This window comes from Gopherus flavomarginatus, chromosome 24 (genome assembly GCF_025201925.1).
Source record: "Gopherus flavomarginatus isolate rGopFla2 chromosome 24, rGopFla2.mat.asm, whole genome shotgun sequence".
Classification (NCBI taxonomy): Eukaryota; Metazoa; Chordata; order Testudines; family Testudinidae; genus Gopherus; species Gopherus flavomarginatus.
In genome coordinates, this window is record NC_066640.1 from 8,038,462 (window position 1) to 8,108,956 (window position 70,495).

The 70,495-nt window shown below is 49.4% G+C and overlaps 3 protein-coding genes across 5 annotated transcripts in view; all 3 read right to left on the bottom strand.

Moving 5' to 3' along the window:
* Positions 1-6,239: 6,239 nt before the first annotated feature.
* On the bottom strand, positions 6,240-39,577 carry ZBTB7A (zinc finger and BTB domain containing 7A). Of its 3 annotated transcripts, XM_050934262.1 has the most exons (4): positions 37,471-37,765; positions 16,081-16,266; positions 14,465-15,669; positions 6,240-9,915 (listed from the first exon to the last, which is right to left on the bottom strand). In XM_050934262.1, exons 3-4 carry the CDS (start codon positions 15,652-15,654, stop codon positions 9,462-9,464), a joined length of 1,644 nt encoding a protein of 547 aa, XP_050790219.1. In that variant the 5' UTR covers positions 15,655-15,669; positions 16,081-16,266; positions 37,471-37,765; the 3' UTR covers positions 6,240-9,461. The 3 variants fall into 3 exon arrangements, with proteins under 3 accessions (XP_050790219.1, XP_050790217.1, XP_050790218.1); XM_050934260.1 differs by lacking the exons at positions 16,081-16,266; positions 37,471-37,765 and adding an exon at positions 39,148-39,577; XM_050934261.1 differs by lacking the exon at positions 16,081-16,266.
* Positions 20,938-24,245, bottom strand: LOC127040291 (uncharacterized). The gene is made up of 2 exons (XM_050934269.1): positions 22,582-24,245; positions 20,938-21,361 (listed from the first exon to the last, which is right to left on the bottom strand). Exon 1 carries the CDS (start codon positions 24,052-24,054, stop codon positions 22,861-22,863), a length of 1,194 nt encoding a protein of 397 aa, XP_050790226.1. The 5' UTR covers positions 24,055-24,245; the 3' UTR covers positions 20,938-21,361; positions 22,582-22,860.
* A 17,109-nt stretch (positions 39,578-56,686) lies between the features above and the next one.
* MAP2K2 (mitogen-activated protein kinase kinase 2) overlaps positions 56,687-70,495 on the bottom strand; it is a 15,017-nt gene continuing 1,208 nt past the window's right edge. The window contains exons 2-11 of the mRNA XM_050934268.1: positions 68,969-69,179; positions 66,903-67,049; positions 66,095-66,172; positions 65,235-65,286; positions 65,003-65,127; positions 62,965-63,178; positions 61,822-61,886; positions 60,759-60,820; positions 59,073-59,118; positions 56,687-56,964 (exon numbers count right to left, since the gene is read on the bottom strand). Of these exons, the coding sequence (XP_050790225.1) occupies positions 56,854-56,964; positions 59,073-59,118; positions 60,759-60,820; positions 61,822-61,886; positions 62,965-63,178; positions 65,003-65,127; positions 65,235-65,286; positions 66,095-66,172; positions 66,903-67,049; positions 68,969-69,179 (1,111 nt within the window). The 3' untranslated portion in view covers positions 56,687-56,853. The remainder of the gene's footprint in view (positions 56,965-59,072; positions 59,119-60,758; positions 60,821-61,821; positions 61,887-62,964; positions 63,179-65,002; positions 65,128-65,234; positions 65,287-66,094; positions 66,173-66,902; positions 67,050-68,968; positions 69,180-70,495) is intronic.

The window sequence follows — 70,495 nt, forward strand, 5'->3', positions numbered from 1 at the left end:
ATTCACCCTGGTGCAAAGGAGTCCGTCCCAGGCCTCCGGGCCATTAGAGGCACCAGCCTCCCTGCTCTGGAGTGAACATCAGCTGCAATGGGGCCTAAACTCCCACCCCTGAGAAAAGCAGGGGGAAATATTGGGCATAGTAATGGGATTGAGAGCACCACAGGATTGGAATCACCATGAATCTGGTGACATGCCAGGCGTGCACGTGTTAGCCGCTGCCTCTCGTCCCACCAGGACCCTAGCTCGCCTCACGTTTTAGCCTATAGCTGGATTTTTCCTTTTCTTTCTCTTCTGATTTTAAACAAGTTTTAAAAAAAACAAAAACTCCCCCCAGGTATGTAACGGGCAGATTGTTACTTTCCTGGTGGTTGAGTTTTAGTGGTTCTGATATACAAGAAGAAAAAACTGTTGCATTTTTATATTTTTAATATATATCTTTTATTTTTTTTAACGCCCCCAAAAAAGTGCATTTTTTTATTATTTTTTTTTCTCGTCTCCCACACTTTATAAAGAACTACCAAAGTTACAATCTATGGAATGTCTTTTCTGTGCTTTTCTGTGCCTCGCTCATTACCCAGATACCACACAAAGTAGTTTACACATAAAACTGATGAAACTTGCGAGTGCTTTATATATAGAAATCTTTTCTGTTTGTTTATATATAAAGACGCAGGAAATGGGGCCCTATCCTTAATATTCTCTTTCTCCCTCCTGATATCAAATCAGTTGATTTCTGGGGAGGTGATGGGAGAGTTTAAAATCTACCCACCTCAGATTAAAGATTAATCTCTGTGTGTGTGTGTATACACATATATATATATATTTTTTTTTTTTTAGAAAACATAACTTCAATACAGCATCTCATCACTTGTCCCAGGCAGTACAAATGCTAGCCACACAGGTTCCCAACTAGGAAGCTAAATCTGCTACCTGCTCTTTAAAAAGTGTTCCTCTTTATTTAAATAAAACTTTCATAATAAATCAAAAATATAAATATAGATTTTTTTAAATAGTCGAATCAGGCCTCCTGAACACTCCTCCCACTGGCATTTTGAGGATACAGGCAGAGCTTTTGGTTTGCTAACTTGACAGATGGGCTCAAGATGGGGTTATTTCGAGCATCCCAAATGTTCTGGGATGATCTAGGGACTTACGTGGGTTTGTTGATTTCAAGGGACTGTTATGATCACCCAGGCTGACCATTCCCGCTTCCAGCCGGCACCTTGGGGCTGCACAAGGGTGTAATCTGACTGGAAACAGACAGCCAAGCTCAATTTAAAGAGACCACGTGACAGAATCCACCCATCCCTTGAGGAGCTGTCTCAATGGCTTAATACCTGCACTGCTCAGAAACCTCCATGCACCCCCGCCGCACCCCACAGCTGAACTCTCCCTCCGGGTTTTCAACCTACTCCCCTCTTCCTTGGAGCTGGGCTCCCCAGGCTCCAAGTAGCTGTGGCTGGTGAGCTTTGGAGGGCAGGGGGTAGAAGGGAGAAAATTCCCTCACAGCATTAACCAGCAGATGCTAAAGGAAAAGGAGCCCTGTGCGTGCAGAGATCCGCCCCCACAAAACGAGGGAAATCGCCAGGAACGCGGCTTCCCCAGCCCAACAGCCTGTTCTCACCTTGGAATAGCCACGGTCACACGTGCAACAGAACAACTTCCCACTGAGTTGACTGTGTCCCGTTAGTGCAAAGAAACCTCCTGCCCTTCAAGATGCTGCATCCCTCTTTCTGGTTTCAGAATTGGGAGAAAGAAGAGTCTGGGCCCCTTACTCAGCCCCCTGCTCGGGGGCAGGAGGCGACTCAAGGGCTGGGTTGGAAGAATGGGCAGCGGCCTCGGCTGCAACCACGCCAGGGCAGAGGGGACGTGTGATGCTCCCCCATGACAGCGATGGGTGGGGGCAGCACATGGTTTAGCTGCGGCTCCTTCCTCTCCCCTCCTCCCTGCAAAAATTCAGAACTGGGGGCCTCCCCCGCCCAGCCAAAGCTCTACCTGGGCGTGGCTGGTTTTCCGCCTCCGCAGGCAAAGCCTTCGACTGACCCGTGGGTCCAACAGAGACCTGGGGAAGGCTTAAGCAAGAAGATGCAGCATCTTTAAAAGGAGCTCAGAGAAGGAGGGGGAGCACAAAAAGGAAACTGACACATGCTGCACAACAAACGGAGAGGAAAATACACCCCACGCTCACGTCAGACGGCGACCGCAGCACTAGCAGCTGGGCCCACCTGACATCTGCCGGTTCGTCACCCCCAGGAAGTTCCCCAGGAGGGCTGGGTCAGTGGCCAGTTGAAGATGGGAAGGGATCAAAGGGGTCCCGTCAGAAATCCCCCTCCCGCCCCCCCAGAGAGCTCTGCAGTGAGGGTGGAGTATACTTTGGTATTGACTGAAGAAGTTGCTGGAACTCACGGTTCTGATCTTGCCACCATTAGGCCCGGACGCAAACAGGATCTTTTACAACCACAGCTGGGCAGCTCTGCCCGCGCCTCTCCCACGGTCACGGTTTTACATTCACTGGTTTCATATGGGGCGGAGGGAGGGACGAGAAGGGAAAGGAGGGAGGAGATAACGTCAAACAGTGACAACAGCATTCCCTCCGTGAGCCTGACAGCCTTGGGCGCAGCCCAAATCCATGGTTTCCTAGAGTGAAGGTGGCTTCTCTGTATCCCACCACGGCTGGGCGACATGGGACAGTATGAGGGAAACATGGGACAGTATGCGTGTCTCTGCAGGTTTCCTTCTAGACGGAGGGGGGGGGGGCAGGTAGCGGGACAGATGCATTGGACAATCTGTGCTTTCCTCTCACAATGCTAGAGGGTGACGGGACCACACAGATGTCTTTAGTGTCAAAAACCCCAGGCCTGTTTCGGAGCCCACATCCATGGCTGACTTCGAAGGGCGTTCGTCCTGCCTGGAGCCCAGTCCAACCCATGTCTGTGCAATTAGGATCCTCAACTAGCCCAAAAAAGCAGTGGAGCTCTCAAACGGCTCCCGTGAAACCCCTAGTCCTGATCAGCAGGGGGATAAAGCCCCATCTCGGGTGGCTGGACAACCCAGGAGCCCCCTCAGCCTAGGGGAAACCACTGTCTGAGACACGCATACCCACACACAGAGTTATACCACTCCTGAAATTACATAGTTTGTTTTGTACCAAGAAAACAACGAGGCAGTACTAAAAAGTCCGCTGTGTCGTCTGTTTGTTTCGTAGGAGTTACGGGTTTGGGGTTGGTTTTTTTTTCCTGAAACGTCATAATTCAGCAGTATCTTTGGCAACACTTTATCACAACCTGAATTTCAAAAGAAGAGGAATCATCTTAACAACAAGAAGAATCAATGCTTATATACAGTATATGATTGGGGAGGTTTTGCATGCACTAGTCTGTCCACCGTCGGTTGGTACATAGCGTAAGACAGGTGAGGAAGTTAAGGCAGAATGTACTTGGAGGCCACGCCTCCCTACACGGAGAAGGGAGAAGATCGGTTGGTTGGTTTTTAGTGCAAACTTATCAAGGCTTGTGCTAAAGTGTTGCCGGCACTCTTGTATCAATCAAAGCTCACGCGGCAGCTCCCCGGCTCTCTAATAAAGGTAAAAGCATCTCATATCACAAATAAGGTGCGGTATCTCTGTTCAGAAGCCATCGCTGACTTGCCTCCAAACCCACCTCTGCCAAGGGGCCCCAAGGGGACAGAGAGGAGGTTTACTCTGGAGAGAGGACAGTGGCAGGGTGTGGGTCAGGGGGCGTGGAGGGCAGTTGTAGTGCCATCCTACATCGGGTGGAAGCTGCCCTCTGTTCCTCCAGGGATGGAAGGATACCCCCGTCTTGTAGCAGAGATGGATCCCAACCCAAACCACAGACCAGAACACCAGATCCCCATGGTTAACCGACTGACCAGGGAGTTTTCTGCTCCAGCCCCCCAGGGGATCTTTCCCAAAGTGTGGGATTGTTCTGGTTTGGGTGGGGGCCCTGCGGTTGGAACCAAGATCTCGGCGTTTAATTCAGGCTCCAGCTCTGCTGTTCAGATTTCACAGAGGAGGGGACGCGACTTGCCCTTAAGAACAGCCCCGCCCGTTTGCTCATTCTCAGAGGCAGAGAGCACCTCCTAAGCAGCTTGGGATCTCCAAGATATGCGGGGGGGGGGGGGGGGGGGGAACAGGGCAGGCTGGGATTGTCAAACCCCCGGGGCTGCTCTCATTTCTTACAAGGAATCTAGGTGTCTGACTCACTCTCTCCAACAAGAATCCTGAGTTTTTTTTGTTTTTTTTTTGCTGTCCATTTTGGAAGGGGGGGAGATTTCCCCCCACCCCCCGAAATGGCAGGAGGAGGTTTGGAGAGAAACCCAAGCTTTAAATGGTGGTGAGGGCAGAGAAGGGGTAACACAAACGAGAAAAGAGATACCACAACTTTTGATTACAATAAAGAACCTCAAGTAACTGTCTATTTACAAGTCCACACTAGTTTTTGCATATGCAATAGGTAGCCAGTGCTAAGCAGAGGTTCATCCCTGGAAGAGGTGGCTTGCCACATTCAGCTAGTGCCCGGGTCACGGGACACTCCACTCCGCTCTCTTTTGGATGGGAAGGCAGGGGCCAGGATTAAGGTGTTTTACAGCACGGAGGAAACACCCAGCATCTGCACTGTTGCCAACACTACGGAGAAACTGGGATTGGATTTGGGGCAGCAGGATATTTTCAGACTCCCCCATTAGTTGGCTGCTGCGTGAGGACTGATATGGTCCCTTGCTTGGATGTACATTTCAGCTGACTGACACCCTCCAACCCCTGCGGTCTAACAGATGGGAGACCTGCTTCCAGCACTAAATGAAGCTGATGACTGAGCCATCTTAGTAAAATGGATCTCAACTGTCATGGCATCAGGAGTCAAAGGTGAAGAGACCTCCTAGGTCATCAATTCCACCCCCTTGACAGCAGGGCACATTCTCCCCAGTTTATCTCCTCGGCACTGATCTTACAGCTCATCCGAGCCCAGCTTCGCGCTCTGCAACTGGGAACAGCCTGAAAGCAAAGGCACCAGCACAGGGTTTTCTGCGTCTCCTGGAGCGAGCCCGCGTTCAGACAGTAAGGTTGCGCTTAAACCCCGGGGGAAACGCTGATTCAGGAGTGCCCGGTTCTGTCCTCTTTTTATTCTTGGAAAAAAAACACAAAATTCCTTGCTGTGAAATTTTTTTTGGTTTTTACATTACACCAGAAGGAGGGCGCTCCTGTGGGGCAAAGATCGGGCTACCAGCCGAGCGGTTGGCAAAGAAAAGCAATGGGGGATATTATTTTTGATACTTTATTTTCTCTGTATTTAATTTGTAAGGTGGGTTTCCCCGCCCCCCTCCACTCCAAGCATCTGATTCTGGAATAGTCACAGGGCTCACTGCGAGTGGGGAGGACGACAGTTTACATACACCATCAAGCCACAGAAGCCTCTATCCCGAATTAGACCTCAACCAATTGACTTCAAACCTGAATCCCTGCTTCATGCTAGAAGCACGTCTAGTGCTGTGGTAGGAGGCAGAGCTGGGAAATGCTAGATTAACTTCGAAGATGGAGTATGCTTTTGGCTTGGAGTGCTCTACCCAGGAGACGTATCTCATCATCTACCCAAGTCTGGCTGAGTGACCCTCGGAGAAGAAATGAAACAAGGAAGATCACAGGGGCTGCCTCCATCCCACGATCCTTTCCCCCCCGATCAATTACATAACCCAGCAGTTCAGATGCTTTCTTTCCTCCTTGCTACACAAGCTAAGATGCTCCTGGGGGCGGGAGGGGCATGAGGGGAGGTGGGAGAGACATCTGGGCTAGCACTGGCTATAAGACATTTAAGAAACAAACAGACAAATTAAAAAAAAAAGAAAATAGAAGGAAAAAAAATACAAAAACAAAAACACCCATGATTCCTGTCTAATATTCAAGCTTCCGTTTTGTGAAGTGCAATCACTTCTGAGGGGTTTGTTTTCAGGTCATGTCACAGAACCTAATTAGCATCCTTCCTCTCATTGGATATCTTTTTGTTTTGTTATTCCATGAAATAGACGTGGGATCCTGCCTAGGTTTGGGTTTTGTGGGGTTTTTTTTTTTTTTTAATATATATATACACACACATTTTTTTTCTTACAAAAATAAATTTAGGAATTTTTTTTTAATAATAATTTTTTTCCATAGAAGTTGGTTTCAACTTGTAAACATGTTTCGCTTTTGCTTTTTAAATTAAGATAAAGTGATTTCAAAGTACCCGTTCCATCGCAAAGTGCTAAGACTTCGTGGTTGTTTTTTTTTATGGTTTTTTTTTAATAATGGTTTTTTAAATTTTTATTGCTTTTTCTGCATTAAATAAACATCCATCTTTCTCTCCCGACACCCACCCCCCCACCCCCCAGTTCACACACTCCCCTCTCACTCCCTCTCCAGTTTACATTCGGCCAAACCTGCTCTCACTTTAAAATTAAAATAAAATCTAAAAAGTGCTTTCAAAATAAAAGGACTAGAATCTCTTTTCATTTTGAACTGTGCATTTAAAAAACAGGAGAATGGCTGAAAGATGCCCTTTCTAGACTCTGCTAAGCTGGAGGAGCTGGGTAATACACACCAATATATACTTTATATCTGCATACTTGACTCTCTATCCAGCTAGGGAATAGGGATTGATTGAGACTGACCCGTGTAAGATGTTTCAGATCATAGGGCTGGGACTGGTTACCAACCACCACCAACATTCAGTGTCCACATGAGGGCACGGGACCCCTTTACCTGTCCCGGAGTAGTTAAAGGGGCACAAACCCTCTCATGTGGATGCAGTTTACTGGTAGAAAGATGCTTATACCAGTATTGCTTATTTCCCTTCTCAAATCTTTGTACTGTTACCAATGTATCCACAGTAGGCATTGTACTGGTATAACTACTTCAGTGAAAAGTCACACCCCTGCCTGACACAGTTATACTGGTACAAAACCTTGTGTGTGGACCAGACCGAAGACCCAGGCCACCTGGGCCCCAGGACAGTGGGAGTAATTTACAAGCCACTTTCAAGGTCCTGTGCTAGCAGAGGGTTGTAAAGACTTTGGTGTAACCATTAGGCCCTGAACCCCTTCGTGTCAAGGAGTCAGTGGCCTGTTTTGGACCAGCTTAGCCTGTGATTCTGATCATCTCACACACAGGTCACGCCCGCATCTTTTGGGGACTGAAACCAGGGACCGGGTGAAGCTTTGGGCGCTCTCCTAGCAACCGCAGCAAGGAGAGGACGCCGGGGCTTGAGGTGCAGTCAGCCCCAGTGCCCATCTCCTCCACCCCACCACATTAGCTCTGTGCACATCCCCCGGGCCAGTCTATCAGTGCCCGCTACTCAAATAAATAAATTCAGCTTTGCTTCTGCAGAACAGTAAATACATTGGTGCCAGTCTGATGGAGAACTACCCATCCCAGAAGCCTGTGCATTTAAATGGCCCAGCCTGAGATCCCCAGAGGAGATAAATTCCAAACCCCAACTCCAAAGCCTTAAAGGAGTAGCAGCCCCAGAGTGCTTTTTTCCCCCCATCCCAACAGCTTCCATCTCCAGAAGGACTCAGCACACCTTTCAGGGAGACTTTAAATAACCCTTTAAAAAAACAAAAACAAAGCAACCCCAAAAACTCAGTTTTAACTGCTTTTAGGGTGCTATCATTTGATTCTTAAAATCTTGGGGGTTACCCTGCTCCAAGAGATTCTTTTACTTAATAGAACTATCTAATGAAGTGCTTTGAGATCCTGGAATGAAAGCTTCTATTAACAAGTGGTAAAAGCACGATCACACGGGCGCTGTCCATTCCATGTCAGCGTGGCAAAAGACTGAACACCGCATCTTGTCAGTTACTGATCTTTAACTCCCGGCAGGCCCAAAGATACAGAAGAATCCTGTTACATCCCAGAGGGGGCTCGAGCTTCAGCTCTGGGGGAGGGGAGTATCAGGGAATCTGAATCAGTGAGGATTGACTAATTGCTGCGTCTTGAAAGGCAAGGTTCAGATTCAGGAGGCAACAATCTGATCTAGCAAAAATCTACCCTCTGCTCCTCTCCTATTGGGGCACAATTTGCCAAGCACAGGACCAGGCAATAAGTCATCAAAGTAGAGAACTAGCCCATTCCATCAGAGGTTGCCTGGAATTGGATTAGATTGCTCAGGTTCCTGCCCGATTCAGGGTTTTCAGTGGGCTAGGGAGAAAGAGGTTTGGTAGCCACACGGCTACCTTACTAAAACAGGGCCTTCAATGCTACAACACATTACAGACTATATACATGCAGCACTCATGGAAATGCAGCCACCTCTGGGGTGGAGGACAAGAGTGAGGCATAAACATGTGCTGCCCAATGGGTGGGTGAGGGGGAATGTTGGCCAACGGCTCTGCAAACATCCTCAGGAAAAGTGCCCCAAAGATCTTTACACAGAGCAGAGAGTGGCTGCCATTTTTGTCCAAGAGACCCTCACGTAGTAACCCCTGAACAGAGCAGTTTTTCTGCCAAGGAAGGAGTTCACACCTTTATCGCAACACGCACGCCCTGGACCTCAAAGCACTTCCCAAATCTCACACAAAACAGCATTTGTCTCATTTTACAGCTGAGGAAGCTGCACCCCAGAGAGGGAAAACGACTTGCCAAAGTCACCCAGCAATTCTGTGGCAGAGCCAGGAATGAACGCAGGAGTCCTGCCTCCCAATCGGGAAAGAAGCGCCAATCTAAACCTCCTGGGGAGAGTCGCAGTTTCACCTGGCATCTAGGCATTTCAAACCTGAGGCTTGGAGCAGCCTTGCAAAATTCTGTTTGCCCACCCATGTGGCAGGAGCAATCACTCTTAAAAAATTGAATATGTAAAATATCATCCATTCCCCCCCTCCCCCCCCCAATTATCATTATAAAAATAGTGCACCAGGTGATTTCAGCCAGCTTCGCTCGGCATCAGGCCAGAAAGGATCTGAACTCCCTACGGCAGAATCAAATCCCCGATCAACACAAGACCATCTCAGGCATCAGGAGCTTTCACTTTCCAGTGGAGAGAAAGCTGCACTCAATTCTTTCCCATCCAGTCAGACGGAGGCACAAAATGTAGTGACTGTCCAGGAAGAACCTATTCACCTCTTGGAATTTTTCTGGGTTTTTTTTTAAATAGATGCATCTCTGCCATTTTTTAAAGTGTGTCTGGACACAAAATAAAAGCTTTGGATTTGCATGGAAGCTTCTTTCCATGTTATAGATCAACCTTTCAACCCTCCCAATCTCACACTTCCTAAGCATCTGCCTTCCAACGAAAGGTCCTTAGCTATTAGAGGTGTCCCCACGGGACTGGTTATGGTGGGAAGATTGGAAACATATATATATATATATATATATATATATATATATAATCTTTTTAAAAGGGAGAGAAATATTTTAAAGAGAAATTGGAGGAAAGTACTAACTAGATTTTGTGACACTTTTTTTTTTTTTTGGTTTAGGAGAGTCCTTGTGTGTTACCCTCTGACGACCCCTCCGCTACATTCAATCCTCCTGATGCCTCATTGTTAGAACTATCTTCAAAGTGCTCCTCCTGGCCATTTTTCTGCACGGTGTCCTCCTGTGATTCTTGTCTCTCGCCACCAGCTTCAAAGCTTCCATCTTCGGGGTTCCCTGCGGGGGCGGGCAGGCCGCTCACATCTCTGACCCGGGGCTTGCGCCCCCTTCTGGATGGGATGCCGTTGCACCCATCTTTTTTAAGGTGCCTGTGCAAGTGGTCGGATCGGACGAAAGTCTTGAAGCAGCTGTCGCACTGGTAAGGCCGCAAGCCAGTGTGCACACGCATGTGGTTCTTCAAGTCGTAGTTGTGAGCAAAAGCAGCCCCGCATTGCTGGCACAGGTAAGGCTTTTCACCTGTGTGCTTCCTCATGTGAACTTTCAGCTTGTCCTGCCTGCACGGGAAAGAGAGATGGAATCAGGGAGGGGGCGGGGATTCTGCGCCTGAATGCAGGGTTGCCACACGGTGGGCTGGGTGGGGTGAGTGGAGCCTTCACCTTTATGCCACCATCTGGTGACCAGGGGAGGAGCCTTCACCTCCACCACCCAGCAACCCTCCCACACCCAGAGGGGGTGGCTCAGGGGAGCCTTCACTCCCACGCCACCACCTGGCATCTCTCCCTCACCCAGACATGTGGCGACCAGAGGGGGACCTCCCCCCCCACCCCCTGACCCGTGGCGACTTGGGAAGCCCTGTACATTCAGCACCATGATCCCTCGGGGCTGGCTGTGCTAAGGACTGAGAGATTTCCTACAGGGAACAAGCTGACTCAGTTCCGCGAGAACGGGCTATGGAGCCTTCCCCTAGCCGAGAGGGCCACCGCCTGGTAGCCTGCGTGATGCAAGCTGGTGGCCTAGCATCCACGTCCCCAAACTCCCCACTAGAGTTAGCCGCATGTGAACCATGTGTCGACAGTTTCTGCTGTGGAGACTGAGTGGAGACGGTCCTGCGACTGGGGCCGGGTGTGCAGGAATCCGGAGTTACGTATCCCTGTTTGGGACACCGGAGCAGAGCGCGGGTCCATCCAGCTGATAGCCTGTCACCTACTACGGTCAACATCAGCTGTTTTCGAGAATGGTTCCACAACTCCCCTTCCCCACTCAACAGCTATGGGATATCCTGCCCCTGGGAAATTTTCTCCCAACCCCATTAGTTAGGGTCTGGTTCATGCTCTGACACAGGAGGATTTAGATCCCTTCCAAAATGTTTCATAGGTCCCTGTCACTCTGGCTATCCTCATTTCCCTGGTAAGCGTGAGAGTGTCTGTATGTGACGGAGACCACTGCCCACCAGTGCTCATCTTCACACACAAACCACACACACAACTTCCTGGAGCGGCCTGCTTATCCTGGTGGGGCTTCGGGGCACGCACAGGCTTTTCGTGCGGGGTTGTACACAGGATCAGCTCTAGCCATTTCGCTGCCCCAAACAAGGCAGCACACCGCGAGGGGCGCTCTGCCAGTCACCGGTCCTGCGGCTCCGGTGGACCTCCCACAGGTGTGCCTGCAGATGCTCCACTGAAGCCGCAGGACCAGCGGAACCTCCGCAGGCACGCCTGCGGGAGGTCCATCAGAGCCGCCTGCTGCCCTCCCGGCGACCGGCAGAGCGCCCCCCGCGGCATGCCGTCCCAAGCACGTGCTTGGCGTGCTGGGGCCTGGAGCCGCCCCTGGTCGCACAGCAACCTAGCACAACAGGGCCCTATCCCATGCCGATAATAAATAAGGAGAATATGTACTGGTGAAAATTCTGCTGCGGACTGTAACAAGCCAGCGCAACCGCAGAGCTTTGCCGAAAGTTTTTTGGAAGAACTGAGGTGCTCGGGATGAGTCAATAGCTGGGCTCTGAACGGGTCCCAAAAGGGGAAGAAATCGGCACAGGTTTCGAAAAGGCCGCCCTGTAGGTTTGCAATGGGTTAAGTGGTTCTTGCATTGGCTCCAGTTAAAGGAACATTGTTTAAGCCAAAATGTTTTCTTAAAAACCAAATAGTAATCAAATTTTTTTTTAAATGATTTTCTGTTCTGTTATGATTCCCCCCAACATTCCTCACTGGGCTAGTACAGGAAACCCCAAAAGTGAAATTGACTAGAAAAGAACATCAGATTGACTGGCCCTGTGCAATTCTCCAAGCTGAGCGAAAAGGTAATGAATGGTGATGAGCAAATGAGATTATTTCCAAGTGCCCGTTTTATTAATCTAGGGTGTTCTCAGAGAGGCGGGCGTAGGGCACTGCACTGGCATTCGGTGGATTATGGTTGTATCCACAGTTCTGCTGCTGACCCCTGTTCTGTCCGCCCTGCCTGTTTAAACTGTAAGCTCTTTAAGGACTGTCTCTCACCCTGTGTATATAGAGGGCCCAGCATAACCGGATCCCTGATCTGTTAGCAGCTGTCACAGTACGGCCAATTTGTTATCATTAATTATTACTGTTAGCACAGATAAGGACCTTTATTTTTAACAGATGAGCTTTAGCTTGCCCCAGTCTCTTTAACGAAAGGAGTGGCGGGGCGGAGCGCGCGGGAAGCTGTAGAAGGCAGGCCGAGGAAAGCACACGGTGACTCAGCACCCAGAGGGGTTCATGGGAAATCCAGGCTGCAGCCCTGGAGGTGGCATCACTGAGGAGGTCAAAGGGAAGGCAGCAGAACCCAGCTGCTCTCCTCACCTTCGTTTGAAAGGATCAGAACTACAGTAAAAAGCAAGAGACACAAATGTTCCTGGGCTGGCTGGACCAACCCCCAGCCTTCAGAACCTCACACTGAGCAATGAAACATCTGACAAAGACCGACAGGCACAAGTCAGATGAGCAGAGCAGAAGGGGAGCAGGACACCAGTCAGGATTTCTTAGCATTTCTGAGGTCAACAAACTGAAGTCGTAAACAGGGAGTGGAACAGCAGGTCTTCCTGGGACAGCTGTGACATTGGGTCTGCAATTAAAGGGCATCTTTGCTAATGAAGGGGCAGAGAGGACACGGTGGGAGACAGCCCAGGCTACAGATGTCCTGTTTTCTGGGGTTTCTGTGGCCACATACAGGCTTCCTGGATTTCAGTCTGGAAACTCGGCCGCAGCATATTATGCACCAGCCTTGTTTATAATGCAGACTGGGCTCAGGGCACAGAGAGAGAGAGAGAGAGTGATACAGCCATATGGGCATACGGCAGGACAGAGAGATCAAAAAGCGATGAGGCTGCACTGCCTCATCATCAAATCTTTCTCCAAACTCGCCACAGCAAGGTAGGCACTGGGTTCCCACCCATCTCAACCCCCGCCCCTGCACACTCTGTAGCTAGCAGGCAGGCAGGATCTAGTAACAGGACAGTGGCCGTCTGCATTTCAACCTGGACATGCTCAGGAGACAGACACGTCCTCCGGCTTCTCAACAGCACCTCTGAGAAGAAGGTGGGTTGGCTCACGGGTGTGTGAGCGCACACTCGCGTGTACATGTACTGCATACACACACACACACCCCTATGCGTACCACAGACGCATTGCTTTCCATGACTCTGCGCTCTCCCTGCTGGCAGATTCACCGGCAGGGGGCCGGAGGTGTCTCTCGCCCGCCGGTCAGGGCCAATGCCTGGCCACTCCAAGCTAGAGCTGGCCCAGCAGGTTACAGGAGTGGCACAGCTGGCCCCCACGCTGCATGCCACAGCTAACAAATGCAGGGCCCTCTCCCCGCTGCATGGCCGGGCGGGTCGCTGCACCACATCTGCTCATACTTCAGCAGGTGCAGTTCCCTTCGTTTTAAGAGGGACTGAGGCCCGATCCTGCCAGGGGTTCAGCAGCTACCCCTCAGGCTCCCGCTCAGTGGAAATCAAGGACAGCTGGGTGTGATGCGTCCTCTCCCCTCGCCCGCCTACCGCTCTCACCCATGAGGCTGCTGCTCCACCCTACCCAGTCACTTCTGATTTACAGCAGCAGGGGGCAGATCAGAATCAGGCCCATGAGCTCAGCGTTTTCTTGGCTCGATCCTCCTCCTCCACCCCAAGGCTCCACACGGGACTCAAACCCCGTTGGTGCTCCTGAATCCGGGACTATTTGCGTAAGCAGAAAGCAAGCTGAGCGGGCGAGGCTGTTTGGCTTCTTTGTCAGCCAGCCCACACAGTCGCTTGGCACAGCGCGGAAAGATCTGGGCGGAACCCCGGCCTCACGCCGCAATCAGACGTGAAGACTGCAAAGAGGAGGCCTCTTTGTAACATGTGGACTGAAGCGAACCAGAAGAACTCGAACAATATCCTCTTTCTTCGGCACACCCGTGGCAGAGGGAAGCCCAGGCAGACCCGGATTAGGAATGGGGCTGAAACGACCCATACCCCTAGGAGGCCACAAAAAGTTGATTTTTTTTTTAAATGGGGGGAGGGAAGGAGGGAGAGAGACAGTCCCGCCGATCCCTTCCTCAGATCCAGCATCACCAGGTGGCTGCAGTGGCAGCTCTGCTCAGGGCACTTTGCAGTTACCAGGCTCTGGCTGTTTCAGTCTTTAGAAGGGGCCATTTCTCAAGCGTCATCTACATTAAACAGCCCCCGCTGGCCAAAGAAATCTACTCCCCCAAGGACAGAGATGATATGGGGTGGGAAACTGCTAGGGAATCCAAGCTCCCCCAGATGCCCAGCCCCCACTAGCCCCCTTTGCAAATCCCAGGCATGGCCAAGATTGATCAGGGACTATAGAGATTCGGGGCATTTGACACCGTGGAAGGGCCCCCAATTTCCAGAAGGGTAGCTAACTCGATGGCTAGCTCAGTACTTTCTAAGTCAGGGTTTCTCAAACCGGGCACTCAAAATTAAAAAATCACTCGTCACTTGCCCATCAAAAAGGAAATGAATCACTGCAGGCAGCAGGGGATTGTGCAAGGCTGAGCCGTCCCACGCCCACCCGTGCCCGTAAGCAGCGGGCCGGCTTGTGCAATACCCCTCCGCCGCCCTCGCCACCCCCCTCTGCCCCTCACCTGGTGAATCGGACTTTGCAGATGTTGCATTCGTAGGGTTTCTCGCCCGTGTGGGTGCGGATGTGGCGGGGCAGCTTGCCAGCCCCTTGGATCACCTTGTCACAGATGGGGCACTTCTGGAATGCTTTCGCCCTGATCTTCTTCTCCACCTTCTGGGACCAGGACGGATACACGTCGCTCTCGTGAGAGCTGCTGAAGTATTTCAAGTAATAATCCATCACCCCGTCGTCGTCCTTCTGGTCGTCCTCACCCAGCTGTTGCCTTCCCACGGAACTGATCATCTGCTGCAGTAGGGCACTGGCGGCCAGACCGTCCACCTCTCTAGCCTCAGCCTCCTCAGCCTCCGCTCCCCCAGGAACGAAACTGGGAGAGTTGCTGGCTTCCTGCTGGTCCAGGTGACCTCCCGGAGCTGCCTCCTCTTCTCCTTGTGCCGTCAGGCTGTGTCCACTGTAATGTCCATTCTGGGAAGGTGGGAATAAGGCTCCCGGGGCCTCCTCTTCCTCTCTTTCCAGCCACATGGCATGGTTGCTGTCAGGGTCACCATCGTTCACCTTTGGTCTTTCGTTTGGGGGGGCTTGTGAGTAGAAGTCCATGCCGTTGCAATCCGGCTCCTCCTCGTCCTCTTGCCCTTGGAAGTTCAGTCTCTGAAGGTCTCTCAAGTCTTGGTTGGTCCATGGAAAGTTGCCTTGGTGGCCGTTGATGGGGTTGCTCTGGAAGAACTCCAGGTACTCTTTTGCTCTGAGATGGTTCCTTTGATCAATTTGATCTACTAAATCCATCTGGTCATTTTTGGCCAGAATCTTCCTGTCTAGGAGATCCGTGCAAACCTCCGTTACCGCCTGGATCTCCAGCAGTTTGGCGGCGTTGAGGATCTCGTTGACGTTCGAAGTGCTGACGGTCAGGGTCGCGGTGTAAGCGAAATCGAGCAGCGCCGACAGGGCGTCCACACTCACAAAGTCTATCTCGTATACGTTTTGCTGGTCCACCACTAACCCTGAGGTGAAGAGCTTCTTGAAGTATTGGCTACAGGCCGCCAGGACAGAGCGGTGGGTGGGGAACTCCTGACCATCCACCAAGATGACCACGTCACACAGCAGCCCGTTGTTCCTCTGCTCGTTCAGGCTGCTCAGGATGTCGCTGCTGTGATCAGGGAACGGGATCCCGATGGGGCCGTCCACGCCACCAGCCATTTTGAACACCAAAGGCTGGGAAGAGACGAGAAAAAAAAAAAAAAAGCAGGATCAGTTCTAGAGCCTTTCATTGCTAAAAGGTGTTTGGACTGTCAAAAGCATCTCCTACCGCAGGTCTTATTTATTGTCTGTTGCCCCATGTAAAGGCCCATCTACATGCCAGACATGCATGCCGCCTTCATACTAGAGACCCGATGCACCCACCCCAACCCCCAGGTCCTCTTCGCACTTAACATTTCTACAGTCCCACACTCGGTTGGTCTCCTGCTCTTCCCACTCTGCCGTCTCCTTTGGAGAGATCCCCTGCTACGTGGCTCTAGAGCTGAGAAGCAATTGGAAAAATAGAGAGAAACTCATAGCACAATCCACAAAGGACTTGCTGGGGAAGGGGCGGGACAGCTTCAGCATGTCTCAGGGTACACACACCAACACGTCCCACCCTGCGGGAGGGGCACAGGCAGCCGGGGCACTGAAGGGCCCTGGCCTGTAGCGACGGGAAAATAACGAAATCTTCCCATCCTGTTGCCAGAGCCCCCGCTGCAGGATGACGAGCCTAGGTCAGAGACCGGAGGACAGCGGGGATTTAAATGCTTGTGGAATTAGGAGCGTTCCCTGTGGGAGAAGAGAGACAGGACTTGCGCTCAATGGATATGAAGGGGATTCATTATTGAGGCTGCTGGACACAGACAGACCCTGTTGTTCTCTGGTCGTCCCCCCCCCCGGGCTCCCCACCCTGTGCCACCGGCCATCACTCCATGGCACCCCCCCAGAGCTATGGAAGCAGCTGAAGTTTATGCAGCAGAACCGAGGGCACCGGCCCGCTGCAACCCGGCTGAAATGAGCGCGGTGACCAGCCCAGCTCCTATAGTAGCCACAAGAGCAGCTGGCAAGGAGAGCAGAGAGGCCACAGACCCGATGGGTAGGGGAAGCTGAATCCCTCTTGCCCCTATGAATCGTCCCTGCATGGAGTCTCTCTCTCTGCCCCAGCGGAGGACTCATGAGGGCACCGTGATGGCTGGATTTACCCTGCCCCGCTCTGGGAGGCAGGCAGGCAGCAGCCCAGCTGACAGGTGGGGGCATGAGGCCCAGCATGGGTTAATGGACTTCCCGAGGTCATGCAGGAAGCCTTCGGCAGAACCAGGAAATGAACCCAAGCCTCCCATGTCCCCAGCCTGGTGCAGGACCCACTGGGCCACCCGTCCTATCCCAGGGGGCCACCGTGCAGCTGAACAGCGACCCCCATTCCTATAGCTGCGTTGCCAAGGGAGTGCCACTCATAGTGCCCATACGCCCCACCTCTCTGTTCCTTCTCCGCCCACATGCACTGAAGGGAAGCAGGGTGCCTCAGTGGAGCACTTTCCACACACCCCCCCCGGCCCCACACACACACACGCTGCCTGTGCTCCTGACATGCCAGCTGGACACCCCAGCAGCCTTTCCACCGGCTTGGCAGCCTGAGTGGAGGTGGCGGAAGTTGGCTGGGATCCCCACCCATCTTAGCTCACACAGGACCCTATAAAACCTTGGGCTGTACCTGTGCCACCCCATCCCCTTTCCCCAACGAGCCCTGCTCTGTCAGTTCACCAGCTGCACTCCCGTGCATGGAAGGAAAGAGCCTTGCGACAAAGCTGCTCCTGAAACGTTCAGGAAGCACCGGCAGCACACTCGGCTCTGCACAAAGCCTGGTGCGCCAGCCTCACACACGTTACTCTCCAAGCAAAATGCCTCTAACGTTATTAGTGAGCCCTAGCAGGCTAGCTAGACAAAGCGGCTCTGCTTAACTTCCTACTGTGACTATTCAGACCCTTTCTACTTTCTCAAGCGATCTGCCAGCCAGGGGTACGGCAGCGTTTGGGTCTGGTGATTAAGGCACTAGGCTGGGAATCAGGAGATCCACGTTCGATTCCAACCTCCGCCACAGAGTCCCTGGGCAATCTTGAGGAAGTCACTTCATCTCCCTGGGCCTCAGTTTGCCATCTATGAAATAGGAATAGGAATAATTCCTCTCTCCCGCCCTTGCCAGTTAAGACCGGAAGCTCTTTGAGGCAGGAGTTGGCTCTCGCTAAGTATGTACCGCACCTGCCACAAGAGCGCTCCTCTCAGTTGGAGTCTCTAGGTGCTATAATAATACAAAATCATAAGAAGGCTGAGATTTAGTCACGGGTCTTTTTGGTAAAAGTCATAAACAAGACACGGGCGATAAATGAAAATTCAAGGCCCGTGACCGGTCCATGACTTTTATAAAAAATACCCCTGACTAAATCTCCACTTCTGAGGCCCTGCTGCCCTGGGGGTCCTGCTCCAGTCCTGGGGGTTGACTGCCCTCCGGCTGCTGCTCCCAGGGACCACACTCCGGATGGCCTCCAGGCACCCCTGGGGCTGCTGCTCCAGCCGTCCTGGGACTGCTGCTGCTCGGGCGATCCCCAGGGCACCCCTAGGACTGCTCAGGTGGCTCCCCGGAACCAGCCACACCAGCCACTGTTCCGGAGGTCCCTGGAGCCAGCTGCCCAGGGCCACATGAGCAGCAGCTGGTGTGGCTGGCTCTGGGACCGCTGCTCAGGCACTCCCCAGGACCGCTGCTTGGGACCGGCCAGAGCCACTGGCCCCAGATCGTTCCAGCAGCAGCCAATGTGGCTGGTTGTGGGGCACCCGAGCAGGGGGAACTAAGGCACAGAGAAGGGATGTGACCTGTGCAACGTGAAATAATGAATCAGTGGCAGAGTCAGGCACAGAACTAACTACACAGGGAAGCAATTGATAGCGCTATGTTATAGTGGTGGTAGACAGGAACCCGGTCACAATACCGAAGGTTGCAAAACAGTCTTCATTACAGACAAGCACACACCTACTTTTCATAACTTCCCCAGCAGCGCTTTCAAGTTGAAACTTTCCATGAGTGATCTCAGCCCAAGAGAAGGGGATTTTGCTACACTTTCCCCTGTTTAAAAAAATCCTGCTACCTTTTTTCTCATTCCAATAGCTCAAAGAACAGCTCAAACCTCACCCTGAGGTTCTGAGTAACACCCACTTGGGTCAGTCAGGGACAAAATAAAATTGGTCCTGGATGGAAGTTTTTGGCACTTGAGAGCGCTTGCCGCAGCAGATGTTCACTAAGGGCTCAATCCTAATGAAATATATCGATCTGAACAGCAGCAAGGCAGGAACAGGCTTTAAAATCCCAGAGTTGCATGGTGCAAGTGCACCCATCCAAGGGAGTAATTGGGAGTCCCTCCATTCACTCTGATGGGAGCTGCTGGAGCAGGCCCTTAAGCACATCCATTAGCGAGTAGCCACTAACATGGATCAGCTGAGCTGTGGTGTCTCACAGCATGTAAAAATGCAGACGCTTTACAGGGTTTGAAATATTCCTGGCCTGGAAGGAACTGACACCAGCTGCAAGGGATGAAATATGGTTGCATGCGTTAAAACTAAGCACAAAAGTGTATCTAGATTCTGGGCTCATGGGTTTTTGAGATGAAGGGCAGTGATAAGGGAGGAGGAAAGATGGTTTTGTGGTTAAAGCCCTGGATGGGGACACAGGAGATGTAGGTTCAATGCCTGGCTCTGCCACAGACTCCTTGGATGACCCTGGGCAAATCACTTCATCGCTCTGTGCCTCATTTCCACTCCCATCTGTAAAACGAGGGTAAATAATTCCTTCCCTAACAGGCTGCTGTGCAAGGGTATGTTTATTAGCAATAGTAAGGTGTTCAAATATGACAGAGTACCTAAATAGATGGAATTGGCCTAATTTACAATCATGCAACCCTGCTGACTGACAGCGGGGCCACAAGTGGGTGACTATGGGCAGAATTCTGTGTTTGAAAAGAGGGAGTGCCAAACGTGAAGGACAGACTGCTATCCCACTGAGCGAGTGTGTTTTGGCCTGGTCCTCAAAATGAAATTTAGAGATTTCCCCAGATTAGATGCTGGAGGGAGGTTTTTTCCTCCCTTTTAGGCAGAATTTGAGCTGGGCAAAGCATTTAGCAGCTTTGGGCGATAATCTTTTGGCCAGGCAGCCTGCAGCACCCACACAGCTGGGGTTTGTCACGCCTAGCCATAGCCAGGTGCAAGGCAACCGTCCAAGCAAGGGTTAATCCCACACAATTTGGGAGCCGGGACAATCGACAGCATAGTGTGGGAATGGTGGTTGGGTCATGAGACTTCACAACTTATTCGAGTTGGACAAAATGCCTTTTGTGTTGAGCTGTGGTTCAAAGTTGCAGCAGCTGAGAACGTGAAGGAGTTTAAAAAACATATACACTCCCCCCTCCCCCCCAGGCGAGCATCCTCCGTTATCCTTGAGCAAACAGCTTCTCTATCACAGCAGCATTGGTTATAAAACTTCGGCCAACAGCACAAAGGCTTTTTACCTTGCATACCGCTTGCTAAGTTCTTCTGAACAGCTGGCAGAAATCACACACGCTGTTCCCTTATTCAGGGACTCTAAATGGCAAGGTTATTAAAGCATGCAGAATATTAGTAATGGGATAGGGAGACGTGCACCTTTACAGATTGCAAAGCAGCCCATGTCAGTAGCCATGGAGCAACGGGCTTTTCAGTGACTTGTATGAAACAAGTTTGAGGGGTCTCAGTGCGGTGCCTAATGGACACGTGTGCTGGGGGCTTTCAAGCTAGGCACAACTGCCATGTTAAAGACTGAATGAGCCACAGGACAGCAACTGACCTCAATCTCCCACGTAGTTTTTTCTCCAACTGAATACAACATTCTACGCTCACTAGATTGCATCGCAATGTGCTGTTATAAAGATGCTACATTTCACCCCAGAGGTGGCTGCATTTCAAAGGTTCCAAAATTATATCCATGTGCATAATTTGTAGCACCTGTATCAAGGTACAGTGTCAATTTTAAATATAGTCAATTGAAAAAAGTGTCAAGCAGTACCCCTTCCCTCAAAAGAGCCACACCAGGGAAACTAACTGGAGCCTGGTCTACACTAAATTTTTTTTTACTGAGACAGCGGGGGGGAGGAGGGTGGTTTGGATTTTTTTTCCTTTTAAATCAACATAGTTATGCCGGTAAAAGCCTTAACGTAGAGACAATTATACTGGTATAACTGTGTTTATGTCAGTACAGTTTATGCTGTTTAATCCAAACCAGCATTAGCTATACTGGAATAAGCATTTTTATACCAACCTAACTGCCTCCACACTGAAGGTTTTTGCCGGCATAGCTGTACCAGCCAAACTGTTCTTAGTGTAGACAAGCCAGGACGCTGCTGGGGAACCAGCGAAAGTGACAATACACAAAGTGATGCGGAATGTACGAAGTGGAAGAGAAAAGGACAGTTACCTGTCCCGTCGCTGGTGTTCTTTGACATGTGTTGCTCAGATGTATTCCACAGTAGGTGTGCGTGCCTGCCACGTGCACCGGTGCCAGAAGTTTTTCCCTTAGCAGTACCCGGGAGGGGCGGGGGGGGGGGACCACTGCGACCCCTGGAGTGGCGCCTCTATATCGCACTATAAGGGGAGCCACGGGCTCCCCTCACCCTCAGTTCCTTCTTGCCAGAAAACTCCAACAGAGGGGAAGGAGGGCGGGATGTGGAATACACCTGAGCAACACATCTCGAAGAACTCCAGTGACGGAACAGGTAACTGTCCTTTCTTCGAGTGATTGCTCCTGTGTATTCCACAGTAGGTGATGCCAAGCTATATCTGATGGAGGTGGGTAGGAGTTTAAGGGTTTCTGGGATGGAGTCCCGTCCTACCAAATCTGGCGTCATCCCATGCTTGGGAGACAATAGCATACTGCGAGGAAAAGGTGTGGACAGAGGACCACGTGGCAGCCCTACATATGTCCTGGATAGGGACGTGGGTTACGTAGGCAGCCAACGAGGCTTGCACTCGTGTGGAATGCGCCTTTACGATAGGCGGCGGGGCAACCTCTGCCAAGTCGTAACAGGTGCGTATGCATGAGGTGATCCAGCGGGAAAGGCGCTGGGCGGAAACTGGTTGCCAACTCATGCGCTCTGCCGACACAACGAACAGTTGCGAGGATTTCCTGAATGGCCTGGTTCGGTCCAGATAAAAAGGCCAGCGCTCTACATACGTCTGGCACGTGTAGGTGGCGTTCCTCGTTGGAGGAACGCGGCCTAGGTCAGAGTACTGGTAGGAAAATGTCCTGATCCATATGGAAGGGGGAGACCACCTTCGGGAGAAACACAGGGTGTGGGCAAAGCTGGACTTTATCCCTGTGGAAGACCGTATACGGGGGTTCCGAGGTCAAGGCCCTAAGCTCCGAAACACGACGGGCTGAGGTGATAGCCATCAAGAATGCCGCTTTCCATAACACGTGGCCAAGGGTTCAAAGGGAGGACCCGTTAGGCGGGACAGCACTAGATTCAGATCCCTTTGCGGGACCACGGACCTGGCGTATGGGAATGCACAATCTAGGCCCTTTAAAAAGCAGGGGGTCATCTGATGGGAAGAAACTAAGTGACCTTGCACCGGAGGGTGGAAGACTGAAATGGCCGCTAAATGTACCCTGACAGAGGCAGGAGCTAGTCCTTAGGTCCTAAGGGACAGGAGGTAATCAAGAATGAGCTGGAGGGATGCAGATGACGGGGAGGCACCCCGCTCCCCCACCCGCCTAGAGAACCTAGACCATTTGGCAAGGTACATCTGTCATGTGGACAGCTTTCTGCTCTCCAGCAGAATTCATCTGACATCCTCTGAACACCTTCCCTCTTCCTCGTTTAACCATGGAGCAACCACGCTGTCAGGTGAGGTGCTCGGCTGGGGTGGAGAAGACATCCCTTCTTCTGGGAGAGGAGATCTGGGCGGAGCAGCAGCCTCTGTGAGTGGGGCCGGTAGAAGTTGTAGGAGGGTCCTGTACCAATGTTGGTGGGCCCAATCCAGGGCTATGAGGATAACCCTCAACCTATCAACCTTTACTTTTTGCAGGACCTTGCCTATCAGTGGGAATGGTGGAAATGCATAGAACAGATGGCCTGACCACTGGAAGAGGAATGCATCTGAGATCACCCCCGCCCCTTTCTGCCCCTGCCCTGTAGCAGAACTGGGGGCAGCGTCGGTTCTGGGTAGTAGCAAAGAGATTGACTCAGGGATCTCCCCACTCTCGGAAGAGCTGTCGGGCGACCTCCCAGTGGAGTGACCACTCGTACTGGCGGGAAAACACCCCGCTGAGGTGATCGGCTCACACACTGCGCGCGCCGGGTAGGTGGGCTATGCAAAATTCCCATAGGTCCAGGGCTTCCCAGCACTGGGCCAAGGAACGCCCTGGAATTCTACCGGTACCCTCTCCACCACACCTAGGTCCAGCAGCTGCACCTCCTGGCTTAGAAGGGGGACATGTTCCAGTTTCCCAAGGTCCTCCCAGGACTGGGGGTGTTGGAGGGGGAGACAGGTGAACTGCAACATGTAGCCCCTGGAAATAGTGCTGAGGATCCACTGGTCCAACGCTATATGGGACCACTCCACTCGGAATGCAGATAAACGGTTGCAGAACACAAACTTTATTAACTGGGGTGCTTCCGCAGCAACAGGCCCGGTGGCCCCCCCCAAAGAGTCAAAACCACCTCTTCCTGCTTCTTGTCCTTCGAGAGACCTGCGTCTCTGCTCCCTCAGTCTCTTAGGCGGGGGCTCATATCTGCCCCTAGCGGGAGGTGCTGAAGTCTGCAGCCTAGGTTTGTCCTTTGCTGGCAGGACATATAGGCCCAGAGTTTGCAGGGTGGTGCGGGAGTCTTTCATCCCATGCAGGCGGACGTCAGTTTCATCTGCAAACAGCACTTTCCCATCAAAGGGAAGGCCTTGCATCAAGGACTGGGACTCTGCAGATAGACCGGACAGGAGAAGCCAGGACACCCTGTGCGTACATATGGCCGAGGCCGTCGAACGGGCTGCTGTGTCGGCCGCGTCCAAGGAGGCCTGGAAGGCTGCTTTCATTGCTTCTGCCTCTTCCTCAACCAGAGCCTTGAACTGCTTTTTGTCTCGCTCTGGGAGAAGAGGCTCAAATTTTAGTAGAGACCTCCATAAGTTCAAATCATAGTGGCTCAACAGGGCTTGGTGGTTGGCCACTCTGAGCTGGAAGCTCACGGAAGAATAAACCTTCCTGCCAAAAGAATCCAGTCTCCCGGCATCTTTGTCCTTGGGGGCTGGCGTGGGCGGACCATGGCATTCCCAGTGGTTGACTGACTCCACCACCAGGGAGTTGGGTGCCGGGTGGGAGTACAAGTACTCGTGTCCCTTAGCCGGGACAAAGTACCTCCTCTCCACTTTTTTGGAGATAGGTGCCCGGGAAGCTGGGGTTTGCCATAGAGTAGTCAATATGTTGGCTACCCCTTGGTGGAGAGGTAGGGCCACACAGCCCCATGCCAAGGAGGACAGCACATTGAAAAGGCTGTCTGATGGCTCCTCCATCTCCTCGGCCGAGAGTTAGAGATTTGAGGCCACCCTCTTGAGGAACTCCTGATAAGCCTTAAAGTCCTCCTGTAGAATGGGCGGAGGGGCTGCTATGGTCTCCTCCGGCACCAGCAAGGGAGCTGGTCCGGATCTCAGGACATTGGGAGGTGCCGGTAGTTAGATTCCCAAGACTGTATCCGGGCCCGGTACTGCCTAGTCAGTACCCATCGACTTTGACTCTGTCGCGGGGGGGGGGGGGGGTGGGAGAGGAGACACCGAATGGGCCTGGGATGCTCCAGCCACCGAGTGGGGTCTTGCCTGGGTGGGCAACTGCGGCCACTGACACCATTACTCTAGCCATGGTGCCCCTTGCCACTGACCAGCTTGGGTACCTGGCAGTGCAAATTGCTCTTGAGGGGCGGTACAGCTCAGGGACAGGAGGCTGGGTGCCGAAGCCGAGGTCGCCGTTGACCGCACGGTGTCGGAAGAACGGCGGGAGTGTCTATGGTCGTGTCGGTAACAACCTGGAGATCTGGACCTCAACAATGAGCGGTACTCGTCAGAGGTGCTGCTCTCGTAGCTAAGAAGCTGAGAGTGTTGAGGGGAGCTCCGGGCATGGTGGAGCAGGCACTCAAACCTGAGCGTCTGTAACGACAGCATCGGAATCTGCTCCTGTAGCCACAATTCGAGGACAAGCATCAACGCCACTTATCTCAGTGCCTGTCCCCCTGGTGGGGTGTAGAACACCCTCAAGACTTCGGCGCAGGCAAGTCAGCCAATCTGAGCGGAGTGGAGGGCTGACACAAGCTAAGTGAAGACCTCATCAAATGGGGCAGTGCATGGTCCTTGGAGTGGGGACTGTGTCTTGCCGTGGAGAGCTGGTGTGCTCCCAACAGCGGCTTCTTTCGGGACCAGGTGCCCGTCTCAAGCGGCGCACCCAGCACCAGAAGGGAAAGGATGTGGTGCACGGCCTGTGCAGCCTCCGGCGTTGACGGCATTCTCACCGCGGGAGAGGCACACGTGGACGGGACCGGGCTACTCCGCTCAGTGCGAGTCGGAGGTCTGGGTCCCCAGGGGGATCGTGGGCTGCCCAACTCGGGTCCAGCCTCACCCCTGTCTTTTTGTAGGCACCGCTGAGTCTTTCCCTGCTTCTTAGAAGGTGAGCGGTGCCGGCTGGTGGAGGGAGCCTCACTCCGCACCGAGGACGCAGTGCCCGGTGCCATGTCCAGATGGCGCAGTGTCCAGGGCCAACAGAGATTCCATTAGCAAGGCCCGGAGCCAGATATCCCTCTCTCGTTTAGTTCGAGGCTTGAACGATCTACAGATTTTACAGTGGTCTGTAATGTGGGTCTCACCCAAGCAGCGGAGACGCTGAGTGTGCGGGTCACTTCTTGGCATAGAACTGCGACAGGAGTCGCATGACTTGAAGCCTGGGGCACAGGGCATGCCCCACACCAGGCAACCAACTAAAGAAGTTATCCAACTACTGGAGAAGACAAGGACTACTAAGGCTAATTGGAGAGCTACACCAAAGCTGGAGCACAAAAGTTCCGACTACCTTCACCGGCCGCAAGAAGGAACTGAGGGTGGTAGGGAGCACGGAGCTCCCCTTATAGAGCAATATAGAGGCGCCACTGCAGGGTGGTGCTCCCCCCTACGGATAATACTAAGGGAAAAACTTCGGCATGGGTGCACATGGCAAGCACGCACACCTACTGTGGAATACACATGAGCAATCACTCGAAGAATACATCTCTTCCTAGTTCAATCATCTGAGCTGTTACTTGTAACAGCAGGGAAGTTATTTTCACACAAAGGCGATTTTAACTCCTTTCAGGGCTTGCAGACAAATGACTTTTCAAAAAAGGCAGAAACATGACTTGACAACTCACAAATTTTAATTGGTTTATTTAAGACAGATTCCAAAATTATTGCCATTGGAGTCAGCAGTTTATGGGAACTCTGTGAATTCAAGTGACATGCCCATGTCATGTCAGGGTCAAAGTTAAAACTGTTGACATTGTGCTGTTTAATGACCAGGTTTGCCTGAGGGCAGAGTTTGTTTAATTTTTTCTCTTATTGCCCTGCACTTATTTAAAGTTTAGCTGGATGAAAGGAGGAATCTGATTGGCTAATGAGGGTTGTGAACCATATGGTATAGGCAGATAAGTCACAGATGGTTGGTTAGCCAGTGAAAGTACTACGTTTGCAAAGCATCCTTCAGCCTGAAGATCCCAAAGCACTTTATAAATAAAGTACAGAGCTCCTTCCCCACTGCCAAAATGCCACCAGCTCTGCCACCAACACATCTGCTGTTTAATAATAATGTTACACAACAGTTTAGAACTAAATCAGCTCACTCATCGATGAGAGGGACGGATGGGTTCAGGGCACCACTGTTACTTGGTTTTAAGGAGAAGGCTTCATGGGAATAACCGCCTGGAAGAGCTGAAGGCGCCTGCCATTTGACCCCAGGTGTCACAACACACCCAAGGAGGCACACAAGGCCACTGCTTATGTCCTTTTGCTCAAGGTACAGCCAAACAGCAGGAGTGCTGCAGAGGATTATTAAAATGATGTTGCTATTAAAACAAAATTCTGCAGTTTGTTGTCCAAAGCCCAAACATTACTGCATCCCTCACTCACCACCAGCTGGAGAAATGGGCACGTCCCTCACTACGAACAGCTCACCCCCATTATAGGTCACCCAATGCAAGTCCTTGTCTGTTCCATTTACCCTGAGGGAACAGTCGTCCCGGTTCCCCTTTCCCACTCAATGTCTGCAGCCCTCGACCTCTTGAGAGAAACGCAGCTCTCAGGCCATTCGGAGCATAAGACATCTCTGCCGATACCAGTTTCTGCAGCATTACAGGGCAAGCCTGAGCAGGTCTCTTTCTGCCCAGGATCCTCCCTAAACTCTGCAGAGGCCTAGAAGTGCAGTACAGAGCCAACAGTGGGAAGATGGCAGTCAGGAGGAAATGAAGCATTCCTAAAGTAGGGTGTTTGCCTACTTAGTAGCAGCTGGTTTCACCTCTGCCATGTCGCTATTAAAATTCAACCGCTTCCCAAAAAGAATGTGCTGTTGGCAATGCAGTGCCATCAAAGCATCTGAATTATGTGGACCTGCAAAACAAAAGCATGCTCTTGAGATGAAGATCCTGGATGTCAATGGAAACCAATGACAGGGTTTAGACAGACTATTAAAAGGCAATTTAGAGCTGGCGAATGGCACTGGATTGACAGTGTAGGAGGATGAAATGCTCTCTTTAACAGACAAATGGTACCTCCTTAGCAATGAGAGAACTTCTACACCCATGGATCTCAATGGGGGATATGCGTCATTTTGGTTTCACAGCTGAGGTAACAGGCGCAGAGAGAGGGTAAGTGACTTGGCCAAGGTCAGTGAGCCAGGAACAGAACCCACATTTCGTGACTCCTTATACCATCATCACCTGATTGCATTACTCCCCTTTTTATCATGGATACCCCAGAATGCCCCCTATTCTGGAGGAACCACCCCTAGGAAAGCTGGGCCTTGGCACTCTACTGAGGCCATGAGTAGGGGGGTAATTAGTGCCTAGTGTGGTGGCGGCTTTTGTGAAGTGAATGCTTCCCTACTAGGAATCCAAACTGACCCCCATGTCAACTGAACAGATGTCAGACAATAATGACGTTCAGCCACTCCCCTGAGAGAGACCTGCGAATCTAAAGGCAAAATGCCACATGGGCTATTACTGAACTCAAAAGGTGCATTTTGTGGTTTCTTCTCCTTACAAACCCCGGCCATGTTTGGATCTAAGGGACTGCGGCTCTAGGGTCAAAAACCCCAGATTTCTTAACTATGGACTAAGGCTGAGATGGACGAGATGTTAGAGAAGGCACCAACATCTCTAGATTATGGCAAAAAACCACCTAATTGCAATCAAATCATTAGATGACCTGCACTTGTCCTAGGGTCCATAACATCACCTGCCCTCATTCACCTGCCAGACCCAGGTCTGACCTGCCAGAGATCTGCTTCTTACAGCTGCATAGAAAAGCACATCAGGGTAGAAGCAATAGCAAGGCACATATGGATGCCACATCCCCATTTTATGATTCTGCTTTTTATACCAGGTACCCGCCCAAAAGGTTAAAAAAAAATTGGATTTTTCTACCACCAATTCTCCAGCCTGTAATTACAAAGAGTTTTACCTGCCCCATCATTTGTATTTATAGGTCACTTCTTACCTCAAAGTATTTTACAAGCCATATACAACAGCATGCAGGAACTATACCCACCACTGAAATGCAGCCACCTCTGAGGTGGGACGTATACAATAGTTTACAAAATGAAAAGACGACTCTCACATCCCATTAAATTCCGCTGGCGGTGTTAGAGAGGAAGACTATGTAGTAATTACTCAATCTGAAGTTTGGACAGAAGCTGAATTAACGCCCACCACTTTTCCAACAAGAGGTGTGCAACGCTTGACCACAAGTGATAAAGAACCTTGGTTTTACTTCACATGAAAAACAATACACCTCCTCCAACAGCGTAGTGCCGTGCAGAAGTTCCAGTGATGCCAAGTGACATGGTAGGTTTTCCTCGGAGCTCTCCTCTCCGAGCACTGATCAAAAAAGGGGCAGAACTACAGAGCCAATGCAACAAGAAAAAACCTCCTTAAATCGTCAACCATTTCCTAGATCAGAAACGGCTGCATCCTGTGTGTGCCTTCAGAGAAGCCAGTCTAGGGCTGATATATTTGGCAGAGCATCTAAATTGGTCAGGGACATTTGCGTCTAAAATCGGCACACAAAAAACCCTCCAGTCTGTTGTTTTGGCATCTGAATTCTTTCGATTTAGATCTTAAACTCAGGAGGTAGACAGCTCTCGGCCAATTCCCAACAGTAGGTAAAAACCATCATCAAAAGAACCTCTACCATTAGGCAAATACCGAGTACCACCCAGTTTCTTCGAACTCCTGGAAACACATGGCATTAGGAGGTAATTCAGCAATGCCCCATCAGCCAGGTAAGTTACGGAGAGCTGAGAGAAGGCATCCCAAGACACGGATTTGAATTTTACAAGCCAGCCTGTTTACAACAATTTTAGCATTCACATTTTTTTTCCCTTTTACTCCTGTGTCAAAGATGAAAACAGCTGAAGGATGACAAAGATCCAGCTGAACGGGTATCATTTACCACTGTACTCTGGGACATGCTGACCAGCCATATGTGCTGGTGAGGCAGTACAATTGAGTGGTTAAAGCAGAGAATTGGGAAACAGGGCTTCCTACTCCCAGCTCTGCCACGCAGGGTGTCTATAACACGACACCCAAAGCTGGCCCACACCAGCTTGCAGGGCTGTAAAATTGTGGTGTAAATGTTTGGGCTCAGGGTCCCAGAGCATGGGCTCCAGTCCAAGCCCAAATAGCTCCACCACACATTTACACCGCCGCAGCGCGAGCCCAAGTCAGCTGACAGAGGCCAGCCGCAGGGGTTGAATTGCAGTGTAGACATACCCTAAGTCACTTCTTCCCTCTGTACCTCATCTATCAGACAGGCACCCCACCACTCAGCTGCCTCAGAACTGTTCTGACACACAATTGCGTGCAAAGCTCTTTGAGATACTCAGGCCAAAGGCTCTATTAAGTACAAAGGATTAGGGCCAACCCTCCTCCAGCCATGCCCTCCCCCAAATCAGACTTCCGCAAGAAAGAATGTCCGTCTTCTTCTTCTCTTCCTCTCTCTGACTAAACAGCGACCCGGATCCGTACCTCCCCCTGCACGGAGCTGGGATGAAACAGGGAGATAATTGCTACCCAAACTGAACTGACTCTCTGGTATCAATGGCTCTGTTTGAACGTAATAAGATGTTATAGGGCTGGGATTCCTCATTGTAAGCGAGGAGATTATTAGGGACACTGCAGCCCACCAGCAAAGGGATTCATTACTTGTCCTTCAGTTTCTGGCACCGGGAAAATGTAAATACATTTCACACGATGACTAAATAGAAAAAGCCTCTATAAAAGGGGATAATTCCTTCAGTCATATGTAGGGCCCTACCAAATTCACAGCCGTGAAAAACACGTCACAGCCCGTGAAATCTGGTCTTTGCTGCACTTTTACCTTATACTATACAGGTTTCACAGGGGAGACCAGCACTTCTCAGATAGGGGGTCCTGACCCAAAAGAGGGTCATGGGGGGGGGCTGCAAGGTTATTGTAGTGGGGGCACAGTATTGTCACCCTTACTTTTGTGCTGCCTTCAGAGCTGAGGCCGGGGAGCGGCAGCTGCTGGCCAGGCACCCAGCTCTGAACGCAGCACCCAGCCAGCGGCAGCACAGACGTAAGGGTGGCAATACCATCCCAGGCCACTCTTACTTCTGCGCTGCTGCCTTCGGTGTTGGGTCAGGACCCCTACAGTTACAACACCATGACATTTCAGATTTAAATCGCTGAAATCATGAAATTTACTATTTTTAAATCCTACGACCGTGAAATTGACCAAAACGGACTGTGAATTTGGTAGGGACCTAGTCCTACAGATGTAGAAGATAAGATAGTCAGATTACAAGGCCTGAAGGGATCATTGTGATCATCAGTCCAACCTCCTGAATAAAACAGGCCAGGGAACTCCTCCAAAATAATGCCTGGAGCATATTTTTAAAAAGGCATCCAATCTTGATTGAAAAATTATCAGTGATGGAGAATTCACCATGACCCTTGGCAAACTGTTCCAATGGTTACTTACTCTCACCATTAAATATGTCTGCCTTATTTCTAGTCTGAATTTGTCTAGCTTCAGCTTCCAGCCACAGGGTCATGTTAGACCAGTGGTTCTTAAAGTTTTGTAGTGGTGACCCCTTTCACACACCGAGCCTCCAACTGTGATTCCTCTTATAAATTAAAAACACATTTTTATATATTTAACACCATTATAAATGCTGGAGGAAACACAGGGTTTGGGGTGGAGGCTGACAGCTGGCGACCCCCCCATGTAATAACCTCACCACCCCCTCGGGGTCCCAACCCCAATTTGAGAACCCCTGTATTAGACCTTTCCCTGCTAGATGGAATGGAATAGCTCATTGTTAAATATTTGTTCCCCACGTTGGTACTTACAGACTATGATCAAGTCACCCCTTAACGTTCTCTTTGTTAAGCTAAATAGACTGGATTCATCATCTGATGAGAGGGACAAAACCCACTAGGATTTAGTTTAGAGACTAGAAAAATCAGAGGCAGTGTGATCTAACTGGTAGAGGTCCTGGACTGGGAGTTAGGAGACTTGGGAGCTATTCCCAGCCCTGCCACTGACTCGTGTGTGACTTTGGGCCAGTCCCCTCACTTCTTTGTGCCTTTGTTGTCCTCCCTTTGTCTGCCTCCTCAATTTAAATTGAGTTCTTTGGGGGAGGGGGAGCAGGGACTATCTCTTGCTGTGTTTGCGCACAGTGCCCAGTCCCTCCGGCCCCTAGGTATTACCATAATACAAACAACAACAAAAGGGATGAGTGTGAGAATTAAGATTGTGGAGGGTAAAGTGAAAGCTGATCCGCTCCTTTTTCTGGCTGTGCCACAAGGCCAGGGCCAAGGAGACACCTGACAATGACAACAAGCAAATTCAGAATAGGAAGCAATATCGCCCTATGTAGGGCCTCACCCGAGATGTTCTGAACTCTTCCAGAGGAGATGCAGGTGCTCCATGTATCTCAGGACAAGGCCTACATGGTTACAATGTTTTGCCATAGGAACGAGAAAAATACTGTAGTTGATTATTAAAGAACTGGCTATTATAGTCAGCTTCTGTGGCCATGCAAACCCCCATTGATTACTCCTATTACCACGGGGTAATCAACTCCTCCTGCTTTATGACACATACTGATTACTGCAGGGGTCAGAAAGTCCTCACATGTGTTACAGTGATGTATTGGGACAGCTCATTTTCTGTTGAGGCGTCAGGTATGGGTTAACATTGGAAGCAGGACAGTGATTAGGTAACAATGGTCTAAATCAATATGGCACATCATACATTAAGAGAAGAAAACCCTTCAGTTAAGGCATAGCAGAAGGAGTAAACCCCAAACACGGCTAAATACAACCCAGCCCACCCAGCTAACCTACAGAAGGGCAGCACAGAAGACACATGGGGATGATTCTACACTATGTCAACACAGGGCCGTTTTAACCACTGACATTAAAAACTAGGGCAAACTTCTGTGTTGCAAGGCTTGTCTTAACTGGTTATTCCACCCAGACCTCCTTGACAATTATCTCCTGTGTCATCAGGGGACCACATTTAATCTCGCAGGAATGTGTCTTGATACATGTATAGATGCAGCAATACAGTCAAGACCTGCGTGTGTACCAAACCGGGGTGTGTAGGGGGGGGGCTATGTTTGCTGGTACACTACAATAGTGCACTATTCAAACAGTCAAACATCAATGACCGTCTCCCCCCAAATACATGGTTTAATGGAAGGTCTTTTCTTCACTGCAGGATCAGACTCTCAAGGCCAAGAGCAAAATTTATCTGCATGCCTATCACAGTCCAATGGACTTTCTCCTCCCCCGAAGTTGCTCTGGTATTGCCATAAAGAAACAAACAGATTGTGGTGATTTTAAGATTACTTATTTTTAAGAGGGAAATATTTAAAGTGACCAGAATGCATCACTACAAAACCACAGTTCAGATAGGATTTTCAAAGACAGCTTTACTTCCTGAAATGTCCAACTCTTGTCATCTTTGGGCACTTAACTTCCTTAGGAAACCTCAGACATTACCATTTTTGCAAAGCGGGGTGGGGGGCGAGGGAGAATGCCTGGAATTGAATTGGTTACCATGGGAGGGCTTCTGCTTTTAAAAGGCAGAGTTGAAGTACTGTGTCTTGATGGCTCTGTAAACCTGAAAGCAACCAACAAAATTTCAACAGGTAACACGTGGCCCTGGCACCAAATAGTCTTGGCATCAGCCTGAAAAATCACTATTAAAAAGATAAAACAGGCTCCGGTGCTAACCCACTCCCCAGAACACCACCTAGGAAGGAATCTCTGACCTCACCTGGCAGGGGCCCATGGAGGGACTCTGGCACATGGTGGGGGAGCGGGGGCATCAGTCCATAGATTTCCATCTGGACTTGAAGACAGGGTGAGGATACTGGCCTCCAACGTAGGCCATGTTTCTGTTCTAGCTGCTTGGAAGACAGGGCACGAGTCGACACAAGGCATTTGAGGCCAAATCCTGCATTCCTTACTCAAGCAGGACTCCTATTGTGCAACCAGAGCTCCGCCCAGAGCCTCAACCTTGGGCAACCTGCAGAACTGGGCACCTCAGGACTAGTCCCCTTCACCACCGAATCACTTCTTTGCAGTCCCATCCTTTATTGTTTTGTCTACAAATTAATCAAATTATCTTTTCAATTCACACAACCCACCCTTCTCACCCCCACATGATCTCACACACATTTACTATTCTGTCTTGCAGACAGACATATTAAGACTAGCTTTGGATACTCTTTGATACCTAGTTTCCCCACTGCCCTCAGGTTGCGAGGCCCAACCGATCATATTCAAAACTGCAATCATTTTACCGTCTCTACTCCCCTCCACCCTGACCAAAACCCTCCCTCAAATACGCATGCCATTTCCTTCCCTGCTCCCTCTGGCTTAAGAGTTTAAAGGTCTCGTGTTATTCTGATTGCCTCAAAGGCCAATAATCTTTTCCACACCAGGAAGGAAAAAATAAAAAGACAAAGGTTTAGGTTTACTGACAAAGCAAAGCACACAAGGCAGGACCGGCAATTATGTAATGCCTGGTTTGTGAATAAGCAGATAGTTCTTGTCTTATTGCTCATTACTTGAAGTGCAGAAACGAATCCCAGGAGTAAGCATGCCATAAAATAAATTCCTAGGAATGGTGTCCTGCCATTAACTTTTTTTTCCTCCAGCATACTGATTGTACAGCTACAAAGGAAGGGAATGCTGAACAGCACCTCCTGTCCTCTCTGCCTGTTGGGGCAGGAGACTTTGGGTAAGGAGAGAACTCCTACCTGTAGCTACAAGCCCAAGCTCCAGTGACTTGCACAGCACTGCACTGGAGATGCATTCAGAAACAGGAACGAGGGGAAAAATTGTCTACTTCCTGGTTTCCAGTGGGGAATAGCTGGGTATGTCAATCAGGACTTTAAGAGCGCAAACAGAACAATAGATGGTGTTAAAATACATTGGGTGGCACTGTTCCACACACATGAGCTGCGGTGAAAGGAGAGCTGCATGCCCTTTCAGAGACCGAGGTATAACTTTGTGGAATTTAAAGAACAGTAGGCATGAAAAGAAGAAATTAAAAAGAAAAGAAGTAATGGAAGTGCTAAACACCCACAGCGAACTCCGGGGCATTTTGTCATTAGGGAATGAGGATTTACAAGTCCTGTCTGCCACCTGCAGCTATGCTACAGCACATCATGAGTCCGTCTCCCACTCCTTGTCATATAAGAGCAGACCACCAGCTCCCCTAATCTAGGGCTGGTCTACACTGGGGGGGGGGGGGGGAAATCGATCTAAGATACACAACTTCAGCGACATGAATAGTGTAGTGAAGTCGAAGTATCTTAGATCAATTTCCCTCTCGTCCTCACGGTGTGGGATCAACGTACGCGGCTCCCCGTTGACTTCGCTACCGCCGTTCGCACTGGTGGAGTTCCGGAGTCGACGGGAGAGCATTCAGAGATCGATATATTGCGTCTAGATGAGACACACTATATCGATCCCCAAGAAATCGATCGCTACCCGCAGATACAGCAGGTAGTCTAGATGTACCCACAGTCTTTTCTCCTACCTAAAGCTACACCAGAGCAGTCCATGTAGTACAGCGTTCCACTCCCTATCATATCAGAGCAGAACGCACTTATGGTCCTGTCTCCCAAACAGAACAGAGGCCAAAGCCCTAATGCTTCAGAGGAAAGTGAAAAATCACATCATGCGCTGGGTCTTTGGGGGGAAATTCTTTGACTTCACACGGGATGACCCTACGCCCTGCTCCACAAGAATAGATTACTGCCATTTGGACAGCGAAGACCATTATCCAGTCCATTCTCCAGAATCCAGCTGCAACGTTTGGGCTTTCGACAATGTGATGCTAGACTATGTGCAGCATCAAGATATTGCATGGGAATATGCGGAGGTATTTGTATAGAATCCCAATGCCTGTCTGACCTCATTTACTCCTGTTCTGACCGGGATGCTCTGAGTTCAGGTACCGAAGGCACGGACACACTACTGACTGGCTGGCGATGTGACCAATAGAAGAAAGTTCTGAACAGAAAAAAACATTCTATTTCGGATCAAAAGGTCATGGGATTTGGCACAAATACTTCTCACCATCCAGGATGCTCATTTTCTCTCTCACTCAAATATTGCTCATCAAAAGGCTTTTAATTACAAAGACATGCTGGTCTCTCCAAAGTTGAGGATGATTGTTTATTGTTTTGATTAGCAAGATAACAAGTGGAAGTCTAATCGTCTGTCACAGATGACTTTAGCAGCCTAAGACTGACACTTTTAATCAAGATTCAACTGCACTCTCAAATGTTTGGGTTTGATTTTCAAGTTTGGGGGCCTAAATTTCAAACACAGGCACTTATGTTCTGATGTTTAATTCTACAATTGGGTTCTAAAATGCGTAGTTTGGCACCCAAATAACCACTTAGGCAAACAAAATGCTAATTTAACAGCTCAATGGTAACACTCACCGAGATCTTCAAATGTACTTAGTTTCCTAACTTCTAATGAAATCAGTGGGAGTTAGGAGCCTAAATACCTTCGAGGATCTGGGCCAGGGTGCCTCAACTTTAAACTTTCTAACTTATTAATGAGCTTCGGGTTCATTGACAAAATGCAGTTACTTATGGCTGCAAAAGCATAGCCATAAGGAAAAAAAAACTGTCAGTCTTCAATTGACATTCATACAGATTAGTACAGTACTGGAGTTGTAAAGCATTATGGGCCTGACATTCAGAGGTTATGGGCAGCCCCAAGTCCAACTGAAGTCAAGGGGATCTTCCAGTGCTCAGCACCCCTGAAAACCACGCCTTTAAGAAAAATAAGTATTATAGCTAAGTACTATCAGTTCCCTGTACCACAATGCAACAGGGTGCATTTCTGAGCTCAAAAAAGGCCACGCGAAGACCCACAGATCAGCATAAAGCACAGAACTATTTTATCCACCGCCTAATTCGTTAGAACTCCAGCACTGCAAAACTCTCCCTAGGCACTACTAAGGCATGGTGGAAAAATCCCACCACCTCATCCACATTTGGGTTGTGCCGCTGCACTCCCTCTTTTCCCAGAGCAAGCCTGAACAACGGCCAGAATGAATATTAAACAGCAATGGCTCCTCTCCAATAACCCATTCATAGACTTAAAAAAAAAAAAAGAAAACATTTAAAAACATCCGTAAGCAAACTGCTGGAATTCCTAAACCTGCTGCTTTCTCCAAATCAACCCTCATAAATGACCATAGGTTGCTTCTTCAATCCAAGACAAACTGTAATATTCTGTCACATCTCCTCAATCAAAGTACTAACAAAAAATCTTGGAATTAACCACTTCTCTGCTGTTGCACTGCACACAACCCCCAAGCCTCATCCTTCCACCTACTTAGACTGTAAACCTTTCAAGGCAGGCATCTTCTCTATTTGTTCATAAAGTGCCTAATACACTTTGGGAACGATATAAATAATACATTTAATAGCAGAAAATTAGCAGAGAGGTGGGTAATCTTGTTAGTTTAACTCAGGAACCAGTTGTAAATCCTGCCAAGTGGCCATTACAGGGAATCAGGACCATTCGCTGTCCAGGCTGCTGCTTGGAAATAATGGACCCTCCAGGGAACCACTGGGAGGTCTGCTAGAAATGCTGTAGTAAAGAGAAAATGTAGGTAGCCATATTGGTCCTCAATGTGATGCATTTTATTAGACCAAGCAGTAGCTAATGCACAAACTTTGAGAGCATAAAGATCCCTGAGAAGAATGACAGAAAGGTCTGACAATCTTGTGAACTGTAAGCTACACACAGGTTCAACAAATTTAACATTTTTCCATGGTCTCAGTATAAACCTTTACCGACAGAGAACAGACAGCAGCACTTCTATTCCCCAGCCAGCTAGCCAGGAACCAACCACCAGCTCCAAACCATGGTCACCACAACTCACCCACTTGTTATTTAACAGATCAGCCCCGCAAAAGCTGTGGCTCACGATGGGAAGCGTGCAATGAACTTCAGATATATTTCCTGGCCTCTATGGGAGAGCTTTTTAGACTGGCTCCCGGCCCAAAGCATGGGCTTGATTTATAGCTCTCTGATCCCCAACTCAAGGATTAGCTGTGGTTTCAGAGGAGGAGGAAGGCCGAGGAAGGCCCTGAATACTGGCAGGAGTAGAGAAGTCCCTTGGTCCTACCAGCCTGAGCTAGTGATGCTGAAGCCTTTACAATACTGGCTTGGTCTCCACATTCCAGCCTCTGCAGCAACTTGCCAGCTTGATTTCAGGGCTCCACAGCTCCACGGGGGCTGGCAGAGCGATTTCTCCTCTCCGGGCCATTTCCTGGATGAATCTGTGCACAGCCAGTCTGATGGGGGCTCCCCCCTCCAACCCGCCAGGGGTGGATTATCCAGCTGCAAGTTGCTTCCTGCAGCCTGGTGCCACCGTCCGGGTGTGAGAGGCTGGGGCGGGGGAGGAAAGCCCAGGCAGCCTGGGAGCTGCCTCCCCACGTCTGCTCTGGCTGCCAAGGGAGGGGAGAGCCGGCCAGCAGGCTCCCCTCCCCCCACTGGGGCGGCCTTGTGCTTGTGGGCGACCTTGGACCCAACCCCCCCACCCCGGCGAGCCCCCCCCCAGCGCCCTGCCCGCGGCTGGGCGGCCAGGCCCGGCCCCACCCCTCCCCCCTCAGCAGGGCGCCAAGCCCCACCGCAATCCGGCCCCCTCCCCGCGGGAGCCTGGCCGCCTGCCACACCCCACCCCTCCCCGGGCTGCCAGCGACCAATGGAGGCCTGCGCTGGGGGTGGGGGCAGGAGGCCGGGCCTGAGCCCTGCGGACACCACCCAGGCTTGGGCCTAGACTAGGCCCCGCATCCGCGGCCTTTCCTGAGCGCGGCGGCCGGGGACCCCGCCTCCCCCGCGGCCGGGCTGCCCGTGAAGGGGACGGGGGGGGCCCGGAAGTGCCGGGGGGGAGGGGAGGGCGCTGCCCCGCTGGCCGAGCTACTCTCGGCGGCGCCTCCGCATCCCGCCCCCCACTCTCGCAGCACTCTCGGTCCGCCATTGGCCAGGCGGAGCCGGGCGGGAAGGAGGGGCGGAGGTCCTCTTCCCATTGGCTCGGCCGCCCGCCCATCAACACACCTCCCGGCCAGGGTTGGTTTGGAGGCGGCCGGCCTTGCGCGGGGCACCCTGGGAGTCGTAGTCCAAGGCCCCATTGCACCTGCAAGACCGAGCGGGGCGGGGAAACTACAACTCCCATGAGCCTCATTTTCCCACCCCTCTGTGCGAGTCTCCCCCCTATTTGCTTGCAAGCCCCCCCTCAAAAAAAACTCCCCCCCCCCCAGGAAGCACCAGCCCAGCCAAGTACAACGTATGCACGCAGCAGAGAATAGAGAGGGGGGGGGAACTGCATTAACTGCATGGCCGCAAAGTTCTTTGCAACCCCCCCCCCACCATATTGCAACTACCCCCCGACGATATTGCAACCCCAGCCGCCTGGACCAGCCTTGCAACTGCCAAATGCAAAGAGACAGGCAGGCAGATTAAAAACACCCTCCCTAGAACATGGAGAAGAAAATGAATCTCGCCCCCCCCCCGCACAAGCACGCGCTGTTCACCCTCTGCCCCCTCCCTTTGCAACCCCCCTCAGCTGCTAGAAATTCTCGGACAAGCCCCCCCCCCCACTTCCCTATGTAAAAAAAAAAATCCCGAGGTTTATAAAGTTGGGGTGGCGATAAAGTAAAGCACAAGCCAGGGGGAGCGGGGACTTTCCTCCTTCCAAGGCAGCCTCCCTGTTTGAGGTGGGGGTGGGGGGCCGGCGAGGGGGGGTGAAATGTCCCCTTGATTCAGCACCTCCCCTCCCGAGACAGCCCGATCCCAGTCTTACCTTGCTGGTCCTGGGGGTGGCGGGGCTGGGGGTGCGGGGGGGGGGTCTGCCTGGAGTTTGGAGTCAGTTCCCGGCCAGCTCTCCCTCTTCTCTCTGGTGTTACTGCCCCTACTGTAACTGTATATGCAAAGCCCCGTATGATGCTGAACTCCCTTCCTGGTTTCTCTAAGGGCAAAGGGGTCCTCCCTTCTCTTAAAGGTGCAGCAGCCTCCCCTCTCCCTCCCCGGGCGGCGAGCCTCCGCGCCAGGGCGCCTGAAACAGGCTCGGCGAGTCCCGGCAGGGAGAGAGCGAGAGAGGGCAGGACACCCTCCTGCCACGGCTCGCCCTTCGCTGCTTCTGCCTCGGCTCCCCAAGACCCAGCCACCCCCCAGCCGGGAGAGGGGAGCTGCACCATTCCTCTGCCTCCCTCCCTGGCTGCGATCCATGTTATCTAACCCAGAGCACCCTTGGGAGAAGGGAGCTGTTGTGTTCCCGGACACACACGCACGTGCTCACACGTGGAAGCAGTTTGTTTGTTCTCAGCTGCTACAGCCATCCCCTGGGGAAGTTGGGTCACTTTCACTTAAAACAGGCACTGCTGGGCCCATGGCTAGAGGCATGGGAGAGGTGGGTTCTGGTTCCCCGTCTCTGCCTCATGCTTCCCAGGTCACCTTCGCCAAGTCACAGCTGCCGCTCTGTGCCTCAGTTTCCCCCTGGGTACTACAGGAGTGACGATATTTGTAAAGAGCCTGGGGAGACACCATTGGAAAGCGCTGGAGACCGTCAAGTACAATTGGACTGTTACTAAGATTTCCCCTTTAGTGGCTAGAGTGGAGGGCTAGAATCAGGTAGGGTGACCAGACAGCAAGTGTGAAAAATCGGGACGGGGTGGTGGGTAATAGGAGCATGTATAAGAGAAAGACCCCAAAATTGGGACTGTCACTATAAAATTGCGACATCTGGTCACCCCAGAATCAGGACACCTGGGTTCTCCACGGGGCTGAGCTGCTGAGCAACCTTGGATAAGTCACTTCCCTGTTCCCTGCCTCAGTTTCCCCTCCCACCCTTTGTCTGTCTTGTCTATTTGGACGGTAAACTCTTTGGGGCGGGGATTGTCTCCTAGTAAGTGTCATTTTGGGGGTTGACACAGTGAGTGGTCCACAGAAAATCAGTCACGCTCATGAGGTAACCTCCAGCAAACAGTCCAGCTCCTAAAAAAGAGAGATGGGAAAGTCCTGTTGTGCTACCTAGCCCCATACCCTGCCTATTTACATTTGTACTGACTCGCAGGGTTTTCTGGAGTACTCTGTGCCATCATATCTGAGCGGCTGACGAAACCTTAACCAGTTATCCTTAGAACAGTTTTTTGGTATTAGCACCCCCAGAACAGAGCCTGAGATGTCCACACAGAAAGTCTGTGGCAGAGCCAGGATGTAGAGCTGTTCCTCCCGTCGCTTAATGCTCTTCAGGAAGATGCTCAAATACTGCGCTGGTGGGCACGGTAGAAGAACTTAGCAAACAGAATAGATCCAGGATCACCTGTGTCAGCCCAGTTAATTGATCTCAATATATTCTTCCCCTGTTAGGAGGTTCCCGTATAAATTTTCAGTCTGCATTCAAGAAACTGTATCCTATCTTCCCCCCCCTTCAATGAAATCAGAGCAACCCACTCTGTATAATCTGTACCCAAAGCTCAGACTCGAAATAATTAACCAGTGGCTCCCACTTGATGCCAAAGTGAGATGCCTTTGCACAGCAGCTTGTGCAGATGTTCACACTATGATCACCCCCTCTTTTTTGTGATTTTGAGAAAACGCTTAGCACTCGCCCCTCTGAAAATCAGGCCTACATAAGGCATCTCTAAGTGGCACCCCAAAAATTCAGAAGCTCAAAATCATCCAACGCTACTAAAAATCTTGGCCTTGGACAAATAGTTGATGGATTCCAAGGTCAGAAGGGGCCATTGCAATCATCTTGGTTCATGTCTTGTTTGCCATAGGTCACAGAATTAACCCAAAATAATTCCTGTTTTGAGCTACAGCAGATCATTGAGAAAAACACCCAATCCTGATTTTAAAATAATCAATGATGAAGAAACCACCACAAGCCTTGGAAAGCTGGAAAATGGCATGAAATCTGGCCTATGAACTATTTGATGCCTATGCCTGAATGGTTGCCCCAGCTCTGTATATGGGGGGAAAAATATAAATCAAATCCTTAAACTAGTGGTTTTCAACCTGTGGTCTGCAGACCCCTGGGGGCCTGCAGACTATGTCTAAGATTTCCAAAGGGGTTGAAATTTGTTAGCAGTCCACAAATGAAAGAAGGTTGAAAACCACTACCCTTAGAAAAAAAGCACGACATTTGTCAAATTCATTATTCAATCACCTTTCACTGGGGCCGCCAAAAGGCCTTTTTGGGAAAGCCTGCTTGTGCGGCTGGCTAGGCGAGCAGTTTGGTAACAGAGAAGGAGATCTGTGGGTGTGAGTTCTCACACTCAGTGCTGCCGCTATTTGGTGTTTCACTTAAGGCCCCAACTCCTGGAGTCATGTGATGGGGGAGAATCTCACCTTTCATTTTGAAGTAAGTTTCTAGCTGTGGTGGTCGCAGGAAAAAGCTTGATAACATGACTCCCCTTTACCCCCCCCCCAACAAAAAAAATAGAAGCTGAAATATCTTATTGTTGTCTCTTGTTTGTGGGGGGAGGTGATTTTTGAATGTTTGGTGCTGGCAGTGCTACCAGCATAGAAATGGTCATTAGTGCAGGTCAAGTGGAAGGGGTCAGGAACAGATCAGCCCACGGATGTCTTTTGGCCTTGTTTGGGTATAGCACAGAGTAACATGATAATCAGCTCAGGACAGGGACATGACGAGCTGCTATGTAAGCTGTTGCTTGTCTCCATTGTCTGATCACCCCTGGCCTTCTAGGGATTCCACCCAAGCACTTTAGGGCAAAAAGCCCTTTAAAACTAAGGTCGGGGGTCAACTTTCTGCTGCAAAAGCCCTAAAATGTGGGATTCTGGGCTCCCTTTGGAGAATCCAGCTCAGCACAGGCCTCCCAAGCTGTTACAGGTGGGTCTGGAAGGATTAGATGTTTATCAGTAAATGTCAATAAACGCCCATTTCACCGCACGCACACGTCATGTTTCCATCAGTAACAATAGAAATGTGCAGATAGGCCAAGTTAGGACAAAGCTGCCTGCCACCTTCGTAGAGTTTGAGTTGAGGCGATTTATTTGGTATGTTTTGACACGTGACGTTGACAGTTTGTGCTTTAACATTTATAAGGCTTTAACTTTTTGAATCCCAAGATCGATTGTTATTAAATAATTAGTGTCCGATTTCTCCACAACTGGGCACATTAAAATAAATGAAAATCGAGGGGGGGGGAAAATGCTTAAAACCCATAATTTTATGCAACTGTGAGAGTGTAAACAGATAAAAATAAATGTTTAAAACCAAACATCAACGTTATCTGTTGAAACTAGAAAAAAAAAATAAGCATGAATTCCTGCCAAGCCTCGTTACAAGCAAAACGCCTTTACCTGTGTTACATTTCTACAGCATGTTTCATATAGCGGAGTCCCACAGCATAGCACCCCATGGCACTGCTGGAATGTGGCCACTGTTGGCGGGAGGGCTGCACATCACACCATATCAGAGAGCAGGGGGGGTGTTGTGTGTGGATTTTGGCCAAGGACCCTGGTAAGGACCTTTGCTTCTATAAACAGTATCCTGGGTACTTTAATGTCACCACAGAATATATGAGGGGACCTTGGCTTTCCAGGTCTCACCTGAAAGATATGAGTGATTTTTAAAGTCCGCCCCTGCCTGGGCCTCAGCCTTTTTTATGGTAATGTTGGGTTTCATAGGAGGGGAAAGTGGGCATGTTTAAAATTGTGCACGCGTGTACACAGACGCGCGGTGACCCAGGGACTTGTTGATGCTGACTGGCAGAGGGCACAGGGGATGCAGAGAGTTTTACAGGGATCCCCTGGTCCAAATATAGGCATACTAGTTCACCAAAGGATGGCATGTAAGGCAGGGTTTCTCAAACGGGTCGCCGCTTGTGTTGGGAAAGCCCCTGGCGGGCCGGGCCGGTGTGTTTACCTGCCCCATCCGCAGGTCCAGCCGATTGCGGCTCCCCCTGGCCATGGATCATGCTGATTCCAGCAGCTCCCATTGGCCTGGAGCAGCGATCCGTGGCCAGCGAGAGCCGTGATCGGCCAGACCTGTGGACGGAGCAGGTAAACACACCAGCCCGGCCCGCCAGGGGCTTTCCCTACACAAGCGGCGACCCCTGTTTGAAAAACTCTAATATAAGGCCTCTATCGGGCTAGTACCCTGCTGACTGTCAGAACCATCGCAAAATGTATGTACGGATAATATTTAAGGAGTAATGTGTCTATACTGAAAATTATATTCTTAAGGCAGGCAATTAGGAGGTGGCGTCTCTCACGCATGTTCCTTTCAGGCAGGGGGTAATATGCTTCTCTCTCTGTCTGGTCATATCTGTATTGACTGCTTCACAATAGACACAATTGCAACTGAGCCACAAGCTAATCAAGATTTTGAAATTGACAAGAGATGGCAAAATCTACAGCGAGGAATGATCAGCAAGAGGGCGTCTGGTTTATGAATGAAGGCGGAAGGACTGTTTTGATATATCTGAGGTTGCAGAAAGAGACACCCAGGATTCCTTCACCTAGGAGACAAGGTGGCAGTGTGTTTCGTCTCATGACCGAGGGATCTCAGCCGGGCCCAGCTGTAAATTGTTGTCAGGACTTTGGAGTGAGCTCGGGCCTGTAAGACATGAAAGTATCTAGTTAAACAAGGTTCTAGAATGTGTGTGATGATGTTTCTTTGGGGGTAATCCTTTGTTTCCAATACTTCAACTTGACACGCTAGCACTTGAATCGCTTCTTTCTGTTCAACAGCCTTGTGCTCATTTCACTATAAATGTGCCAAAGTGCTTTGTGTTAAGCAGAGAGATGGTCTGAGGTGAAACTGGCAAGCGTCTTTGGAAGCAGCGGATCTGCCAATGTTGCGAGTGTCCAGTGGATCCGCGGCTGGGCCCTCCGGGGAGACGCTTGAAGGGTTGGAGTGGGCCTATCACTAACCTGCAGAGGCCTAAAGGTGCTCGTGTTACAGGTGGCCACTGGCGTCAGGGAGCTGACATGTGGCAAGCATAGGCAAAGCTTCCTTGCACTCACACAGCCCCACAAGCACAAGTGCCCACACATCACCAATGAGCAAAGCACCCACCCAATAATCCCTAGCCCCTATAATAGCACTTTTCATCAGTCAATCTCAAAGCACTTTACAAAGGAGGTCATTATCATTATCCCCATTTTGCAGGCAGGGAACCTGAGGCGCAGAAGGGGGGCAAATGACTTGACCAAGGGCACCCAGCAGGCTAGTAGCAGAGCTGGAAATAGAATCCAGGGCTCCTGGGACCCACCATGCAGTACTCAATCCGCTAAGCTACACAACGAACAAGCAGCCATGCAAATATGCACGAGTGTGTATGCACCAACACACATCCCTACACACTCCCATGCTTTTCTTGAGCATTTCAGCTTAAACATTTGGCAACCAATTGGGAGAAGCAAAGAGGGAGCTGGGCAGGGGGGGTGTTTGCTTTTAAAGCGTCACAGATTTTTTTTTTCAGTGTATAAACTCACAAAGGGAAGAAATCAAAACCTTAAAAATGTAGAGAGCGAAACAAAACCCAAAGAGGTAAATAATAAACAGCTCCCCAACCACCCCAGTGAGGACTAATCAACAGATCTGCAGAGGGTTCTAGAAGGGAACTAGATAAATTCACGGAGGTTAAGTCCATTAATGGCTATTAGCCAGGTTGGGTAAGGAATGGTATCCCTATCCTCTGTTTGTCAGAGGGTGGAGATGGACGGTAGGAGAGAGATCACTTGATCATTACCTGTTAGATTCACTCCCTCTGGGGCACCTGGCAGTGGTCACTGTGGGAAGACAGGATACTGGGCTGGATGGACCTTTGGTCTGACCCAGTCTGGCCATTCTTATATTCTTACTGGGAAATTCAAGATAAAAACTGCTGGCCTGTTTATCATTCAGTACTTGGATTGTGACTAATAATACCTTGCCTTTATTTCCCTTACTTTTCACATAGGGTGACCAGATGTCCCAATTTTATAGGGACAGTCCTGATTTTTGGGTCTTTTTCTTATACAGGCTCCTATTACCCCCCACCCCCTGTCCCGATTTTTCACACTTGCTGTCTGGTCACCCTATTTTCCCATTAGGATCTCAAAGCACTTTACAAACAGGTAGGTAGCCTCAGCCTCCTTTTTACACACTGGCAGAGAAAAGCACAGAAGCCCTGATCCAACGCCTGTTGAAAGACTTTGGATCTGGCCTGGAGACAGGAAGTGAAGTTACACATCGAGCAGAGGGCAGCGTTGGAGATGGAATCCAGGTGTCCTGATTTATACCCTACCTGCCTTACACACAACTAGACCAACACCCCGTCAGAGAATTATGAAGAATTGTAATCACTTCACCTCCGTGACACCATTTGTTTCTGTGCCACTCACTCAGCAAAGACCTTGAAATACACTAGCCAGGTCAGTTTCACTTTCTATTACTGGTCAGTTTTGTTCTCTCTGCTAGGCTGTTCCCTTTGAGTTTCCATAGCAGCAGGTGAAAGGTTAAAATCATGCCACCCACAGAAGCCTTTTTGCTGCAATTAAAGAAGCGAACAAAGAAAATCACCAAAATATCCCTCTTATTGGGCAGTTTTGCATTAACTCGTTTTTAAAAACATTGAAGTCCATTGGGGCCTAAATGGAGAGGTCTAGTGCAGTTTTGCCAACACTCCTATTTAACATGTTATTTGTCTGAAAGCCCAAGTTTCTGGAGTTAGGTGATTCTCAGCTTCCACTTTCTTAAATTTCTGGCCCTCCTGGCTGCAAAAAAAGGGTTGAAAATGTGACCCCTGAAGGTTCAAAGACCAGAAAGCGAAAAAAAAGAACCCAACAGGTATTATTTGAAAAAACCCCACATGAATGTTAGGGCAACCTGGTGATTTTTGAATGCTTGGAATTGGCAAACCCGTAATGTGCCTTTAATCAGAGCTCTCAGAAGGTGTGTTCACAGGTAAAACAACATGCTGTGTTTGCACAGCTCCTGTTCGCACAATGGTCCGGGACCTGGGCTCCTACATTCTACCACAATACAAATAATAACATCATAATGCCAATGGGCTATATCCCCTCAGACAGAGGATAGATGGTCGTACACCTAACACAGGCAGGGCAAACTGTGCCACGCACAGAGATCTTCTAACTTTAATGAGGTATGATTAAGGATTCTTTCTAAGGAACAGAGGCTGGGATCACATTTCAAAGCATGCTGGGACCTGGCTCATTTGGTGTGTGGCAATGTAGCCTAGTGGTTAGAGCACAGTACTAGCATCAGGGTTCGCTGCCCCACTCCTGCCTGGTTTATGAAGCTGCACTCGCAGGCTTAGACCAAAGCATGTCCTCCTTGCTGCTTAGCCTGGCAGAGCTTGGAAGTTGTGCAGAGGTACTCTGCAATAGGTGCATCCATAGCAATACGTCCAGATACAGATCCCAAAGCACGTTACAAACATTACTGAGCTGACCTTCGCAACACCTTGGCATGGTAGGCATTCTAATCTATAGGTGGGGAAACTGAGGCACAGAGCGGGCGTGTGACTTGCCTAAGGTCACATGGGAAGTTATTTTGGGCTATAGGACTATATAGATTTAAATCTCAGCCTCAAACCGGAGACTTTTCACAGACAGAGTGACAGAAACACCCAACCTCTTCCCTGAACTCGCCCAAGGAGAATGCCAGTAATATTGTTCGTATTGCGGTGCACCAGGTGGCCTCAGCTGAGATTAGGGCCCCATTGCGTTGGGCGCTGCACAGACACATGGTACAAGACAGTCCCTGCCCCCAAAGACTTTCCAATCTAAATAGCCATGAGAGGCAACTAAAGTAGGGTGACCAGATGTCCCGATTTTATAGGGACAGTCCTGATATTTGTGGCTTTTTTCAATAGCGGCTCCTATTACCTCCCTTCCCCCCCGTCCCGATTTTTCACACTTGCTGTCGGGTCATCCTACCTGAGACCCACGTCCCCAAGACCTTCCTTCCTCTCTAAACTACCTAGGTCTTCACAGTCTCTAACGACATGCAAGAAGGTGAGGTTGGGTTTTGGGTGGTTGGTTGATAATTTATTTCCCCTTTCCTTGGGGAAAGCAAAGCCTGTACCCATGCAAGCAGAAGCCTGGGAGTCCGGACAGTGCTCTGTGTTAATACAATACCATCACCCTCTACATCCACTACAGATGGGATACGGTTACTTTAAAGCACATTTTCATAGCCCTAGGGGGGAGAGGAGGATCTGGGGTGGGGGGCAGGCAGTAAAACCGGCCGATGGCCGTTTCTGTGTGGTGCATGCATGGGCTGATGGCGTCCCACGTAAGGAAGGGCAGGAGGTGTAGGGCTTGTAACCTCAATGCGATGGCTCCGGTAGCAGACGGGCAGCTCCCTCCCGACCTCCTCTCCTCGAGCCGGATCCTCCGCTGGCTTAGATTGGTGCAGCTCCCTTGTAGGCAGAAGATCCAGCAAAAGCAGAATTATTCCACCAGCACTGACTGGAAAGGGCCACTTCCATGGTAGCTTCGGCCAAGATCACGGAGCCCAAACTCCGTGCGTGCCACCCTGACTGCTGCCTACCACCAGCCCAGGGACAGTGTAATTACAATGCTCTGCCCTCCAGGGCAACCAAGCCAGTGCTTTTCCACCATTGCTCCATTCATGGGACAGACTCCTTAAAGGATTAACGTGATCAAGAGTATTTCCCCTCCTCTCCCTGTCTAGTACTAAGCCATTCCCATCATGGGAGAGAGGACTGATGCTGACAACAGCTACTGTCCACTGTGGGAGGGAGGCAACTTGGCTTTGTGACTGGAGCACTGACCTGGGAGTCAGGAGACCTGGGTTCCAGTCCCATCCTCTACCCCTGGCTTGTTGAGTGACCTTGGACAAGTCATGTTAGGTGCCTCAGTTTCCCCATCTGTAAAACAGGGCACACACTGCTCCTCTCCTTTGCGAAGTGCTTTAGCTCTGAAAATGAAAATCTCTGTATAAGAGCTAGGTACTATTAAGTGGCCCAGTGTTTCATTCAGGGCAAGCACAACGCTGCTGTTACTCAAGGCAACAGCGTGCAAATGGAGAAATGTTTTCACACAAGGTGGGGGGGGAAGGTAGTAGTGCCCCCAGCAACTGTGGTGAGATTGTCACACACAGTGATGGGGCCACTTCCACAAAAGTCACAACCCTTTGTTATGCCTCAGTTTCCTCCTCTCAAAAAACAGGGGGAACCATATTCACCTACAATTCACTCAGTGATTGCAAAGTGCTTTGAGAGCCTCAGCCTGCAGGGCCACAGCACACACAAGTGTGGATGGGATTGAAACATGTGCTAGGTATGGAGTCCTTTGCTGAAAAGGGAAAAGCACCTGCTCTTAGGGCAGCTCTTGGGACAGTGGAGATCCTGTGACTGGCGATCCTGCTCTTCTCAACCTGGGCCTGACCCCTTTTTCGGTTGCACTGCCAGACCCACTTGTGGGTCTGTGCCTGGGCGCACCTAGTAGTTTTGGCAGCCTCAGGCTACAGGTCACCCCCTGGCTCTCCCATCCTTGCTGCTCTGAGTGCTGAAGGAGAGGAGAGAGCATGGCTTCCTCTTTGATTTTACAGACCTTGCTGAGGCTCCCCTCAGCTTTCTGCTTTCTCCAAGCACAGATGCCCAGCAAGGACAGGACAATTCTGCTGCTCCACTACGGGCAAGAGAGGAGGTTAAACACCCTGCCCAGAAGCCAGCAGGACTGACTCCATTTAATCTCAGACTCAGACACAAGTGCCACCAAGAATTCCCTGCCCACACTACCAGCTATCCCCTGGTCTCCATCAGCCAACGGGTCCCTGCTGCATCAGGGCACAGACAGATAGGACACCCCCAAACTAGCAGGGCTCCAGCCAATATGCAGATGGTCATGTCACTATGCAGTACACCCCCGGATAGCACAGGGACAGAGAGCTGGGAATGGAAGCATCACTGCACTCCATGAGCGTGAACGCATTCACCTCACAATTGTCATCCTTTGCAATTAGTTGGTTCCACATGGCAAGCAGGGCCAGGCAGAAAGAGGACGGACGCATCCCTGAGATGTCTTGGAAGCTGCTTGTTAAACTTATTCTAGACTCTTCAGAGGAAGAGCCAGTCCAGGTCAATCTTTCTGGAGACGGAAAGCATCAATCTCTAAAGAAATGCATGCAGGCTGAGTTGCTGTATGCTCAATTCCCACCTGCACCAGAGATTCCCAGGTGACTTGATTATTTGTATTCCCGTAGCAAGTTGGAGCAGAGTTTGGGCAAGTCCCATTATCTGCACCTCTGCAAAATGGGGAAAATCTTCCCTTTCATCTCAAGCCCCCAGTCCTGCGCCCAGATCTCCACAGAGCGATCTCTGCACCTTTCCAGAGCCCCACTGACATCTCCATGGAGGAAATGGCAGAATTAGGGTCTCTTTGGTACACGACTGTCTTATTATCCCTGTGTACAGCATCTGACACACTACGACGCCAAGCTCCCCAGTAAATAATGGAGAGCTGTCTACTGGCAACATTGAGATCAAGCATTTCAGGGCAGCATCCTGCCTTATGTTTGCAAAACCCCGTGTGAATTTAATCAAACACGCATAGTCTATTAAGGACCATTGCACCAGCCAGAGGGACTATGGTTGATGGTTTTGCACCAGACACCATATAGTGTAGCTCTCAGAGCTGGCTCAATCCTGCCAGGTAGGGTCCATTGAGCTAGTTTTACTGGTGGCTGGCAAGTGTTTGGTTAAAGCCTCTTCCCTTGCACCTGCCCATCATCCCCACACATCTCTGTTTATGAAGATGTTTCCAGGGATATTAGGTTTTGGGAAATATCAATTCCAGACAGGCAGGCCACCACGCAACAGAGCAGGCCAAACTAACATCTGTACAACAGAGCTGGGTTGAGAAAGGAAATTCTGTTCACAGAGTTTGCTGTTTTGTTTCATTCCAATTCAGAGAGAAACACAAACAGACCAAAATTTTCAGTGGAAGGGGATGGGAACCAGGCATCCTGGAAGCCCTGAGGTCTCATGGAGCAATAACCTTGCAGTGTTGACATTCAGGCTCAGGCTGAAGCCCAGGTTTTGGGACTCTTGCCGCTCGTGGGCCAGTGCAGGTATTTCTTCGCAGCATAGACAGACCCAAGCAGGCAGGAACAGCGCTGAGTTCCATCAAATCATCATCAAAATCAAACTGTGGCTGCAAAACTTTTCACTTTCGCATTGGCAAATTCTGACCGAATTCTCCTGGTCACGTTCATGTCAACAGCAAAACTCCGGTTGACTTCAGTGGGGCCAGGATTTCACCTTCCATTTTGAACATACAACCGTCCAGAGCAAGGGAGAGCGTTTTCTTTAATTAGCTTCTTGAGTGCCATTATTTTAAGTGTTTCAGGTTGCCAGGTGCATAGGCTGGGTCCGCTTCACTGCTACGTCATGTGCCACACTGCTCACTCCTTTCATCGGACGGCGCCATTTCGCCCTGCGTTTGCTCTGTCCAGAGGATCAAAAATGAATGCAGGACTCTGTGTATTTTGCTAACAGCAACTGATTATTCATATCTGCTTTCCAAGCATCTGTGCTGTTTGGGTCAGTTTCACTTTACAACTAAGGGAAACTATTTTTTTAGTCACGTGATGATGATTTAAAAAAAAAAAAAAAAAAACACCTACATTTGGGTCCTAAACTCATCTGATTTTTCTTTGGAAGAGTGATGTCAAGTGCGTCCTCTTCTCTCTGTGACAGCAGGGGGACTGTGTCCCATTTTTCACTCACTACCCATCCCCCTTTTAAACTGTGGATTTTTCCAAAATATTGTAGAGGCAAATTCTATGCTCCTCCACTACAGTTAGGGAGACAGAGGCTATTCTTTCCCCACTAGCATCCATGATCCCCAGCACACACACACACACACACGTTCTGGGGGCAGAATTCAGGGTAATGAGAAATGCAATGAGAAGTGCCTCTTTCTTTGACACACTATTGATTGCTACTAGGGTCCCAGATCCACAGTGCTGAAATAATTCTTCGTCCTCTACCTTCTTGAAGCATAAGAACAGTCACGCTGGGTCAGACCAATGGTCCATCTAGCCCAGGATCCTGCCTTCCGACAGTGGCGTGCCAGATGCTTCAGAAGGAATGAATGGAACAGGGCAATGTATTGAGTGATCCATCCCCCATTGTCCTGTCTGAGCTTCCGGCAGTCACAGGTTTAGGGACGCCCAGGGCCTGGGCTGTATCCTTGACCATCTTGGCTACTAGCCATGGATGGACCTATCCTCCATGAACTGATCTAATCCTTTTTTGAACCCAGTCATACTTTTGGCCTTCATAACATCCCCTGGCAACATGTTCCACAGGTTGACTGTGCGTTGTGACATACTTCCTGGTTTGTTTTAAACCTGCTACCTATTCATTTCATGGGGTGACCCTTGATTCTTGTATTATGCGAAGGGGTAAACACCACTTCCCTACTCACTTTCTCCACCCCCTTCATGATTTTATAAACCCTACGTCATCTCTTATCTCCGATGAACAGGCTGAGTTTTTTTAATCTCTTTGTCTAGAAGCTGTTCCTCACCCCTGTATAACTTTTGTTGGCCTTCTTTGTACCTTTTCCAATTCTAATATCTCTCTTTTGAGATGGGGCGACCACAGCTGCACGCAGTATTCAAGATGTGGGCGTACGATGGATTTATAGTGTGACATTATGATTTTTTTTGTCTTATTATCTATCCCTTTCCTAGTAGTTCATAACACTGTTACCTTTTTTGACTGCTGCTGCACACTGAACAGATGTTTTCAGAGACTATCCACAATGCTGCCAAGATCTCTTTCTTGAGTGGAAACAGCTAATTTAGACCCATCATTTTTTATGAAGGTTAAAATTCATGTTTCTGTTTAAAAATTCATGTTTAAAAACCACCTGTGATGAAACGAAAGAGGAAAAAGGGCCTTTTAATGTAAAGTGCCATTTATTTTTTTTTCCATGATGAAAATAGTTAAAAAAAATTGCACCAACAAAATGCTCAATACACTTTCTCCTTCACCTCCAAAACCAAGCGCAAAAGCAAAACAAAAATATCCTAAAGCTTTTGAACAGAAGAACTCTTGACCATTTTGTATTTAAATAAGAGGCAAAAAAGAGACACCCCCCACCCGAGCCTCATGGTTCATATACATGACCAAAAAACAGTACATAGTCATTCAGAGCACATGATCTCACCATTTCCATTAGAATTTTTTTTTTAAATTAACCCAAACACTTTGTATAATACATTCAATCCTCAAGAGTTACCAGATTTGATGGAATATAAGTGCACTCCAGGAAAAAAAATTAATGGGTTGTTGGAAAACATACAACTGCCACTCAGAGATGATGCTTCAGATTCTTGCTCTCAAATCTTTGCTACCTAGCAGACAAGTCTTCCCTCGGGCTATTAAACTCTACCCATTTTCTTCCTGCTATATAAATATTACAGGACGCTGTGGCAAATGGAGAGAGAGGCATATTAGAGTGAAATCTGAAGCCTGCAGCATAAGCTTTGGTTTGGAGCAGCAGTGGAACCTGTTTCCACTTCTTCCTGACATCAGGAGATTGTAAAAGCTTTGCAGAGGTTCCCCCGAACAGTGAGAGATCCACATTCTTCCAGCTCTCTCGGCTGCTTTTCTGCATTAATGTCCTAGTGGTCTGATTAACTAGAACCCAGGCATGAGAGCACCTGATGATCTGATCAAATAGGGTAACTCCGGGGTAAAAACAAAGGCCTTCAAAGATGTAAAAATGACATCAGTGCTTGAGCTACTGGTACTATTTGAAAAAATAAGCACAATCCACTATATTTGTGTGGGTGTGTGTGTTTTTTTTAAACACCCAGCATATCTGAACCACAATCAGCAGCATGAAATGCATCTATGGGTAGGGAGGGAATCCCCCCACCCCTCGTTAAATTACACTGTCAACGTGCTAGTTGAAAGACTTTATTCAACACTGGCTGGCACCTTGCCCTTCATCAAGGGGGTGAAACCAACACCATACAGACACGGCAGGTGCTTCATGAGTGATCAGGTTCCGCCCGACATCCTTTCCTTTTCAGGTAGATTGGATACATTCCCCAGTGGAACGCGGTTACAGAAGAATGTATGCATTTTGGGGGAGGGGCACTGATATGTCTGCTGCTACCCAATAACGGGACTGTCCATTAGAAAGCAGCAGTGGCCATGCTTTCCAAGCCTCATAAATCAAGCGCCCCCCTGCCCCTTCCCCAAATTTACAAGTTCACAATTGGCCTTTGCAGCCACCGTGGTCTGGCTCAGGTTGTTCCTTTAACAGCAGCACAAGAATGCGACGGCTGAGGACGCCGACAGGCCTCTGCCCCGTAAGTCAAGACCTCCTGCTTTAGGGGAACCGACGAAGACGAGATTTCTAGACTCTAGCCAAATGGAAATCGCACATCAGAGACCTCCCCACACACCCCCTCCCAAAGCCAAGAGGGCAAGGGAATGAGTCATTCCTATGGCTTGTATTTCTACAGCAAGCAGAAGAAAGGGTATATTTAAAAATAAAATGCTCTTTGAAGAGACCCTGTCCATGTGATCCATGCAGGCTATCTTCCCACCTCATGAGACTCAACCGTTACAGCAGAACAAGGCCCTTCCTTGCTCCCGTAACTGCAAGGTACGTACCTATCATTCCCTAAACTAGAGAGGTAGCTTGAGAGAAGCGGGATTCCACCAAAGGTGAGCAGGCCCTTCCGGTTAACTATTGTTTAACCTCTTATTCCTTTCCCTCAAGGAAATGAAGAGCCGGATCCCCGCTGAGAAAGAGGAGATAAATACACTCGGCAAATTCCATACACGCTACCGCTGGTCACACAAGCGAGGCCCAGTAGTCCCAAAAGAGGCTTCCTCAGACTTCCTGTCTGGATCAGCAGGAGCAAACAGCTACCTCAGTTAGTCACTTTCACTTCGCCATCTGGGTCTCCCTGCCCAGAGAGTCTACAGTAAAACGTTTCTGAGAACCAGGCAGCTCACGGGGAAAGGCAGAAAGCAAGATCTGCTTGCCCAAGGCAGTGGGGTCAGAGCAAGACTCTACTCCCAGCTCGGCATTATGGAGATCTTCATGGTTCAGAGCGTGCCAGCAGGACTGTTGTTAGATGAAGCATGTTTGGAGTTACCACTCCACCTATCACAATTATGGAACTATGCCGCACAGGGATTTGTACTGGCCTTCGGCAGGGAACGCCGAGCGATGGGGAGAGGCTAAAACTGGACAGGACTCCTAACTACCGGAGCTTAAGATGGAGGGGGCTCGGGAAAGGTGCTGCAATGGTGCAGGCAGCTCTGTGTAACAGTTCAGCCACAGCGCGATGGCATCCTTACCTATCAGAAGAGCAAAGAGACGTGCACCATGTCTGGGTGGCTTGGACAGGTCTTTCCCCTACCCAAGGAGCACGTGCCATCAAACTGTCAGGGGGGAGATATCGCCCAGGCAAAGAGGACAGTTTAAGACATCCAGCTCCAATTAATGCCAACAGGAGTTAGGCATGCCAAGTCTCCCCCAGAGACTTGATTGCTTTTGGCTAGTTATGTCATAAAACTAGTTCCGATGTGTGGTTTCATTCCTCCAATGGCCTTGTACAGCATCTCGCCAGCTGGTCATAAGACGGCTGGAGTCACAACTACCTCGCCCTGGTCTTCTGTCTTATGTGGTTGTCTGAAGGCTCAGCTGAATGTACAGGTATACAGTTAAAAACCAGCCACTCTAACACAGTGAGACCAAGCAGGGGAGGGGAGGGAAGAGAACGAACTCAGAAAGACTAGGTATATTCCGTGGGAGATCACAGGTTTGAAACCCTCTGGTAGGAGCTGGGGGGAAACATCAGTGCTGGAGGAAAAACAAAACAAAACTCAATAATCCTGACCACTAGCAAGCAGCGTGGAGACCATTTCAAACAGGGAAAGAACCCTGGGTGGAAATCTGCTGTTTGGCTTCCTGTAGGATTTGAGGCATCTCACCCATCCTCTCCCTGCCTCTCCAAAGAATGTTTCTAAAAATACTTGCATCCGCCACAGTCCTCGTGGGAGATGGTTCTCGCCGGACTGTCGAGCAGCACAGAAAACGGGCAAAGGATCAGCTATGCCCCAAGAGCCTTTGGAGTTTGCATCACACTCCTGGGTTGCTGCTCAATCAGCCTTGTCAGTGCTGTGAGTAGATCCGAAGGAAGATCAGGACTTTTCTTCCCTGGGCCAGTCGCCCGGGATTCCATTCCCAATGCAGCATCTCTGCACTGGTGGCAGAACGTGCCGGAGCTGCAGAGAATGCCTGCTTTCCCTTTGTATCGCCAGCTGTCGGGTGCACAACGCAGTTTTCCCTTCAAAGTGTGGCAGGGCAGTAATGCTGCTGCAGCCGCTGGAGGGTACTGTCTCCTCCATCACAATTCTGGTAGGCCCAAGCTTACCACAAAAAGCTTCTTGCCCTGACCGTCACATTGACTGGAAGAGTGGCCAGTATTGCCCTGCAGTCTGTTATTAATTGGCTCAAACTCTTTTCCCTTTCTTAGCAGGCTAACTGCCCAATGTGGCAATTTAGTAGCCCAAGACGATCACCGAACACACAGTGCATGCCTGGAATATACTAGAAAACCCGTTTTAAAAGCAGAAACTTTTCCTCGCTACACCTGGAAGAAGATCAGCAAGGAAGGATGTTGGGCTACTAGAAACCAACTTTCCAACACACGGTAATGCAAAAGGACCTCAAAGCTATATGAAGAAAAACAGATTCCCTTGTCAGTCCTTTCTCCAGCATCTGGGTTAGGACAGAGCCCTGGCTGGACACAAAGAGGAACAGGACAAGGGGAGATAAGAAAGGCTTCCCTGTTAAGGAGCTGAGTGTCAAACAGACACAAGAAACGTGGGAGAGAATTTAGTGCTGCTCCTCTTTCCCCAGCTAGGCTAAAAATATTACCCACGAACCATCTCTTTGTCCTTGCAGTGCCCTTGCTAATTTCCTCAAGCAAGCTCAAGGAATCTATTAGTCTCAACACCTTCCCTTCTCCTTCTTGCTCTCTGCCAACACACGTACAAGAGCTCTACCATCTGGCAATTGTCCCTGCCCTCACCCTAGCCATTTTGCATTGACAGGTTTCTCTGTGTCCAGTGCTACAGCTTTTGACACTAGCCATTTTCAAGCCCCCACCAAAAGGAAGTATACAAAGCACATGATCTTCCCCCTACCCCCCGCACACACACCATATTTTTTTAACCCAAGGGAACAGGTTTCAAAAGAGGCAACATAAGCAGCAGCACATTTCCCAAATGTCAGAAACTTCAAAGACTGAGCCACGCTTCAACGCAGCCATGAAAAAACAAAACAAAGAAAGCAAGCCCGTTTCTGCTCGTTTTTTGGATGATGGGTATTTCCCAAAATGATGGTGCTTTGCCGTTTTGGGAAGGGGACGGGGTAGGAAGGAGGGCGGTTCTGTCTTCTACTGAAGGGCAGGAAACGGTGACTGACAGGCAGACGTGTGGACACAAGGCAGTTTGCTTTGCCGTCACATGGCGGTGCGGGTGGGGGTGCTGGGCTGGTTGAACCGCAGCGTTTTACATAGCCAGCCAGCAAAATCCACCTCTTCCACTTCAGAGCGTTTGATAAAGGCGTGATTCTGAAAGGGGAAAAGAGAGAGTAAAGCACATGCATTCTTTTGTCTATCACAGCTCACAAGACACTCCATACTTCTCTAACACAAAGTCCTAGCCCGGTCTACACTGCATACTTACTTCGGTATAACGACAGTGCTCAGGGGTGTGAAAAGTCCACACCCCTGAGCCACACAGTTACACCAACCGTCATCCCCCGTGTAGGCAGCGCTATGTCCAGGGAGGGCTTCTCTGGCTGACGTAGCTACTTCCTCTCGGAGGGAGAGTTATTAATCTAACGGGAGAGCTCTCTCTGTTGGCTTAGGGCTTATCTCCACTTACCTGGGATTCACGTGCGGCGATCAATCCACCGGGGGTCAATGTAGCAGGTCTAGTGAAGACCCACTACATTGACCCCCGATCTCTCTCCCATCTCTCCAGTACTCCACCGGAACGACAAGCATAAGGTAAGTCGACCCCGGCGGTGCAAACACTGCAAAAGTCGACCTAAGCTACCTTGACTCCAGCTACGTTATTCACATAGCTGGAGTTGCGTAACTTAGGTCGACTTAGCCCCGTAGTGTAGACCTGCCCTTAGAGTGCCTTCTCCAGACGCATTAAAACAGTGCAGCTGCGCTGTCAATTTGGCAGGCGGCCCTGCCTCCCGAAGTCAGTGTAGGAAGCTCACTCAGACCAGACACGGGACGGTGGCACGCAGTGGCAGGATTCTGGAGCAATTACATACCCTGAAACGGCAGCTGCACTTGGCTAGCTTCAGCAAGCCCCTCTCAGGTCTAATACTGCCATCTGCGAGCCAGCGCTGATGTAACAAGGGCTTCCCAGGCAGTGCTTTACAGGACGCGAATGGGAGGACAAAGGGCTGCCACAGGGTAATGGCGTCTGCTGCTGCTGCTATACTAGATAAAAGCCCGGAGCTCTGTCTCCCCAAAGCAGTTCTAACCCAATGACGGGGTCTATATCACCCAGTGACTCATCATGTTGCTAACGGTTTGGTCTGACAGATGCTTGTGCTGCAGTGACAGCTTCTTGCTGGAGTCATGCTGTACTGCCAGCACCGTTCTGATGGAGCTGGAGGACCGGCTCGTTCTGTTCCCCAGCCAACAAAACCAGCTTTTTAGATAGACGTCCAACTAGCTGTGGGGCTGGGTTTTTTGGTTTTCAGCCAGTTTATCAGTAGGGGAGGGGGTGACAGCCACACTGCTCTATAATTGGCTGATGTACTGCACGGGATAGAATGAGCAGACACTGGAGACAGAGCCCCAGTGAACAAGAAAGCGCATGCATCCCCACTGCTGCCCAACTGGCAAGCCTTGGAGGGACACCAAGCATGGGGAGATGGGGGGGATGCAGCACCAGGTGCACAGGCAGAGCGGTGTGCGGTCTCAGAACTGGCTCAGCAAAGCTCCAGAGCTGCAAATCCTGTACTCCACCCCCCGGGCAGAGAGCCTTAGATGCAGAACTGATCCAGAGTGGGCAGGATCTGAGGAGCCTGCATCCCAGACTTGTGGGAAGCACAGCTCCCCGCAGGCTGTCACACTGGGAGATGGCATGTAAAGGATCTGCCACTCCAAGGAACCACCAGCCATTACACCTGGAGGAGGGGGGAGGCAGGTGGTGAAGCCCAGAGCAGCAGCTCCAAGAGGTATTGGGGGGTGGGGGGGGGCACAGTCTCCCCATATCCCAGTCCACAGCAGTTTACGAAACCAGTCCACAGCTGGGGAGAGGCTCTGGAGCTTAACAGGGAAAACTGATCTCCCAAACCGCCTGGGAAGACATGGAAATTTTTCTGACAGAAACTACTATTTTCCTTCCAAAAGACTTCTCTGAGGAACCATGTTAGGAAGGCCTGGTGCCTGCGTTGGGCTTGGTTAGCAGGATGGGCTGCAGGACGTACGTGTATTGGGCCCGGTTCTGGAAGACTGTAAATGCATCAGTCTGACTGGCATTTTCCTGCAGCTTTTCCCTCACCTCCCACTCAGTTCATCCTTAATGTCTCTTTGGAGCGTTCAGTGTCTCAAGAGGAAGAAACCAAATCCAATAGCATCTGCTTCTGGTAAAGGAATGGAGGAAAACCCCGCCCACGATACAAAACAACTTGCAGCTCCCCACTTACCATCAGCATCTTCAGATCTGCCCGTTCTGCTGGATTTTTAATTAAGCTGAGAACAGAAGAAAAGGCAGGAAAGATCTGTCAGACCCCTCTTGTGAAAAGCTGCTTATTTGGCCGGGAGGGCTATCCAGCCTGGTGTCTGGTTTATTTGGAAGCCAGAGAATCCTGCCTTCAGCAGACCTAGACCTGGTCACTTCTATCACAACTTTAAAAGTGGCTTTATGGACCCACCACTGAGGGACACCCTTCAAGTCTATCCTAGCAGATTCCTGGAGAGCAGGACTCCCCTGAACAGTCAGACCTCAATATCAGATCTATCCAGGTTCTCATGCCACACCACTGTATCCATGCACTTACCAAACCCTGCAGCAGGCTTAGGAGATAAGCATCATAGAAAAACTTCAGGGAAACCTGATTCTCAAGGAAGAGTCTAGCAGAGGTTGCTGCTAAACCACTCCCACCCTCATTTGAAAATAAAGATGAGAGTGTACGTTTCCAGCAGTGACCAGCCATTTTAGGTGCCCAACTTAAAACACCAGAAAGACACCTCATTTTGAAATGGAGCTGCTGTTCTACAATTCTGAAAATCAGGCTTCTTCAAGGAGTTTCAAGTTGGGCACCCAAAAATTGAGGGGAGGGATAGCTCAGCGGTTTGAGCATTGGCCTGCCAAACCCAGGGTTGTGAGCTCAATCCTTGAGGGGACCATTTAGGGAACCGGGGTAAAAATCTAACTGGGGATTGGTCCTGCTTTGAGCAGGGAGTTGGACTAGATGACTTCCTGAGGTCCCTTTCAACCCTGATATTCTATGATTCAAAGTCATTAGTCACTGTGGAAAATTTAGGCCTAGAAAGCTGCAAAAGATCAACCCATATCTGAGACTGAAGTGCATTCATGAGCCAAAGCAAAGCTGGCGGGTTTCAGTTCAGGCCCACAAGACATGATGTTGCCTCATTAAGTGTAACTAATATGCAGGCTGACAGCATCCTTTAATGTTGAAAATTAGCACTGTAATGTCTAAATACAACCAACCCCTCCTTCCCAAGTACACAGTCTACATTAATTACAGGTTCTTCTGGACATGAGTCTTAAGCAAAGGTAGCTGAGCTGGCAATGTCATCAGAGCATGAAGGCCCAAACAAGGCAAGTCCAACTGAAGAAAAACAATCCCTTCTAAGTGTGGAGAAGGCAAGAGATTAAGAGAGAAGGTCTCATGCTCCTGGAAAACATTCTAGGCAAGCTTCCTCGGGGTGAGTGTTTGGAAGGATACCACATCATGGAGAAGGCTGTCAATAAACCAGCATCGGCTGCAGTTTATCTAGGCATCCACCAAAAGTCTTATAATAGATACAAAGAAAGACTGGAGGATTGGATGACTCAAGTGACCAACCCACACTGGTAGCAACTCCAAGCCATTACCCAACAGCCATTTTTGTAGCCTATATGAAATGGGTCGGTGGTCTTTGTAAGACAAGCGCCCACCTAGGAGCTCACAGGGATCACAGATTGAATGGATCACAAAGTCTGACTGAGGGTGGTCCCTCCAGGTCAGAGTGGACGCACATTGGCTGGGGTACATGAGAAAACATGTGCTGCCACCTTGCTATGGGATGGAAAATTTCAATCTCTAGGGCTGCCGAACCAGCCCTGGGCATAGCCTTTATGTTCACTTGTAGAAAGAGATCCTTACCATTTATTTACAAACTCCTGGAAGTCTTGCGTGAAAATTCCATTCGGCAGCTTAGGAGGAGGCTGGGAAAAGAAGCAGAAGGGTTTTCTGCATCAATGGGTCAGGAAGAAGAACAGTCACTGAAAAGCTGCAGCCCGAAGCCCTGACTGTTCATATGCATTTCCCTTTAAACCTCAGAACCGAGGAACTGTTGCTTCCCTTTACAGCCACTAGCCTCCCATCAGTGCATATCTTCTGCCAGCTCTATCATTCAAGGCCTTTGAAGGAAAGCCTTGCCCCCCACCCGAGGTAAAGCACTGCCATTTGGCTAGGTTCACAGGGGAAGCAGAGCTGCCTGGTATTGAAGCACCGAAGTATTAGCTGCTGCCAAAAGGTTGGAGTTCAACATCCTAGATCAGTGTTCGGGTAAGACACAGCAAATCCCACATACCTGAAACCCTACAGCAGATGGAACTAACTCAACAGATACAACTGCGGTTAGGTAACGACTCATCATGTCACCATACAGGGGAAACTGCTCCTCCCACAGACTAGTCCTGCCTCCGAACTGGGACATGCTCACTTTAAGACCCCAGATTGTAATTTACCTTAAGGTTTTTCAAAAAGAGACTAGGCATTCACCCCAGGCTGAGAACACTGGGGTGATCTGGCTCCTAGCAGAGGGACTGTTTATCCTTCACAGGTCTATGGAGGAGTTTGTTCTAAATGGCTGATTACTGAACAAATATTCATTAACCCTCAAGGCTTCCCTTTTGACTCTTCTCACAGTTCCTTCAAAGATATTAGAAGCCCTTGTCTGTAGGGTCTTATTCCAGAACTAGAGGCAGCTTCGCGTTGTAGACTTTAATACCAAGAGACAGGAAGAACAAATGGGAGAGACGGAATGGGGCCCAATACAAATAGAGTGAATAGGAGAGAAGGAGATATCAGTGAAGCTTCCGGTACTTGTTACCCCTTTAATTGATGAGCAAATGAAGATTTTCACTTTATTCTGAGTCCAGAGACTCCAAAAGACTCCAGCAAACAGGGGGAAAGGAGATGAAAGGTGATTTCAAATACCAACCTCATTAACAATATAGTCCAGCAGTTCGAAGATGGCCATCGCAGGCCGACTGTCCATTCCGTGGCCTGTGTAGTTAAGAGGGCAAAGGCAGAGTAAGAAACTGCACAGGGACGAAGGTAACAGAACCTGCAGAGTGGAGTTCAGATTCTGATGGAAGCAAAAGCAAGACAATGGAGATGGATTTTTTTTTTAAAAAAGCCCGTTTTGAGCTTTATGGTTTCAACCTCTGCTACCAAATTCCTGATCCATTTAATAGCTGGGAGCATTTGGGAAGCACAATATCATATAGCTTGGAGGGCTGGAAGTGGACCAAGAAGCCTTTTGCCTTTAGATCAGCAGTTCAAATCCAGCCACTCAACCATTACCATCTAATGGCTGTTCAGATGCCTACATGAGATGAACTTGGTGGCCTCAGTCCAGCTCCCAAATACACCACAACTGGCACGTATTTGGCCCCTTGGGGAACAGTTTAATCAGAAACCAAGGAGCAAATGGGCTGCTGAAACTGAACTAGCCCTTACCCCTAGGCCAGGATTCAGGCACGCTAGCAGGAAGCTTGCTCTGCCAATACAAACGCTGCACCTGACCCGTGAGTAAAAGCACTTGCCTCCAGGGCTGTCGCTTCTCACCAACAAAGTTAGTCAGCAAAGCAATATCACGTTGCTAGAGAGACAAATTTCCAGCTCAAGTTCTGCACAGTTAGGCCAAGATTTTCCAATGATTCTGTGGGCCCTTCACACTCCTTAAAGGGACCTGATTTTCAAAGGGCTAAACACCAGGCCTCTGAAAATCAGGCTCCTTTCAAAGCGTCTCAAGTTGAGCACCCCAAATCACTAGTCATTTTGGAACATCTTGGCTTCAAGTGTGCGCTGCCTTTATGGGAGACTGATTTTACACATATATTTTGTAAAAACCAGAGAATCAAGTTAGTGCTGGTTCTGCTTCCAGTGTTTGGGCATAGGCCAGTCTTCTGCAGAACATGTTCCCATTAGAACCCTTAGGTATTTGCCTCGCTTCAACTCCATGTCCATATGCAGAGAAATGATGAAAGCCAATGAATGGTCCTGGCTTGTTTCATACTTCTAACCCAGCCCCATAAACCAAAAACCATTCCAGCAGACAGGTGTCAATTTCAGCCCCTACCACTGACAGGGCGCCCTGGGGGTCTGGGCCGCGGTGAGATGCTGTGAGGTTCTCCCTCTGCCCCATCGACCATGGGACGGCCAAATATCGCTTCCAGTTCCTTGGAGTCTGGTGGGGGGATTGGGTACCTTCCGATAGACAGCTCCACCAGGGAGAGACCCATGCTCCAGATGTCGGACTGAACTGAGTAATGAGTGCCCTGCAACCGCTCAGGCTGTAATGAAAAATCACAGATGTGCCTCAGTCAAACTGTACTTCTCAACAGAAGAGAGGTCACTACATGAAAGAGACTCCATTGACTGGAAGTAATTTGTGGCTATGGCATGTTACTGCGGAGAAACTCTGCCTCACACAGAAGGATATAAAACACTCCCCACTAATTATACATTTAAATGAAATAGACACGACTATCTCTCTCCCTCCCTGCCCCCCACACCTTCAGGCTAAAGCAGCTCTTGCTTACTGGATTTTTTCTGTTTCAAGGCTGAATTGCTGTGGGGACAGGCTGTTTATAAAGAAGACAGTGTGAGTTTCCAAACGAGAATCCTCTGAGGGCTTGCAACTCTTGACACCAGCAGGAAACATTAATATGCTCAGAGGAAATATTGGGGGGGGGGAACACGGGATTTCTTTTACCTAGAAAGGTCATGTCCACAGAATGTGTAGTGCAGGTTTTAGATACTTAAATGCTACTTGAGTGCAGCTCTTCGTTAAGTTCTGTTATGGCCAGCAGAGTAACTGACACCATGGGGTTATTTTCTCAGTGTATTCAGATCTAGTTTACTCAGTATACACAAAAAAAAACCAAACCCTGCCCCAATACTACAAACTCCCAAATAGAATCTGAAAACCTAGCTGGGTTTTCTGCTCCTTACATCACTGCAGAACCAATAAGAGTCACAGCTGCCAATAGAGATATGACTCAAAAATCACACAGAGCTGAGGGACTGAGAAAGAAGAGGAGGTTTTTTTGTTTTTGTTTTCCAGTCTCTGTCCTAACTATAACTGCACTTGAAGAGGAACAAAGAAGTTCAGAGAGAAGGACACAAGTGCAGGCTGACAGCACTCCTAAGAACCCACGTCTTTGTTCCTAGCCGTCCAGCTGGGGAGATGCACACTATACGCTGCTCCACTGAGGCAAACAAGCTAAGGACGAAGTGCCAGCACAGATTTAGAGTTTTGTAATTATCCTGGTCAGTAAATCTCCCACTGACGAAAGCAAAGGAAGCTGGCTAGAATGGGAGCTGTGCACGTTTTCACAGACACACAAGTGTCAATATGCAACAATTCCATTGCAGATAGAGAAGTTACATTGCCCCCAGACTGTGTGGATAGAAAGAGAACGCCCAACAGCATCTAATGATTAAAGGAACTTCAACTCAGACATCTCACCTCTGCCTGAAATTCTTCTACCTACTGCTACAAGTAACACCTGAGGGGACTGTCACTTCTCTTTTTCCAGTTCGCGTGGGGCACCTGACACCACTTTGGACCTGATTCCCCATGGCCCTGCACCGTGTGGAATATCTGCACCAGTGTGAAGCGAATGGAACATACTACCATTTGCGCGCGCAGGCGTGTGTCAGAAGTTCCAGTGCAACTCTAAGCCCACAAAATATTGGCAGGGGAACTCAGGAACACATATAGGACTTCAGACTACTTTTAACTCTTGTTTGAAATGGACTCGTTTTAAGATTGATGGCATTCCTTTAAAAGGCACAGATTTATGTAAGTACACTTAAGTATTCTTTGTACATCTAAAAAATAAATCAGGCTGGAGACAGAAGTGAAGTGAGGTCTTGATCTAGCCCTCAATGATTTGTCCATATATGACAACTACCTCTATGGTTGGCTAGGTTGCTAGTTTCGGCATCGAAGGGCGTAACAGCAGGATACTACAGGCCAGGCTAAGAGTGCCTGGTGGAGTTGTGAGTGATCTTGGACACTATGCTAATGCTCTGTCTGGTTCCCAAGAGTGGTAAATCCCTCTCCCTTGTAGAATACATCCAAACGTTTGCACAAGAATAAAGGGGCTTACAGACATGTAGGATCGAGTCCCCACAAAGGAGTTTGCCATGGAGTCAATGAGCTGACCGCTAACCCCAAAGTCACATAGCTTTATCTCTCCCCGGGAATTGACCAGGATGTTAGAAGGTTTCACGTCTGAGAATAGAAAAGAGAGAGATAAAAAATGTATGTGCAATGCTAGGTAAGAGCAATCCAGGTCTCTGGTTGTCACGAGAAGCTATTTTTAGGTTCTCCCCTCTCACCTCTGTGCATGATCTGATGCTTCTCTCTTAGATAGGCCAAACCTCGCAGAACCTAGAAGAAAACCAAAGGACAGAAAGAGGTAAAAGCTGGGAAGGAAAAGTCTTTACCTTTGGAGAGAGATATCCTGCACAGCCTTAAGATCCTGTAATACTGCAACACCATCAGTAAAGCCTCCCTGTAGCAACTAAGGGCTTCAACTTTAGGGAGTAACCGACACACAGCTGAGCAAATGTTGGCTGCACTTTAGATCCACTCTGCTTAAGGAGATAAAACTTTCAGACAATTGAAAATCCCACAGTGTTAGATATGAAGTCACTGGTTCATTGGCTCGATGGAAGCTTTCCGTGAGGCTCCTACACCAGTTTCTACCCTCCCAGCTGGGACTGCAGCAAATAGTCTGAAATATACTAACTTCCCAGCTCATATGGTTATTCTTTTGACTCCTAGTTGATGATACAATAACAATATGCGGGGTGGAGGGAAAACCTGGGTTTGCAACTTGAATTAGTAGGTGTATCTACCAACAGGAAATTATGCTCCAGCTCCAAGGAAATAAGAGAGTCCTGGGGTACAGAATGGATTTCAGGAAGGGTTGGGAAACAGACCGGCAAAGGGTCAAGACTCAGATGGTATTTGCTCCCAGTACACCCTGAGAGACAATAAGTTCTGATAAGACCAAATAGCAAGTGTGAAAAGTTCGGATGGGGGTGGCAGATAATAGACACCTATATAAGACAAAGCCCCAAATACTGGGGCTGTCCCTATAAAATCAGGACGTCTGGCCACCCTAGTTCTGAAAGCCTGAAGCCTCTCTTCTTCCCTTTGGGTTTTGAGTGAGCTCTGGGAGAGGGATACTCACAGCTATGCTGACTTTCCCCAAGATCTCCTCAGGAATCCTTTTGGCTTCTTTCAACACTTGATCCAGAGAGCCTCCATCCTAAATCCAGAGCAGAGAAATTAACTGAGCACTGGCAGGAAAATAAAATAAGATAAATGGTCTGAAAAAATGTTTCCCAGCTCTAGGCTCCACATTTACATACCTATGAGGACTGAGCAGTGTAACACATTTGGGTTCACTAGTCAGTAACACTAGATCAGACTGTTCACAGATTAAGGAAGATCTCTCGGGTAATCACCACAGATGGGTGTTCCGAGGATACGCCTATCTCTTGCTAAGCACTTCATGATTAAACTTTGCTATCATAGGAAATGCCATTTTAATGGCATCGTTTAACATATGAATGTCACAGGCTTTCCGCACTGTTTCCCCTACACACTACTGTCAATGCAAAGGCAGCGCTGGCTGCACCAATGTGGAGGGGATACAACACGCCCTCCCCACCAGATACAGCGGAAGACACACTGCAGTTCAGTGAATTCTGTTCAGTGGAGGGTTTGCAACATTTCCTCTTGGCTGGACCCCAAAACCACCACTTCCGCTTTCCAGAAAGTCTATTTCTCTGTATTTTAGTCGCCCAAGTAGGGCTCTGCAGCTCCTAGACAGAGTCTGATGTCCCAGCTCCACCACCCACACCCTGAGCAACAAGCCTTTGCTGTCAGAAAAAACTCTTAGCATCACATACTCCTTTGCATCTACAACCCAGAGGGATCTGCCCAGTATATAGCACTGGAGAGCAGCAGCTTAAAAGGAGGGAGTTTAGGCTAACCATGTGCTCCATGCAGATGCTGATCTCTCCATCGCTGTAGAATGCTCCATAGAAACCCACAATGTACGGTGAGTTACACTCGTGCAGGACCTGCAGCTCTCGGATAATTTGATTACGAATGGCGGGTTTAATTTCTAAATGAATCAGCTGCAAAGAGAGAAAAATCAAACAACAGAATCAAGGAGCAGCTACAAGAACATACAGCTGTAGCCTGGAAGTAAGGGAAGGGAGAAGCAGAAGAGGGGTTTGAAAGAGCCCCACTTTGTCATGTGCTGGTGAGAGCTGTTTGCCCTATGGTTACCATACTACTCTTAATTTCACATCCTGCACAGAATGCAAGGGAGCACACTAGTCACCCCCAGGCTGATAATACAGGGTACAGTGCAGAAAACCAATGTAGCAAGCTGGGTGCAGAGACGACAACCAACATAGTAAATGTTTATCACAAAAAAAGCCATCTCTACAGGCACTATAAAGGGTGTTTGAATCCCAAAGAAACCAGGGAAGAACTAAAACCTGATCACTAAGAGAGAGTTGTTTGAAAGTTGAGGAGCAGATGCATTATTCCTTGAGCTCCACGTAGGACCAGTTTATTGATGTGCAAGGAATACCTCGCAGGAAGGGAAGCTGTAGCCGCTAGAAAAATCAAGTCACTTTCAAACAACAGTGATCGAGATTACACGCTTCAGAGTCTCCTGGGACTTCTATCATTCTACATGGGGAGACAGGGAAGATTTGGACCAACAACTTACAGCCCGAAGTTTGACAAGGCTCAAAATCTCAAACCAGGCTCTGAACACAGGTTTCCATCAGTTTTCACATACACAGCATCTTGCTGACACCCTTCCAGCTCCAGTACTCCCAAGCTAGATGCTACTGTGGAAGGCTATATAGATATTGCTTTCCAGGGGAAGCCAGTCAGTGGGACATTTTGGCTCATCAGACCCATAGAATTTTACCTGTTGCTTTTAAAATTCATCCCTATAAGACAAGAGACCAGAGTTTCAAGTTAAGTCACACCGTGGATCTGAACAACCAACAGAAATCTTACCTGTTCTCTCAAGGAAGGTTAGTCCTTTTTTCTGACAGGCAAGTAAATTATTTATTTCCATTATTAGGTATCATTAGGTGGATGAACAAATTGTGTCTGGGACAGTAAGTTTTCGTGACAAACTCACAAGGCTTCTCACAGAACTAGTCTAGCATTAACAAAGATATTAAGTTGGAGGTTGAGAAAGGACGTCTCAAGGCACAAGGATCTCTGGGACTTTGTTGCTGAGTATGATCTAATTCATAGCAAGTGGCAAACAGTACAGGAACCACTTTAACTCACCTGTCATCTGCACTTCCTTCTGCAAGTTCTGCCACACTTTTTCTCTCCTTGTTAGCTACCCTTTGCCCCTGAAAACTGTACAACTTTCCCACAAACCTCATTCAATTTAGCTGAGTTAAGAGCTGCTCTAATGGAAAGATAAAGCATGACCGTGCTCTAAACAATACATAGGATTTGACATAATACAACTCGTGTTCCATAGGCTAATACTGAAGAAGGGGACAAAAGACTGGATTTCTCAGAGAATTAATTATGGAAGAATCTCATCTTTGTGCCACTGTGTCAAATCCAGCTCAGGTCAACAGCGGCAGAAAGTCAGGATCAACTGATGACTGGTGGCTCATGCATAAAGAGTTTGAGAAACTTAAATCCATTTGCTAGTAACCATATCACAAGAGTCACCGTTGCTTGTAGTTTCAGCATAAAGGACAAGGAGACTAAACTCTCTTCTCACCCCAACAGGGGATGCTCCAGGTCAGGGTTGAAGCACAGAGAAAAGAGCAGTGCTGCTGCCTGGGCAATGCCTGTTCTAAGGATACCTAGGAAACTTGGTCTCCAGGGTTCATAATCAGCCTTTACCAGTATGGAATTCATTTAAGGAAGCAGAAGGGTTAGGATGGGCAAAGTCCTGCTTTTGTACCAGAGCGATCTGCTATTACAACCTCTCTGCTGCGTGGCACGATAGGCCAACACAAGCACAAGAAGGACAATTCACTTGCCACCTCTCTTTTACCTTTCGTGCCATAATGAGTCCTGAGGGTTTGTGCTGTACTTTGGTGACCACCCCACCATTGCCAGCTCCCAGCTCGGAGATCCTCTCAAAGTCGTCATCCTTCAGCTCCCCAACCTTGGCTTTCTGGGTGAGAAAAGCCTCTAGCCTCTTCTTTTGCTGCTCATCCAATTCCAATTCTTCCAGCTTCTTCTGCAGATCTACCAGGTTTGCCCTGAAGAGAAACAGGGAGGAGCAGGACAAACTGTTAGAGCCGGTTAGGTCTCTGCTAAAGACAGAGAATTTGACGTCCTTTCCTCCAGAGGAGATGGCAAAACTGGAACTCTGGCTGTTTGCTAGCTACACAAAGCGCCAGAAGGCCCAGCGTAATACAAATCCCATATATAGTTTATGTTGGACCCCTTCAACACTGCCGGTAGGGAGAAGGAAGCTAAGAGGAAAACCTTCTCCAAAGCGATGTGTATTCAGATTCAAATCTTGATATGGCAGAAAGAAACAAATGAAAGGCACGAACCCTGGAATGTTACTGATAGGGACATAAGAATTGCCATATTGGAGATAAATGATGCAACATCTTCCCAGAAGCACAAATCCCTTACAGACATGCATTTTTTTTTTATTTTTTTTCACAATCAGCCATTTAAGCGAAACCAGGGGGAATCATTAAAACCTTAAAGGCGCTCCAGCAGCAGTGCTGCTCACTGCCGGGAGAGGAGCAAGCTGTGCCAGCAGCCGCTCCCCTTTCTGAATCCAGGGATACAGCTAGGCAGCCCACTAAGTAACATGAGAGGGACTTTCCATGAAGTCATGCAAATCCCCCAGCTTAAAACACTACACCACTCACTATCCTGCCCAAACATGATGCCTATCTATTATCCAAGCACAATGGGGTATTTATGCTCTGACACCATCTGCCTTTTGGTGCTCCTGTTGGGATCTCTTTGGTCAGGAGAAGACTGGACTGTCAGTGTGGTAGGCCCAAGGGTGTGGAGCTATTTCCCCTTCGAAATCCATTACAGCCCTTTAATCCACAATTTTAATTCACCACCCTAAAACGTCTTTTTTTCTGAAGGCGCTTTTTACAATCACCTGCCAACCCTGACACCTAGAGCCCACCCCCTCTTCCCTGGCAATAGCACCCTATTCCCCCAGCTTTGTTTCCTAACTTTACATTCACAGGTAAATGATTGTGGTGAAGAAGTGGGCAGAGCTCCAAGCACTTAGGACAGGTGATTCTTTATAGCTTGCGAGGGGTTTATGGGGAGTACCTGTAAAGCCCCTATCATCTCTGAGCCCCCTTTCTCTCTCCAGTCCACCCACCCCCGCAGCATGACTACCCCAACATCCCCTGTACCCCCACACCACCTCTCTCACCCCACTCCCACATCCCCAGCCAGTGAGAGAAGCCCGGCCAGTCGCCTTTGTCTCGGGCATCCTAACCCCTGCCCACCTCCCTGCCCTTCCCTTGGCCCCCTCGGGGCGACCCCTCTCATCGCCCCATTTCTGCTTGAGCTCCTGCCCCCACCCCTG

Coding starts and splice junctions, on each gene's coding strand:
- ZBTB7A (XM_050934260.1), bottom strand. CDS start 15,654: ATGGCTGGTGGCGTGGACGGCCCCATCGGGATCCCGTTCCCTGATCAC. Junction 9,916..14,464: donor TGCAAAGTCCGATTCACCAG/GTGAGGGGCAGA, acceptor TTTCCCGTGCAG/GCAGGACAAGCTGAAAGTTC.
- LOC127040291 (XM_050934269.1), bottom strand. CDS start 24,054: ATGGAGGAGCCATCAGACAGCCTTTTCAATGTGCTGTCCTCCTTGGCA.